This window comes from Mastacembelus armatus, chromosome 9 (assembly GCF_900324485.2).
Source record: "Mastacembelus armatus chromosome 9, fMasArm1.2, whole genome shotgun sequence".
Classification (NCBI taxonomy): Eukaryota; Metazoa; Chordata; class Actinopteri; order Synbranchiformes; family Mastacembelidae; genus Mastacembelus; species Mastacembelus armatus.
In genome coordinates, this window is record NC_046641.1 from 14,592,756 (window position 1) to 14,647,466 (window position 54,711).

Genomic DNA, 54,711 nt, shown 5'->3' on the forward strand with positions numbered 1-54,711 from the left:
GATCCTTGTTCTCAAAAAGTTAAAACCTAAACATTTTAGAAAAACTCAGCCGAGCCAAAATACCAGTTTGGTTCCATTTTCCCAGACTTAGTGAAATCACAATTATACATCCATCCATCTTCTATACCCGCTTTTTCCTGAAAGCCAGAGTCACGGGGATCTGCTGGAGCCTATCCCAGCTCTCTCTCAGGTGAAAGGCAGCAATTATATATATGCCAGTTAAAAGTAATCCTAATTCAAATTTCTTCATATAGCAAAGGAAAATTATTTGAAAGAAAATCAAAGTTTTTTGAAGAGAAGCAGTACATTTTACTCAATTTGAAGACCAGAACTTCTCAGAGAAAAATAAGATGGTTATAAAGAAGAAACTTGGTCTAAAAATGACTTTTCCAAAATATGTCAAAGGGCAATGTCCAGGGTTTTTTTTAATCCAAGGAACAGTTTTTCAACACCATCTCAGTAAGAGACTACTGCAGCTGCTGTTCTCCTTAATCCTTCTCTTTGGTTTCACCACAGTATTGAAGCTTTGATCCATTTATTGTTTCAGGGTTTGTCCAGTGCTTCTTGTACCTGATTTCAGACAATGGCTGTGCGCAACCTTTTTAAATCATTTCTACCTCCGCCGCTGTTATAACACATGTGACATACATTTATTTATTTATTTTATTTTATTTTATTTTATTTTATTTTTGTAACTGGTTGTTTTCATCATCCCTGCACTTTGCTGCGCATTGTTGCGCAGCTTTGACTGTCACGTGACTTGTCTTGTGACAACAGGAAGCAGAAATGACAGCGTGAGGTGCTGCTGGTTTGACTGGCTCTGTTCCGTTCTTTAATTTCCATCTGCAGAAACACACAGATAGCAATGACTTCCATAATAAAAGAAACGCAAAGGTGAGTATGTTTTTTTTTTTTAGTTCAGAGACACAGAGCCCCTTCATTAGCTAACGTTACGGTACCTGCAGCCTGTTTTATTGACACGAAGGCAGACTGACGGATGTCGATACTGTTGATTTGCTGCGTAAATGGACATTAACAAGCAAATGAGCCATATTAGGACTGTCACCATTAAACTGCGTCTTTATCTGGGTTCCTGTCTGCACACTTTCTTTGCAAGATACTCTTGTGATAGCAAACATTGTGGTATGTAGCAGTTAGCTAAGCAGCTACACTTTATACTTTTCACACTCATATTTTGGAAACCCACGACATTCTTCAGGGAAATGTAAATGAAACAAAATCCACAAAGGGTATATTTAATACGTCAAGTTAGAAAGAGGTAAATTGCTTCAGAAATACTCCAGTTTATGCATATGCATCAAAACAAAACAAAACTATGCAACAGTATAATATAAACCAACCACATTTTACATATTGAAGATTGTACATTTGAGTGCAGTAAAATCTACAGGACAAACAACAGTTATGTATGAGAGAAAAACTAGGTCAAGCAGTCACAGTTTTTCTGAATGGGTAGTTTCAGTGTGTGCAGCAGTGCCTACTGATTTTTGGGCTCGAACTTGTGATAAGTTTCATTATTGATTGATCTGCTGATTATCATCTCAGTTAGCTGGTAATGTACAGCACTGTGCAGATGTTTTAGGCACTTTATGTGTTTTAGATTCTTATCACATAAAACCATCAGGTGTCTGATTGATCCCAGGTTCATTGTGCATGACAAGTCCATAAAGTACCCATTACAGTTCATGAAGAACTATTTTCAGGGGCAAGAAAAACCTGGAGTCTTGCAGCAGATTGTCTGACCCACGCAGAGCCCTGGTCTCAGCAGTGTGGTGTCAGTCTGGGATTATATGAAGCGACAGAAACACTGGGACAGCCTGAATCTATAGAAGATCTACAGCAGCTTCTCCAAGGTGCTGCCAAGTACCAGGAGAAACTGTGTGCAGGTCAAACCAAAGAGAACTGCTGCTGGTTTAAGGGCAAAGGGGGGAGCTGCAAATACTGATTAGATTAGATTTAGGTTTAGTTCCATTTATTGCGTTTGGTATGAAGTTAATTTATAAATGAAAACACAATTTATGTCATTTATATCAAAAGCATCCCCTGTGTATTTTTAGTGCCTAAAGCTTTTGCATAGTGCTGTGCTTATAAAATGTAAGAAATAATGTTGTCTTAAATGTATTGTTTTGACTTATTATGTCAGATAACCATTTTAAAAAAAGCAGTACTTCAGTGTTTGTAGTACCGCTAATTGATTTGAGTAACAATTTTAAATGCTTCTTGTTGATTTTTATTTTGACATTATGGCATCACTGTTTTAATTTTAATACACATATACTGTATGCTGTGTAGCTACTGACATGGTTTTGTGTACAGCATGTTTACTTTGCAGGAGGTAGTGTTTGTGTAATCGTCTTTATATTCATATGTATTTATACGGCACCCCAATTTAGGCTGCTATGCACTTTTAACATTGATGTGTATAGAGTTACATTTGAAATATATCATCAGACTTGGCTTAACTAAACTAAAGATCCGAATGCGTTCTGCACTCTCTCATTAACACAGCTCTTCTTTCCAAACAGCATAAAAGACGCCGTGACTTGCATCAACACGATTGATGTGAACAAGTTCTCCAGGCTGATCTCCCGCATCATACAAAAGCTTCATCTGAAGGTACAGAGACTGCACAGTGTTATCCCTGCCAAAGACAAGAGGCTTTTGAGGCTTGTGCAGCAAAGCTGTAGTGCCAGAGAGAACAGTGCATGCATAATGACTTAGCTGATGCTGGAGCCGTCAGTGAGACTTGGCTCTAATGAGTGCACACACAGGCTTGGCCCAGTTGATCGTTCTTAGTTGACTTTCAAAAAGTTCACTCCAAAATAGTTTGTGATTAATTTCTAAAGAGTTATTATTACCTTTTTGTGAAGTTTCAGTCTGTACCGTCAGATGGCACCATCACTGTTGCGAGTTGCAATAGCTAGGAAGCTCAGGAACTCATAAGTTCATAAGTTTTAGAAAAACATTAAATAAGCTTTAAGGAATGATCACTTTTAATTTAACCCATCTATTTTCTGCAACCTGTTTGGGTCCCGATTGTGTCAACAGTGTTGTATTGTTTTGGTTTATTATTATTAATTTGTGTCTGCTTTCTGTGTCAGCAGCTGTGTTGCTATGGTATCATAACTTACTTCTTATTTAACTATAAAAATCCATTGCACTGATGACATTTTTGATGCTCTAACTAAATGTTGGGCTTTTTTTTTTTATTTTAAATAATTTTGTAGCAATAAAATCTCCTATGCCACTTAGGCTCAGTCAGTCAGAGATCAATCTTTTTGAGGAGTTTTTCATATCAACACAGTAAAGAATGTTTTTTTTCACAGGAAGAGCGGACATTCAGCGAAGAAGAGGAGCAAAAACTCCAGACTGCTCTCTCGCTGGATAAACAGGCTCTCAGTCTAGTCCTGGAAACATCTGCTTTCATACTAGAGCAGGTGAGACATGGTTTTCTGACATCTTTTGTTTATAACATGAACACTTATTTTGCAATGTTGTCATTTTTTTTGGAATTTGTCTTATCTTTGTTCTTTAGGAAAATTATTTTTAGGGGTCAAGTGTTAACATGCAGAGTCACTGTTATGATCTACATTAGCTGTACAGGTTCCCCCCAAGAGGCAATTTCTGATGGCAAAGGACCCAGTTTGGTTTGAGTGTGTATATCACTTTGCCTTCTGTGTTCATGAAAAGAGACAAATTGCCACAGCTGGACGATTTTGTTGATGTGCATGTTTCCAGTAACTCAGTATGTGGAGAAAGAACATCACTCTAAATACAGCTGGAAAGACAGTCGCTAGCATAGTGTCACATATGTTCCTGTTAGTGTGGAGAACCCATTTCTCCAGCTGGTGTCACTGTTGTATTGTTGTCTATCAAGTTATTGCATTGCAGCAGTGTTAAGTGCACAGTACACAGTAATAGGTCTGTAAAAGAAGCCTGTAAAGCATAGTTAATAGTAGCATTTATTTTACTGTACACTGTATTTCCCCTCCTCTGCAGGCAGTGTATCACAATGTGAAGCCAGCATCTCTGCAGCAGCAGCTGGAGGCGGTTCATCTAAACCCAGACAAGGCTGAGGTTTTCTCTCAAATCTGGTCCACCAATGGACCTGAGCTGGTGGAGAAGCTAAAGCACAATACATTTGCCCCAAGGAAGGTAAGGCTAAGAAACAAGTTTATTATTCTTTGCGCTTTGTTACCATCAGTGTGTTTTGCTGCAACTCTAAATTTTGTCTGCAATTACTGTGATTGCAGTGTAAACCAAAGCCTGACCATGTTTTTAAACCCAAGTGTAAAATTAATCCGTTCACAGACACTGAGTAATTATTGGACACACTTCACACTACTTCATCCCCTTGAAGTGAGCAGTGTTTAGTGAGACATGGTAGTAGATTGAGAATCAGCATCGGACTATCCATATTAAGTCTGACCTTCTTTTTTGTGAATTCATTTAACTGTTTATGTTACAAAGAGTTATTTCAGCAGCTCACACAAGTTGTCACATTAATTTTAAAATCTGCCCCCCCTCTGGAACTTGATTAAGCAGTGACACTTCAAACAGCGTTCCTTTCAAAGTCAGGGGAATTAAGATCTAACACAGAATAAATCAGCTGCATGTTTGCATCAGTGACATTATGGTTGTTGCTGCTGTCATAAACTCGCACATCTGACTTGTCAATGTCTCACACGTCTGCGTTCTCCCATGCATTGCTGCCAGGAAGCTGTACTAGTCATTGATCCTAAAGATGACCTCTGCTTTGACATTGGGCAGTAGTTAAGTCACACAAGACACTGTATATAACTCATTTGTTTTCTCATTCACTTTTTCTGTTGAATAGAAGGCAGAGTTTCTGAGATTCTGAGTAATATATTAGGCTTTTTTTTTTTTTTTTTTTTTACAGGATTTATAACTTTATTGTATCTGTGTTCTTTCTTTTGCATATGAAGCTATGTCATAAAATTCTTACATTGTCCCATTAGTTAAACTGTGAACACATGTGGGTGATGGTCAAACTGGGGTGAACTATGTAGAGTAATTAGCCTCAATTATAGCTGAAAATATTAGTTGATCAGTCAATTAGTTGCCCAACAGAAAATTAGTTGGCCATTATTTTTACATAAGTATTTCCAACATCGTCATTAATCTAAAATTCCTCTTGAGCATTTGCTGCTAAAATGCTTTCTGAACATCCCAGTTTGTTTATGATGATCACTGGTAGTTGTCTGATTGTCCAGGCCATTAGCAGTTTTAATGAATGCTGCTGTTTCAAGACATGTAAAGGTGTTTTTGTCTGCAGTGAACAGCGCTGATCCCTCTGATTACCTGCTTTTTCTTTTCAAATGATGATGATGGTATTAATAGAAATGAATTAGAGAGGAAGTACAGTACTAATTTAGTCATGTATGTATTACAGAATATTAAAACACAGCATATGTGTTTTTCAATGTATTTTATTGATTAATTTCTCTAAATAGGTAACTAACAACACAGAGCTGTGATGTTTATTCACACTAATGTGGTTGTCATCCCTGTTGTGAATAATGTGGCCTGGCCCTTCCTCACATCACACCTGTCCTTTGATGCTGTGTAAGCATCCAGACCCAATAAGTCACACATGGTTTAATATTATGGCCTCTCTCTGCATCATAAAACACTTAACTGCCCTGCCTTGACTCAGTACTGCAAATCTATCATACTGTTACAGCTTGACTGATGAAATATCTCTCAGTAAATCACTGAGATTGGTGTGAGGAGACACTACAAGACTTTTGCCTGACTTTAGCATTAAATAAGATTTCTTTCTATATTTTGAAATGCTGGAGTAAGGATTATAGAACAGTAGTCTTGTGGCTGGGAAGCAAAGTAACTTTAACTTTGAGAAGCTTAAGGAATATTCTACAGTAGTAAATGTTCACACGTATGATGATGGTAGAGGCATAATCATACAGTTACTTCTTTAGGTTACATACTTAGCGGTTAATGACAAATATTTGGTGGTCAGTTATTAGAATTTTCCATGGCACTATATGGTACATTATAGTAAATTAAATATTTGTTGGTTTTGGATTATTGATGATGTGGTGATGTCAGTGTTTATTGTAGGATATAGTAACGTAATAGACCAAATGGTGAATCACGATGAATAATGAAAAATACCTCTAATGTATCCTGTAATGTTCTCATTTGTGTAATAAAAACAAACTAAAAAGAATGACATGAACAGTGAAAATTAAGTGAAATAGCAAGAACGTAATGAAGAATAAACAATAATAAAATGTCAGTATACCCATATACACCACTGTACATACAGTTATACAGTTTTTCTCTGCTTCTACTATTTTGTGTTAGAAAAGTGGCACTTTGTTTTGTTGTCTCTGAAGATGTGCCTGAGGCATTTTATATCAGCTCTATTTGTGTGTTTTAGCTGGAGTATATCGGCTGGCAGTTGAACCTACAGATGGCCCAATCCAGTCAAGCCAGACTGAAATCTCCCAGTGCTGTCCTTCAGCTCGGGCTCCACAATGAAAACTCTGAGGTATGGACACACACATACAATACAGTAATTGAACATGTCAGCCATTTCTTCTTCTCGCTCTGCTTTGCTAAGACATTCACTTGTCTGTTGTAAACACTCTTACTGCTTAAAGAATCCTTTTTATTCACTGTAATCAGAGAACGCCTTTTGTATATGAGGAGCGACTCCAATCTGGCCTGCTTTTTGTGCTGATAGATGGTAATCCCACTGGTGTCTGTCTTGACCCAGAGGTAGACGTACATCTGGCTCCAAAGTAACTGTAGTGCAAAGACCAGCGATCAGGGAGCTTGTTATCTGAAACCTCCAGGGTCTCTTTGTTCTCTTGAGAGACACACTCACTTCTGTAGCTAGAATTAGACAGCGTATGCATTTGTTAGAGCACCATATTGTAACTAGTTATTTTTTACCACATTTTATGATTTTTGACCTTTGAAGAATAGAATTAGTTGGAAATATTTAATCAAACTTAAGGTTTTATTCTTCTGACAACATCAAATAGGAGCGTATACTAGTAAATAAGATAAGATTAAGCAAGTGATGTTGACATTTTGACATATTTTTGAAATATATTTAGCATTTTGTAAATGCTTCACAGGATGGCTGTTGACATGGATGCTGAACGTTTTAGTTATGGCCTTCAGGCATTTGACTGGTCTCTTTTAAAACCAGTTTTTGTCACAAAATGGTGGGATTGATTTTCTGCCGAGCCCAGATAGTGCTGTTCCAGCTGACTAGTCAAGTGTCTTTCTTATGCGCTGCTTTGTATTCAATCCCTAGAGGACTAAATGTGGAATTAGGCATGACGTATTCAAATTCTTACCGTCTTAAATGTAGAGCTATAGGCATAATCTACAAAAATATATGCTTTTCTTTATCACTGTGAATGCAACAGCAGTGGGATTGTTTTGTTTGGGACTATTTTCTGCTATGTTTTAGGATAGCAAAAAAGGCATTAATTTATTTAAATCCACTTACACAATTCCCCTTGTGGGAGGAGATAGCTGTGGGGCTGAAACAAGGCTGGTTAGAAGTGTAGAGGGATCAACTTCAATAAACATTGCTGATGTGCACAGCTTTTGGTGAGCTTCAGGGGGCACTGTTGTCTCACAAGTTGGAAACATCCCTGGGGGTAGTAAAGTATCAGAGATAGATAGGACACCTCGCTTAACTTTGTATTAAGGCAGGTTGAGTATGCAAAGGTTTTTTTTTTTATTATTATTATTTTCTGAGAGTTTTCTGACAGTAAGTTTGTTTTCTTCCAAACTCTCTGAGAACTGCTCAGCGCAACTTCTGTAATGTCAAAACACTGCAATGACGGAGAAGTAAATTAGTTGCAAATAGAAATGAAATTCAGCTGCAAGTGTCATACTAATTACAGCGCAGATTTATAACACCCTCACTGCAAAAGAGAGAGGAAGAGAAGGAGACAAAACTGCAAGTAGGAGAAATCAGAGAATTTAAGGTGACAGAGGATGGGAGGGGAGGAACTATCAGGGAGAGGGAGAGGAGGTGGAAGCAAAGAAGACGGAATAAAATAATGAAGATAAAGAGGATAAAGTAAAGGAAATGATAGAGAAGGAGAGAAAGGTGATCATGGCCATCTATATATTATTGATTACTTGGAATCCAAAAGGGGAGTTAGATCGCTGTCCCATCTGACCAGCTTCATTAGCACGTCCCCTGAAGAGGAGGAGGAGGAGGAGAAGGAGAAGGAAAAGCAGGACTGCCAGGGAGCTTCACGTTTCCTTTATCAAACAATATGTGACATTTAGTATATCTATAGTACACTAGATAAGGTGTTAGAAGACATGATAAATTAGCAGACTGCTTTTTAGGATATTTACATTTTTTTGAGTGTTTATTGTCAAGGGAATTTCTGTTTTGCTTCTGCCTCCAAAATATGTGGACTAAAGATACATATTGAAATTGTAGATCATTGTTTCTGCTTCCATGCGACAGTCACCCAACCCAGGGGAGCTGCTGTTTCCCTAAAGTGAATTTGTATCATCTTTGGTGGAAGGTTGGTGTTTCCTACAATAAAACTGTACTGAGGAAGAATTTCATTGCATCTGTAAATCCATCACACCTCATTTAGTGTAGAGACCTGTTGCATACCTTCTCTGTTATCCCAAAGGAGAAGCAGCTGAGACACAAAAAGCCTTAAGTGATCTGCTGTCAGAAGGAAAAAAACCTCAGCAAAGAAATGGGGTTTAAGCATTGGATAGAAAAAAGAAGATCAACATGCACAGGAAGGTGATAGGAAGGACAAAGAACAGAGAGAAGAAGATATGGAAGTCAGGAGAATGACAACAGCAAAATGACAGTGGGAGAGGATAAGATGAAGTAAAGGACAGCAAAGTGACAACAAGAATGAGGACGAGTAGGCGAGAATAGGGGATTTTGTGTAAATTTCTCTTGAAAGTCACTGTTGGACATGATAAGTATGTAGTAAAGACAGTAGTGAATTTCAGTACAGTGTATGTGGGAGTGACAATAATAGTAGTTATGTATGAGATGATTCTTTACAAGTGCAGTTGTGTGTGGTTACCCAAGCAGTTGCAGTTATTAATAGTTTGCTGTTTCCCATTTATCAAAACATGAAATGTAGCAAGATTGTGTGCTTTTATCTGTTTTCACTAAGCACACTCTCTTGACTACAGACAATTTTTTTTCTTCACTGCACAAACATAAATAAAGAGATTTTTAATTCCAAGGTGTGCTATCTATTGAGCTTTGGTCTTTGTGGGATAATGCCATGCTTGAAAAGAAACAACTAAAAACAGCAATCAGGGGCTTTCTGCCCAGTACTTCATTGGCTGCTAACTTTTAAGTTGCTGTTGCTTTTGTGTTTAGAGGTCTGAAGAACCAAACACATCTGTTACATCTACTGAAAGCAAAAATGTCCAGAAACAAGGAGCAGAAAAATGTTTTGGTTCATCTCCTCTTAACTTGTTCATAATCCAGATCTTTCTGCTTGTGAACCACTGATTTAGCTAATACATGTTTTAAAGTCTAGTCTGCATGTATTGACACTGTACCATAAAATGCTGACTGATTGAAACAGAGGGTTCTTTTTTGCTCTTTTGTATCCCTCTGTATCCCACTATCTATAGCCTTTAGCCTTCTTTCTCCACAATATCCATCTTCTTTTTATTCAGAAACTTGCAAGTGGACACACTGATGTCACTTTAATGAGTCTGAATGTTGAAATCTCTTGGTGGTCGTGGTATCTCTTTCTTTCTGTGTTGCTGTCCTTTGGAATTAGAATGAGCCACTGCTCTGCCGACCAAGGATAGGATGACATTTATAATACAGAACATCCACTTACAAGGCAGCCACTGCAGATTTCAATATTTATTGTGAACAAGTTTGGTTGCCAAGGCATGTGCTAAGAGCTACTGAGCTAATGTAACTTCTACATGCTTCTACATCAAAGGGTATCTGTAGCTTGATGCAGACTTGATGGGAATTGATAATGCTATGCTCTTTTGAGTTTCAAACCATAAAAGTGGAAAAATACTAAATGTGGCTTTGAGACAAAATTCCAGACAGAGTATTTCGAATGTGGCTCCTATGGCCCATGAACAGTCAATTAATATTTGTAAGCAAGGGCAACATTATCCCGGAGCAGGATCCTCCACTTTACTATAGAGGACACTACTGTTTGTAGAAGTTTGGCATTTTGATTAAAGTAATAACATTCAAGTGCGTCCTTGTTTCATTCCCAGTCTGAAGTTAGTTTTCACTTCCTCTTAGTGCTAAACTGACTAGTTGATCAGCTGATTAGTTGGGGGACGGAAAATAAAACTACAATCATTTTATCAAGCTTGAGTGCTAAGTATGTAAAGATTTGCTGTTCCTGTCTGTTTCTGTCATTTAAAGTTAGTTCTAGCTTTACTCACATCCTCAAGGGGAAGATCAGAGTCTAAAAAGCAGGGTCAGCGTCTTTAAGCTGGTGCAGATACAGTGTCTGGCTCCAGGTTGTGTCAGTATACAAATGGCTTTTTACTGAGAAAAATATTAACTCCTCACTATTCAACCAATTCAGTATACTCAAACACAAAACGGCAGCTTGTCATTTGTCATGTATCTCCAGAAAAGAGGCAGTAACTTTTTTTTTTTCTCCAAAAACTGTTGTTCTTGGTGGAAATGATGCCAGAGGAGTTCAGTAAGATGTGGGAATTAGAGAATAACTCCAGCTGTATCTTGTTTCAGATTTCTCACAGAGTGAGTGTCTCTAAGCATCATAGAAGCCCCGCTGTTAATTGTGCTCATTCATTCACAGGTGTTTCTGAATTGTCAGAAAGATCATATTTCAGCTAGATCAGTGTAGCAGCGTCATTGGCTCTTTCACATTTGCATTATTCTACCTAAACACATGCTCCCATGCTCTTTCTAGCATTTTTCTCTTTCATAGATCTCAAAAACAAATGTCATAATGCAGTTCTTTTTTTCCTCTTTTATTTTTGACATATTCATGAGCAAATTCTTCCATTGTTTGAACTTTTTGTGTCACGTTGTCCCCAGCTAACTCCAAATTGTAAGGTAACTATTTCTAGTTTGTGGAAACCTGCTTGTTTTTGTTATCAAAGCATCAGACATGAAAGACTTTTCTTTTTGTGTTTCTAATTTATTTTCTCCACACTGGCTTACAGCAGTGCTGTAATCACGGAGGAATGGACGCGCTTTGTTTGAAAGCATTCAACAATACACACATATTGAGCCCTATGATAGCTGTGACTTTATTTATTAACACTGTGTGATGAGCAATGCAATTAAACATCCCATTTTGACTTCTGTAGGGAGGTGCTGTGATCAGAGGCTCCCTGAACATTCCTCCCTGCCTCACGTGTCTCTGTCAAACTTGACATCACGAGCAGCAGGCCAAACTTTGAAAGCAACTCAAAGCTGTCTTGATGGGTTATGCAAAGCCCAGTTACTACCTCCCACATGTTGGATCCAACCTTTTCATTTATCATTTGAGGGATTACATGGCTGGATCAATATATTTGAGGGCTCTGATGTGAATGCTACCAAGTTCAAATCCTTCACACCAAGCCACCCACCAGCCTGGAAGGACAAAGGCAGCTTTGTCTTAATCTCTACTTGCTTTGCGCTACAAGCCCCAAGATGCTTTGTTGCTTTGTGTGCACATCTTTTTCAGGATCTCCCTTTCTCTCTCCATCTCTCTCTCTCTTTCTCCATCTCTCCCTCGCCCTCCCCCTTTCCCACTGGTGATTTGTTTTTCTTCTGTGGGATTTGGGATCCTATTCATTGAGGGCACATTGTTCAGCTCTTATCCATTCCACAGGATGGGCCCCGAGAGGCAGAATGGGTGACTATGGGTGCTCTCGTCTCTCCAGTCTCCCTCTCTCTCTCTCTCCCCAGCTCCTCACCACCCCAGGCCTTGTTCATTGCCATACGATGATGTCATGGCTTTTATTTATTCTGGGGGTACCCACTGATTCTCTCTCCCTATTACATACTCTCTATATCTCCCTCTTTTACCCACCCTTCCTCCCCCATAACCTTCACTCCTGTTTTCTCCCATCAGTCTCTTTTCCAGATTCTTTTGCCTCTCACAAGGCGCCAGGGGGATTTGGGGATGTTTGGATGTTGTTCAGCAAACCCACGGTACATATTTGACACCCAGGCAGGGAAGCCATCAACCCCACAAATCCAACTGCAGCTCCCATTTAAATCTCACTGATTTAATGTCTATGTTTTATTCGCACATCTCCCGCTCCTGTGATCAGCTTTTATTTGCTTCTGATTATTCAGCCTGTTTTGTTTCACATCCAGAAGTAATCATTGATCCCCTCATAATGTGCTGCCAATTTGCCCTAGCTGGTAGCAATGGTAAGAGTGCATAAGCCTGAGATTTCCATATGTGCATGTGTGTTTTTTCTTTCTTCATTTTAGTTATTTGGAGTTTACTTCAGAGAGGCTGCTCTGCCTCTTGGCTGAACCATGCTGGGGTGAGAAATCTATTTCAGTTTAAACAAGACGCACTGATTGCAGAAGCGAAGAGCCAAATCACATCCATTCATTCCAGTGGAAGTTGGCTGATAGGCATACACAGGGTAAAACGGCTGGGCGTTTTTGTTCAAATGCCAAATATTTGTAATAATGCAGATATATTATCACATCATGAACAGGTTTATTTATTCATGTTGTTTCTGTTTTGATTGCTGTAGTGTTTTTTTGTTTTTTTATTGTGCTGCATTTCATGTTGACAACAGTTGTCTTTGCTTGTATCCCGTCATGGCAGGGTATAATGACAGTGAAAGGATATGAGCCATAGGCCTCTTCCTTTCCTTGAATTAATGATTATAATGAGTGGGTTAGAGCCTGGTGGTGTTGTCATCTGACATGCAATGATAGGGCACAATGCTTTCTCCGCCTGTATCAACACATTGTCACCAGTGTACTATGAAACATCAAACCTCTTTGATGTTAGAGTTGTATTTGACTGTTTTGTTGAAAGATAAAATGTTGCTTTAGAGAAAGGCCTTGACAGGTGTTTGAAATATAGGGCTGGGTACTGCAGATGGAATGCATGAGTTATGGTACTGATGCCTTTCGATATTTTACACCATATCCAGCAGGCAACATCAGGAAAGCAGCATGGTAGCGCAGCAGCAGCAGCAGCAGCAGCAGCAGCTTTATTCCTCAGTGTCTACACAGGATGTGTTGAGGTACAGTAGTTATTGTAGGTCATCTAGGTTTTGGCACTGACCAGAATATGCAGTCGTTGTTGAGAAATAGTGATATGTTATAGTGAGAAAGTGTGCCTGTGTTGATTAAAATAAAAGTGCATCTGTTCCATCAGATGCAGTTGAGACAGATCACTGAAACCTCCGGTGTAGGCAAAGCTTTATTGTAAGAAAGAAATATGTGATATTTTGCAAAACATAATTTAATAAAAGAATCTGACTTCTCAAATGTCAGATGATGTCTAAACACCATCTGCCATACAAGACTTTTAAAAATAAAATATGGAATATAACTGCAAATACATTTTGGCATGAGCTGAATAGCATTGTCAATAAATGGAAAACATCATTGTTTCTAGTCAGAACTTCAATAGATTTATTGATGACACCATGTTTATGTCTGGCATTAAACCATTGGTTATTTTTTGCTTTATTGGAGGGGCAGCTGATGTTGTCTCCTCGAAGCTGTATTGTAATCTTCCTAACTCTGTCTCTCTCATTATCTTTCTGTTGCTTTCTCTCTCTCCCCCTCTCTCTCTCTCTCACACACACACACACACAAATACACAAATTTTAGTCCTCCCCTTTCTCTCTCCTTGTGTATAAGAGCGACACTGTCTACATACCATGGGGGCACAGGCTGGCTGCCTTGGCAATCTTCTTACTCTGTCACACAGTGGAAAAACAGTCCTTACAGTTGTGAATAGCAGCCGTTACTTGTGTTTTGCAAGAACTTTCTTTTACATACACGCACACATAGATACAAATCCACACACAGCTTTGTTGCCCATGACCCGCACTCCAACCTTGTGCCAGCCTAATACATTAAAATGCATACTGTTTCAAAATGGAGGCCTTGGCTGAAGGGGTTGAGTGCCACTTATCCTAGAACCTGGCACACTGATAGTTAGTTAAGGCTTGCACTACAAGATATTGGCTAGCTTCAGCTTGTATTTAAGCCACCCCACACACATTTAGAAGATTACGGTTTGACACAGCTTTTTTAGGTGCCTTCTCAATGTCATGCTGCAGTAAGTAGATCCAAAGTTAAACATGAACAAAGAAACTTAAGGTTTTTTTATGTTATTATTATTGTTTTTTGTTTGTTTGTTTGTTTGTTTTACATTGGAAAACTAGCAAAGAAGAGAAGATCAGATTGAGAGAAGGGGGGGGGGACTGCACTGCACTGCAATAAGTTGTGCTCACATTCATATGTGTCACCCGCAGAGACCACTTGTCTGTTGAGGCACAAGAAACTTTTGTGGTTTGTTGATCATTGGGATAGGTCTGGGTGCATTATGCAAAAAGAGCCATATCTCAAGTGGATATCTCTAATAGTAGTTCACATCATGAATTCAGTATGGTTCCATTATACTTCTCACCTCTGGTAGCTGTTCTTCATTTAAAAAATCATTTCCCTTCCCTGTTGGAAAGTAGACAGTGTGTATGGGCTTGGCAGCAGAGGCTGATACCAGACACGGCACCTTCCCTCTTTTCTCCATATCAGGCAGCGGTAATTAGCTGCAACCACCATAATCATTTTGGTATGGCTCACACACAGCTTGTGTTCTTTGGCTTGTTTATTTTGGTGCTGGAGCCGTTCAGTGTCTCAATTCTCCCTGGCTCTGCAGCATCAGCCTTCTTGATTTAGATGCTTTTAAACGTGAGCATTTATTTTGGGTTTAATTTATTTTGCAAACTGCAGCTTTATTTGGTTCAAAGTGCATGTTAATGTGTTGGCATCAAGCACACCAGCACCTTATAAATGTCATTATTAAAGTTGTCTCATATTGTCTCATATTGTAGTATGGACAGGGACAACATCGCAGCAAGGTTAACAGACTAAACGTCCACAGCTTTTCTGTGCTAATTCAGTTCATTAGTCAATAAGAAGACATACAGGTGTCATAATTGACATATATAGCATATAATTGTGTGGACTGATGACTCTGTAAGTAGGTTAAGGTTTGCACTGCTACAGCCCAAGAGTTTATGTAGCCTTGGTTACCAAGTAGCCTTTTTTGACCTTCACATCAAAATTTTCTGACAAAAGCAACAGAATTTTTTAGTAATGACATCATGTGACTGACATAACTGAAAGATAAGTGATTAAAGAGAGAATGTAAGGTAAGAGAATGACACTTTACCCCGCTACGACAATGGAGAACTAGCAATGTACTAAAAATAAAAGTCTCTGACTTAAAAAAAAGCTCTGGCTTATTTATCTAATAATAATTAATAAATAAATAACGCAAAAAAATGACTGTCAAGTTGTTGCAGAATTTTTAAGGAATATCTGGCATCAAATACATAGTTTTGTTTCAGCATTTGAATACGTTTAATGTGAAGTAGCAATAGCAATAATTTTGAAATGTTCCATTTGCTCTAATTTAAGATAAGATAAGATAAGACAGAACCTCATTAGTCCCAGAGGAAATTCTTGTGCCAGACTGCTCCAAGAGCAAAGAGAGTAATAAAATATACAAAATAATAAAATGGCTTAATAAGTAAAGTGGAATTGGGAATAATCCATAATGTCCACAAGTAGACATAAAATGTACAACTGAGTGAGAGGTAGAACTCCACACCCAGTTCTTATGAGAATAACCACAACCAGATCCTGATGTAGCATTGTAGCATTGCTAAGTGATACTGCATATGATCTTGCACATGAAAATCACTAACGGATACTGCACATGAAATGGATGTTGCCCGTAAAATCTCTAATTGATATTGCACATGATGTTGAGGGACTGTGGCATACTAATTGCAAATTGCACACTTGTAATTTCTAGTCCGTGATCTTTATTTTAGAACACCTCCCAACAGAAGGGGGAGGAGTTATAGAACAGATGGGGAACCCTGGAGCTGACACTGAACAAGAGGGAGATCACCATTCTATCGCAGGACTTACACATGTAGAGACAAACACCTACATTAGCATTTGCACCTTGAATCCAGCAGAGAAATAGTAAAATGTTCCACTGACAATAAAAACTAAATATATAAATACATTGAATGGTTGCTCCTGAGAGATGGCAACCAAATTTAATTTCCTTAAAATCTAAAGGATTATAATGGATAATGTGTGATTATATTGTTTTCATCATAATTTACTATTTTTTTTTATGTTTACATATAGACAGCAAGCTTTTAGAAAATTAATGTTAGCCAGTGTGCCAGAGCCTGATTTACATTTTTAAGGCATTTTCAGTTGTATCCTCGCTGGTGTGGGCATGGCCTAAATTCAAGAGTTGAAAGGCTTGAGGTTTGAGCTGAAAGTCTTGTAAACAGTAAGCCTTGGATAAATAGTCTCTGCCCACGGATGAACAGCCAGCTCTAGTCATTCCAATTCAGGGTTCGGCATTTCTTAGGTGCTTAATATGTTTTGTCTCCTTCCAGTGATTGCAGCCTCTGTGTAGGAAGTGTGACGGGTGTGAACAAACAATGTGAAAACACCAAGCTATTTCTAGGCATTTATTTTTCTTAGCGAGGTGACATTCAAACAGAAGATATTGTACATGGTGCTTTAAACCACAAATTAGTTGGTTTTTTTATTATTATTTTAGGGGCAGTTTTTGCCTTTATTTGATAAAGTGGAGATAGACAGGAAATTAGGGGCGAGAGCAAGGGAAGACATGCAGGTCATATGATGGCGGGCTCGGGAGTCGAACCGGTGTCCCCTGCGTATATGGATGGGCGCGCCCACTGCTTCCCCCCCCACTGCTTTCCCTTGTCTTTATTCAGTTTTTTGTCTTGTTCTACTATTCTGTCTCTTGATGACACTATAAGCATTCATTGGTGTGACTATAGGCCATATACAACACAAACAGAAGTAGTTCTGTTTACATTTTCTGAAACAGAAAGCCTCCCGTAAGCGGAACAGCAACAGTGGCAGCAGGTATTGATTCTGGACTGGAAATAGCTCTGTATGTGGATCAAAAGCTTTAACATTTTCCTATTGTTATTGCAGTAAAAAGCATGATAGTGGGAGGGAGAGTGGTTTGTGAAACTTTAATTCAGGTCAAGGCAATCCATAGCATGGATGGTTTACAGTCAAGTTACAGATTTTAGTGATGTGCATGTAAACTGCTACAGCCCCATCAGTCCTCTATCACCATGATATTTTAATACTTAATTCTCTTTCAAGTGTGCAAATTTACACATTCCTACAAGTGCACTACTACAGTCACAAAAATCCCCTATTCCTCCAAATTTTGTTGCACATCCTTTGGTTTTTGCACTCTGTTCGAGCTGAAAGAATGAATGAGACGCAACACGTAGTGTGTGTGCAGTTAGTGAGAAAAGGCTATTTTTGACTGCTCTAAAGGATGAATCACCGTGACAATAATAGATAAAAAGTATTCTTTTGTCACTTTGTCAAAACACTTCTCTCACTCCACCATTCCCACATCTACAGCATTTCTTACTGTGCTTACCTTGCCATCTCTCATCTACCTTGTTTTACTCTGTTGTTTTTTTTACCTCTTAATGAACACCCCACATGTGCATGGTTCGTTTGTCTTTGTGATAATTGGGACAGACATCACATTAATAGTTAAAGCTCATGACAGTTTGTGTTTAGATCACCACATATGTCATCTGCTATTATCACTATGTAGCATTTTAATTACAGTACATACCTGCCCTATCAATAATGGAGGTCTTGAGACTTAGTATACTGTATATTGTATGTATTGTCTTAGTTGTATCTTAGTATGTCCTATTATTAAGAAAATGTGACTGTTATTTGTTTATTATTTTAAATTGGCAATTTAATTGTAAATTCTTACAGAAGAAGCACTTGTTGCTTTTCATGGCTGCATTCATTTTGATTAACCTGCTGACTATATAGTATATGAGTCATTAACAGCATCAGTAAATAAAACTGTGTTTTGAATTGTCTGTTAGCATCTAAAAGCACCTCTCCCCATACAAAATTGTTGGTATCCAGCATTTTTCTAACTTGATAGAAACTGTGATCCCCCTTAAAGCAAGAATTGGCCAGATGTGGGAAATGTTGTCTTTTCACACAACTAAAAACAATGTGAGGTAGCTTTCAGATGGCTTGTTTTGTCTGACCCACAGTGCACTACCCAAAAATTATTTAAATTTAATTTACAATGATATAGAATTGAGAAAGTTACAAGATCCTTACATTTGAGTATATATATGTGTGTGTATATATATATATATATATATATATATACATATATGAGGTGTATATATATATATATATATATATATATATACACATATATATATATATATATATATATATATATATATATATATATATATATATATATATATATATATATATATATACATATATATATATACATATATATATGCTATTTACATTGAATCATTTTGTGTTGTACCCATCATTTGAGTTTATGTTATGTTCGAAAGAAAAGGTACAATATATTTTATTTAGTACAGATGAGTGGTCATTAAGACTAACACAACAAGCTTCTTCCAATGTAGCAGGAAAACAGCTGAACATATAACTGCTATAAATATTGCATCTTTCTTCTGAGAACAATTGGAGCTTGAGTTTCTAAATATTGCATGATTGTTCTCCACCTTAGTATGGGGTGATTGCAGGTGTCTGACACAACAAAAGAAATATGGGACAGTGTTAAAAGAGCTTTTGTTTCAGTGTAAACAGGAGAGAGTCATGTTCGAAAACCTTCTTGTATGTCTGCCTATTTCCTGATAATGTGGGTCAGAGAAAATCCATCAAGGCGGAGAAAAAGAGAGACAGAGGAAAAAATAGTATCCCTTATTCCACATGTGGCTGTCAGGCTGTCTGCCTGTCAGTCTGTGTGTTTTTTTTCTGCTATCGCAGTCTGTAATACCTCTCATTAGCTCCAGGTCGTAGCTATCCAGCTGTATTTTGTTTGCAGCTTTAGAAACCATGACGGTTCCCCGTAGCATGTCTGATAGGAGCTGAACACTCTGTTCTTTGTTTAGAGCCTGTGCTGTGAATTATAGATACAGGAAGCTGGTCCGATATGTCATTTTCTTAGGCTTGGCAGAACACACATACACACATACACACACACACACACACACACTAGAGAGTGTAAGCACAATGCAGATGCACACGTAAATACAGAAAAGTATACATTTCAGTGTAAAATGTATATAAATCAAGCCAAAATCTTGTACATGAAAGTAGAAAAATACACGGGGAAAAAAAGAGCACATGCATATCCTGTATACACACGCTCATACACACACACTCATATACACACGCACGCACACACCTCAGGTGGCATCCTGAGAAACTGTTCTTTTTTGTTCTGAAGGCTTTTTAGAATCGCCCACAGTGCTCCAAATACATACACCCATGGTAATCTTTTCTGGCTTTGGAACCCTCTACTGCTGTTGTCAGGTTCACACTCACTACAAACACACACTCTCACAGGGAGACATGCATGTGTAGGCTGTTATTGGCTATCATCTCAGTACAAGTACAGGCACACTTGCAGTATTATAGTCATATTGTCACATCAGCCTATAGGGATAGCTATGTGCTGTCTTGGTTTCTACTGTCTGTCTGTCTGTTTCCTAGTCTTAATAGTAAAGATAACACATGCATTCTCAGCAGTAGGTTTTCACACATATTTTCACGAACGGGGATATGGCCCATGGTGTGTTTCGGTTTCTGCTGAGATGTTAATTGGTCACTGTTCATTCTTTTTTCCTTTGCCATATACTCCACTTTTGTCCTACCTTGTATGTGGATATTTACACGTGTGTGTTCCTGAAAGTTATGCAGTGTACAGTGAGGTGTAATTTTCATGCAGGTTGGTTTCTAACAGTGTGTTCCATGCATGTTACACCTCTGATCAAATGCAGTCCGGTCTGTGTTTGAGACCACACTGAACAAACTCTTCAGAAACTTGAACTTAGATTCACATCCATGATGTCACCAGGTGTCAAATCTGGAGCTTCTCTAAAGATAATTATTTGGAAGAGATGAGAAATGTGCAGAAAAGCACCTAAGGGCATCTTTTGGTTGAGAACTGTTAAAACCACTAGGTATGAAATCTCAAACAAGTTGTGAGTTTGTAATAGGAAGCTCTATCTTGAAAACAACACTGGGCCTCTGCAGCTATGACAAGTCTGACTTTCTGTAATTTTTCTTCCTAATTTGGCATCTGGTTGTTGTGGATGATCACAAATATTTATTGGAGCATGCTAAAGCAGTGGAATAACAGATACATTTTTAAATTTAATGATGTCCTTTTTAATGTCTGTACAAATTGACTAATGGTTATTGTTGCTTACTGTGGCAGTAGTAATATTCTAAGACCATTAGGCGGCCATGATCTGCTGCTGCACTGCGACTGTTTTCTAAATGATATAGGGGGAGCGCAAGGAGAACGGAGGAGTAAGCACTTTTGTTATCATCTCCTTGTCAGATCCTCACAACCACAGCCCTCTATTACACTGCTAATAATAGAGGCAGGCTTTATCGCTTGGATCACTATCGCAGTAGGAAGGAGAGGGAGGATGAAAGAGAGGTTGCTGTGCACTATTGACAAAACTCATATTGTGATTCTTTTTTTCCAGGAAAATGTTAGGAAGAAAAGAATCACACAGGCAGGTGGAGAAAGATGATGTTGTCGAAAGTCCAAAGGCAAGTTGTTATGAAGGTTTGATTGGCACCCTAAAGAGGAAGCATAGCCTGGGATAAAAGAGTGCATGTGTGTGTTGTCAGTGTGTCTGTACAGTCTTTGTAATTTGTAGCTGAACATGTGTCAGAGTAAATAGGTGGAGCTAGGTTCTTTCCTGGTTTGAGCGGTATCCAATTGTTTCAGTCTGGTAGATGGAATCCTATCAAACAAGAAAAAAAAAAGAGTTCAGAATTGGAGCAGATAGCCCCCCCCCCCTATCAAAGCCACTCAATGCTATGTATTCTAGCTTTGACAAGTAAGTTCAGATAAGTGCAGATTAGCCGGGCAGCAATGTAGAAATCAGGGGATGAGAGATGTTTGCAGATGTGCACATGGAAGGGAAGAAAGGCTTCTTCTTCTTTAGATGTTAGCTGACACCTTGATGTGAAAGAGTCTGAAGAGGAGCCTGTTTGTTTAGCTATGTGAAAAGTTAGTCAAGTTTGACCTATTTGTGAAACTGGAAGAGTCATTTTTTGGAGTAACATTTTTTAGGCTTCATGTGAAATGCTGGTGTGATTTAAATTTAACATTAAACCCCAAGTCCATTAGGTGTTTAACACATAACATTTTATTTTTGTGTGCAACAAGACATTATGAGCCTGTCTTTAATGGCTAGGTTTATGCAGTTTCATTTCCCTGGGTTATTCTACAACTTTGATCACTAGCATGTGCCTTTTCTGTATTGTTTGGAGCAAAAACTCCCACAGAACTTCTATCAGTGTTTGTACTTCTGCACATTTCTGCAGAGTTTGTGCAGAGGCAAGATATGAAGGCTTTGAACACATACACACTCGCACACATAAAGTCTGTCATTCTCTTTCTGAAACGCATACACATGCAGAAACACTCTGTCCATCTCCCTTTTCCTTTCTCAAATACACATGTATCCACAGATACACACACACTGATATGGACCCCTTTGGTCATATATTCTCTTTGCTTTGTCAGGGTGTGCTGGTCGACTTGCTTCCCTTTGAATGTGGTTACAGTGTGTGTGTGTGTGTGTGTGTGTGTGTGTGTGTGTATATATATATATGTTTTTATATATATGTTTTTATATATTTATTTTTATATTTATATATAAATATTTGTTTGGATTATAATATATGTGCTTGCAGATTAGGTAGGTGTGCTTTTTGCAGTCACCTAAGAATATATCCTAAATAGAATATGTCTGTCTGTATACTCATCTGCATGCCTGTCTGAGTTTTCTTGTCAGTTATAAATAATCCAGAGAGCTGAGAGTGAAAGCAGTCAAACTGACAGTCATGTCTTTGACTATTTGGTCTTTTAACCCTCAGGGGTCAACGAACGTACCAGCGCGTTTTATGGCATCTTCTCCTGATAACTTAAATTACTCCGTCAATTTTGATCGTACAGATAAAAGCAATATATCATTCAAATCTGTAAAGGGTCTAGTTTTAGTTGTATACACTCATAATAACAACAAAACGCTGTGCTTTTCTTTAAAAAAGAAAGCAGGCAGGGGTGCGCGCTCTGTCTTCTCTGTCTCTTAACTATTCATGCTCAGACACACCCTTCCTGCATATGACTTTTCTAAACAAAAAGTGTCTTAGAAAATTTCAATCAGTGTATTGTTTTCTGTGAATGAGTGAACAAGACGACTTACAGATCATTGTGAAACAAACAGTTTACACTACAAGATGCATTTTTTAAAAGTCTTGTGAACCAATGTTCAGTTTGTGTTTTACGGTCTTATTTCAGTGACTTAAAAATTGTAGTTTTTCACTAACCATGCATAAACACTGTTTTCTCAAAAACACAATCATGTATAAACTTGCTGCTCACATATTATTGTAGCCCAGTTTGTGCTGATTACAGTGTTATCAGCCACTAATATGTTTAAAAGCAACTGAAATAAAGCACAAATGTCAGGGCATGTCAAAACTTCTCCAGGGCCCCAAAACACCCTCAGACCCCAGAGGGTTAAGCACTGAAAATCAATTAGGTGGGTCAGGGCACTAGGGAGCATGACAGAAAAGAATCCAGTGCCACTGTTCTGTCAGCTTCAGTCACCACTCGGGAATGGCTAACACACTCTTTGTTTCACAAACACTCAGACATGAAAAAGGTTTATGCAGGAACTACAACAGCACTCAACAGTTTAGTTATCTGGGTGGCTCTGTTTCCATTTAGCTGTCAAGAGAATTGTAAGGAATGTTACAAAAAGTGAAATGCAAATTGGATTTCTATCAGCTGGATTTAGTCATATAAGTAAATGTCCCAGTGGCACTTGGTGTGGCTGTGTTTGAAAATATCTATGAAAAATAAACTCAAGAAAGACATTCAATAATGGTTTGATATAGTGCTGCTTTGTTTTGTTTTCTTGTGTCTGCTCTTGAAAACAAAGAAATATGTTTATTCAATATCCTAATATACAATTGATTGGCTGTGCTTTCACACAGGCACGCAGCACAACAGTCCAGCTGACTTTGCTATTACAGAGTCAGATATTAGTTTCTTCTGGGCCACCTGTTGCTGTATTTATTTCTCTGTTGTATAATTTCTTCAGGTTTAACATTCTTCGTTTGATAAGACTATGGTTTATATGATAACACTTGGTGAAGTGGTCAGGCAGGTTTTGTATGTGAATGCATTTACTGCTGTTTGCTGCCACAGAAAGTAAAATTCAATAGGAACCATAAGCAAAGGATGCCTGTGCAGATTCACTGAGGATTCATTTACAGTGAAGGGTCGCCCACATTTGTACTTCTGTAGTGTTACTTTGTCATTCAAAATCACGTAAAATGCATTGCGTCATTGTAAGGCCACACACAAGATGATGTTACAGTGAGGCAAGGCTTGTTTTGCCAACATGCTGGAGTTGTTACAGGGTGTTCAGGTTAACACCAGCTATGGGGAATACAAAGTGATCCTGTAGCTCTGCTGAGCAGGTGGGATGTCATTGGCATTTTAACCTTCTTCTTGAGCTGTTTAACTTTTCTAATTTAAAGAGGACAATGTTACTGATGTCCACAAAAGATAGCTGCCTGCCTGAAGCGTTCCTTGATCCTAGGCACTTCACCCCTTGGAGCAATGTGGTTTCACATTTTGCATTCAGAATATGGCAACACCTAAATCTTATTTTTGTGTGTGATGCATTTCTGCCTCGAGGACAGCTTTTAGAAGTTTGATGTTAACTGGGACTGTGTTAACTTCTGTCATGTAGGTCGTCTTAGGGGTGAATGCCCAATAGGTTGTGTGACAAGACCCAGCTTCCAGACAAAGCCATCGAACCAGTTCTGCTATGAGCTGCTGAGATAGCAGTGGCCTTTTCCCTCTTTCCTCAAGCTATGTCAGTTTGACCATTCATCCAACCAAATGTGCCAACCTCATCAAGGTGCTCAGCTTTGCCCTTTTCAATAATTCATCCACATATTTGCAGAGAGGAGTCGAGGTTTGTCTAACAGCTTGCCATGCAGGGGAGTGTTTCTTCTAATTGGAGTGACATACAGTCACTATCGGTCAGTGCTAAATGTCATTAGAGTAGTGGCCAAATACCATGTGCTGTTTGAAAGTAAGTCACTGCAGCTAGATTGGAAGTGGCATTATAAAGTGTGGCTGACCTGACAAGGATGAACATGATTTCAAGTGCAACACCTACATGCATTCAACCGTCAGGCCCACTTTATAAACATGAGGCATTCACTTGTGCGCTTGCTCATTCATACAAATGCAATATAAGCCTGTGAGCATGCATATTTCTAAATGTTGTCTCTTTCTTCTTGTCTCCTCCTTTTCTTTCTTTTTTTGAAATAGGAATACACACACGCACGCACACACACACACACACACACACACACACACACGCACGCACACACACACACACAAATTCTAATGAACCAAAGTATTTTGAGCCCTGTTCTGCCTTCTTCATCCCCATCTCTAACTAATGCCGCACTTTCATAGCCACTGCTATTCTCTTGGAGCTAATTAGAGATTAGACAAACACACTCACACATAGACACACGTGCGCATAATGCAGACATGTACATACATGCTAAGTGCACCCATAGTGCCGTGGAGAGGTATAATTACAAAGTCTAATTTCTTTATCGTTTTACATTATTTATGAAGTAGCGTTGCTAGTGTTACACTGACCTTCCTCTAATGATGCTACACACACATCCACACACACATATATGTGGGCACACTGTATGTTGTACAAGCAAACAGATTTGAAGTGCACATGCACAAATACATACCCGCACACAGCTGTAGCCCCATGAATCCCTCAAGTGTTCAGAGTATTTCTCCACATTTTAAACCAATGTTAAGAACCTTCCCAGCTGTGACTTGGTGCTGGTTCAACAGCTTGAAGGTTACATTCATTTTCTATTTGAATAATGTGTTGTTGAGAGCCAAATAACACCAACACTGTAGCATTAAGGACAAAGAAATTGTTTCAAGACTGGCTGTAGCTGTTGGCACTGCTTTTGAACATTAATATTAGCATTGTGCATTTGATGTGAATAGTAAGAAGCATTTAGCTCTATATTTGATATAGTAACACCCATCTAGATAGATTCAGTACAAATGGCTTTAGTTTGACTGTGCAAATGATTGCCAATGGTGGAGATTATGCACTACAGTATGACATTTTTTAAAAATCTGTGTTGGTCTCCTACACAAACAGTTTTGTTCGTACCATTTGTCACAATGCAGTAGCACAGAGAGAACAATGCTAAAGATGACAGCTTGTCGGATAGGCCGGAACATACCAGTGTCAGTGGGTGTAGAGAAATAATCCTCATTGTTCTAAGTCTAGTACAAATGTCAAAACCCACTTGTTTATGTAGGCATCTCCTGCCTTGATGTTTCCGAGGCCCTGGCCTCGTCATACACATATGTACGTGTGCACACAATAAAGCAACACACAAATACTAAGCACTCATTCTCTAAAACATACTATATATATATGATATTGCTGCTCTTCTGATTATTGCAAAGGTAACCTCCAGGTGATTTCCATGCTGTTGTGTATGCAGGCAATGTAAAACAGCTGGGACATAACTTGCCCACTGCTGTGAGAGAAAATCCACGGAAAGCAAAGGTTAACACAGGTAAATGTCACACACTTCAACTCCCCAAGGCAATAACTTTTTCATTTTGGTTACAATGGGTATTATTTCATTTTTCTCAGATTGGTAATCTTATATATATATATATATATATATATAATCTGAGATGTGTGTATATATATATATATATATATATATATATAATCTGAGATGTGTGTATATATATATATATATACATATATATATATAAATATATATAAAAATTTCCCGTCTCACCCCTATGGGTGGTGTGTGTCTTCCTCAATCTCGGGTCCTCTACCAGAGGCCTGGGAGTTTGAGGGTTCTTCGCAGTATCTTAGCTGTTCCTAGCACTGCGCTCTTCTGGACTGAGATCTCTGATGTTGTTCCTGGGATCTGTTGGAGCCACTCTCCCAGTTTGGGGGTCACAGCCCGAGGGTGCCGATTACCACTGGGACCACTGTTGCCTTCACCTTCCACATCTTTTCTAGCTCTTCTTTGAGCCCTTGGTATTTCTCCAGCTTCTCATGTTCCTTCTTTCTGATGTTGCTGTCACTTGGGATTGCTACATCTACCACTACGGCTTTCTTCTGCTGTTTGTCCACCACTACTATGTCCGGTTGGTTAGCCATCACTTGTTTGTCGGTCTGTATCTGGAAGTCCCACAGGATCTTAGCTCGGTCATTCTCCCTCACCTTTGGAGGTGTGTCCCATCTTGACCTTGGGACCTCCAGCCCATACTCGGCACAGATGTTCCTGTACACTATGCCGGCCACTTGGTTATGGCGTAGCAAGGTACATGAGGACCAAAAAGAAGATAAATCATGGAAGAAGTGTGACAATCAGTGTCAAATTTCTGCATCATTGTTCTTTTTCATCACATTTTGTAAAGGTGGGCTTTAATGCCCACATTTGAGTGTTTTTCTCCGGGTGTATCGTTTTTCTTTTACACCAAAATGTTAGATATCAGGAATACTCCTGCTGTTGCCCTTGACGAGGAGCTGAAGTTGGTCACTGGGTGCTTCGCTGGGATTGCCTGCTGCTTTTAATTAGTTTGGATGGGTCAAATGAAGAGGACAAATTTCCCAAATGGCAAGTGTAATATATCTAACATTACTTAAAGCCTTAAGTATGGAGACTTGCTGAGTTTCTAATGATTTCGCACATCTTATAAATGTTAAGTTAATTAAAGTTTCTTTTTATTAAGATATGTTAATGACAAACTCTCTCAGCCAGGAAACTGTGATGTCAGTAATATATAGATAGATGATACTGGCTGCGCTTTCTGGCATGCCTGTACATTTATAGATGTCTTATGATCATTTGGATGAAGTAATTTTAATAAGCAAACATTTTTTTCTCAGACATGCTACAGCACACCCACCCTTTCCTCCTTCCAGACTCACACAGACACTCAAATATAAACAAACCTACTGGCATGTGGCTTTGAAAATGCCTTTGCATCATGGTACCAAGATATTTTCATCTCAAAAGACATAAAAAGTTATTTCATTGTGTTTGTGTTTTTGTGTGTGTATGTGATTCCTGGGTCACTTATTAAAACAATGCGGGTGATTCAATCTGCTAATCACACCTGCACAGCCTTATAGAACAATGAACAAAGAACTCAGCAGTCTGCATGTATTTTCATTCTGCCTCTGTCTTTATTTGCCCCTCCCTCTCTTTGTCCGACTGTCCTGTCATGCATCTTATGTAAACTTGTTTTTCAACATACACTTTTTTAGTCTGAAGACGTGACCTTCTCCATGTTCTAGGTTATCTACCCTAGAATAATAAATATACTATCAGTTTATCAGGGAGGGGTTTTGTCTAAGAGTGACAACCGTTTTGACAGTTGAGTATTGAACTATGGGAAATTAACAAACCATATTTAACAAGATAGATTGTTTGTTTTTTTTTTCAAATAGATGTTAACAGAAATCTAACTGTAATGTTATCATCATTTATACCTTAAAATCAGTTTGGCAATAAAGTACTTCATATCCATTGCTTTTACGGACTGGAAAGGATTTAGATGTGTTCTGCATCTTATTTGAATAAGCTGTCAGCTTGTTTTAAGCTTCACGCAATCTCCATTTACTGGTTTGGTTTCTCTTGACAGTTTTCATAAAGCACTTTTACAATTATGTCCACTAAGCACAATTGTTCTTTGTGCTGAAGGCCTGAAGACTCTAGTCTAAACAAACCTTTTGTTTGGGATTGAAAAACCTGTGTGTGTGAATCTGCATTTATTTCCATGTATATCAGTGTGGATGTGTTTCCTGGAGTATGCATGTCAGCCTCATTGTGACTGCCACAGGGCTGATAGCAGAGAGCGGGGTTGACAGTAGCTTCTCCTCAGCCTCGCCCGTAGACCTGGGAAGCCTCGATAAGACACCCAGGCTCTGAAGCCTCTAAAAAGGCACATCAGTGTGGATAGCAAAATGAAGAGATAGTGAGGAGGAGGAGGAGGAAGAAGGCAAGAAGAAGAAGAGGAAGGTGAGGGAGAGATGTTGAGGATGTGAAAAAAAAAAAAAAAAAAAACCTCCTCTGCCTTTTGGCAGTTGCTCCCAACGAGGCAGTTTTCTTTCCTTACCATTATGTCAAAAAATCCCCACAATCCTTTTAGTCACAGCAGGGATGGGAGAAGCCCTCAAAGAGAGACAGTTACCCACATTCACACACACAAAAACACACATCACTTTTTAAGGGTTTATCTTTGTCACCAATGGCTGGAAACTTAGTTAATTCTATCCGAAAGCATCTTTCAGTCCTGCCAGCTGCTGTATTGCGCGTATAGTTTTAGAACTTTCACAGATATCTTAAATATCTCAAGTTAGGTTTCAAAAGCGCTAAGCTAAGGTTTTGCTTCACACATCTGTAACATGGGGTAGAGTTTATTATTAACACAGTCACACCATTAAGAGTTTTAAACTTTGATGGCACCTTACTTCACCCCCACAGGTAAATGACGAAGTTCAGTTTGAAATTGCATTTTCAGTGAGGCACTTAAGTCGACAGAAGTCATCCATTTTTGAGAGAGACAGCACACAAGCTTGACTTGAAACATTTGAAAACCTTTTACCGACCTTTTCAAAGTTTTGCGAGACGGTGAGCTTCCTTCAGTTGGAAACATTTGACCTGAGATAGTGAGGCTGAAAAACAACTCCAGCTTTTCAGGAGGTTCAGCAGAGGCTGCACTTCTGTTATCTCTCACATCTTGGAGACTATCATGACTTGGTCTTGGAGGAAGGATGGTTTAAATGTAGTGAGGATGTGTGTTCGTCTGTAGCTGTGTGCTAGTATGTGTATGTGTATATGACCATGCAGGCATGTGTAGTGTTTGTGTAATCTGTATGTGAATGAAAGATGAGCTGTGTGTATTTATCCGTGCATGAGTTTGTACATGCTTTCAGGTTAGCAATTGATGGATGGCTATAGGAGCCAGAGCAGGGGGAGAGACAGCACAGGCGTTGACAGGGAAAAACAGAGACACTGGGTATGTTTTGATTTGGTCATGAAAGACTAAAGGAGAGCTGGAATCTGGATGACACCTGAAGCTTCTTTTCCACCATTTTTTTCCTATGTCTTTGCTTTGGCTTCGTTTACTTTTTTACACTTCAAGGATATAGTACAATCAAAGCTTTCTCTGAGGTGTTGAAAGAGAGAAAAATAATCTGGGCTACTGCATTGGGATGAGCTAGGTCTCTGATGTTATTTTGCAGGTTTGGATTTTATTTCAGAAATGCATTGCTTTATAACATCCTATTGTTGATGCTCTGACAAAACTGACTTCTGTTCTTATTGTACGTTTGTCTCGATGACATTTTTTTTTTTTACATTGGGTGAAATGGTGTAAAAATCAGATATAAAATAATAAAAATGACAATATAAGTTCATTCTTGATTTCGGACGCAGTTCAATGCACTTACCTGTACATTCTTGAACTAATGTCCTGTCATTGTGAAGTTTCCATGCATCAACCATCATAAATGTTGATGGACAACTGGTTCAGTTTATCTGTCAACATTTGGTTGTTGGGTAAAGAAATATTTACACTACATAAGTCCCTTTAAAGCCAAAGTGCATTTCCTAAATTGTCCAGCTATTCCATTCATATTAGAGAGCAAGGGTAGAAGTAAGTGTGACTTCTTGCTTTCACCTCAATTTACAGTTTCATGGCTGACTCTGACACCTAAGCTGTACTGCAGGCTAATAAGAGGTGATTGTGCCACATGTGACTGAACCTCACAGCACAGGTTGAGCTCATTAGGCTGTGCTTCAGTGTTCTCACTGCCAGCAGTCACCTGGTCTGTATGATTAATTTATTATTTATCTGTAACTGTGCTGACATGCTGTATAGTTGCTTTAGGGAGAGGAGAGCAGCACTGTCCAAGAGCTGTACTTAATTTATTTATTCATGTGAGTGGAAAATCTTATGTTTCATAGTAAAAGGCATTTTATAAAGGAGCACTACATTTTAGGGCATTATGAGGTACCATGGTTTTTTTAGGTTGGTAACTTTGGTGTATCTTAGTCACATAATGTAGTCCCACTAAGCACCAGAGCTGTGATTTTGTGCATCTGTTTGACAACTTTGGTATCTCAATGGTGATTTAATATAGTAACTGATTAAGCAAGTGGTTCCAATTACAAATCTGCTTAAAGTTTTAAACATATTATTCAAAATACCAAAGGAAAAAACTGTGAGGCATATTAATTTTGTTTTGTTTTTGCCTAAACAAAATTTGAAATTCCATTTTGATAAATAGGTGAAAATTGGAAAGAAATTTACATTGTTAATGACTCACAGGGATATCAGTGTTGTTCTACAGCAGAATAGCAGCATTCTCCAAATATTTTTCCATTATTATTTGCTATTTATTACTTTTACATATCAGAAGTAACATGTTATATTACTACTGTAGTTCTTTAGTAGTTATTGTGAATGGCATAGGTCCTTGGGCTAGTTCTACCATCAACAAGAGGACACAGCGCTCTAGTGTGGCATTGTTTGTGGTATATGACCACTCATTTGTTTCCAGTAAGCTTCCAGCTTACTATCTATCTTTCTCTTAGTTTAGGCTGAATTAAACCTGTGTCAAGAAAAACATTCCTGGGAGAGAAAAAATTGAAATTGTGACTCTGCTGTAAGGTCAATGTGCTCTTGGTAAGGTTGTGTTCACACAGATTTAGCACATATCTTTTCTTTATGAAGTACATAAAGAGAGCTCATTAGCCTAGAGCACATTGTTCAGTCTCAGCGCCTCCAAGCCAAAGTCAGCTCAGACTGTATAGGTAATAATAAGACTGCCAACCTTTAGGTAATCAGCCTTCCCCCAAGAGTCCAGCAAAAAGAAAGACAAGATGTCTGTAGCATATAACGGAAGGGGGAAAAGCACTATGTATTAAATGACCAGGTGGGGAACTGCATCACATTGTGAACGCTGGAGGACGAGGATGAAAGAAAGGAAGTTAATCCCCCATGGATTCCTTTTATTTGTCAGATTTCAAAAGCAAGACCTTTTGCTAATGAGAACTAAGCAAAGGTCAAAATTGCTTTTTTTTTTTTTTTTTCACGTTTATTATAATTATAAGACCATTGAGGTATTAAGATACAGCTATAAGCAGAAGGAGAGGAGGCAGGACAGCTTCAGTTTTCCCTCATGTTAACTGCAGAGGGTGTCTCCCTAATTAAACATTTCAGAAAGGTTGAAATATTTTGTTTTGTGAGGGCCAGAAACATTAGTGCAGAAAAGTCACAAAACAATTTATAGCTGGAGGAAAGTTAATTTCTCCTATATAGAAGGGCCCTATTGTAGGCAGCTTTCCTAATTGGACAGTTTTGTTTTTCCAGTGAGGGTCAGGATATCTCTGCCTCCTTATGACAGGTATTTTCACTAATTAGGCCCAATAAATCTAAAGGTTAAAACCATGTCACTGGAATTTATGACTTAAAGATTATGACATGAAGAGGTCAGGGGCAGGCTAATAGGAATTTGTTGCTCACAGTGCCCACATGCATTTGGAGAATTAGCTTCAGAATCTCTAATCACAGCTTTTCTCAACTGTGTTGTTTGAGTTTAGTCACTTTTGAAATTTTTGAATTGAATTATAAACAACATGCTTTCTGAGATTAATGAGCATCACATCGTCTTCTTATGTGCATAAGGAGCTTCTTATAAATATATTTTGGGAATTTTAGCTATAGCGTGACCTGCTCTGCCAGCAGGCTGACTTCTTTAGTAGCTGGTTTATTGTTCAGTACACTATCCTGCTGGGTCTCCTTCCCCTTTAGCATCAGGCTAATTAGGAGGAGGGAAATCTGGCTTTGTTGATGCCAGTGGTAGAGGGACTTATGGTACTGGAAAAAAAATACAGGCCAGGGAAACCACTCTCGTTCCTTTCTAAATAATATAATGAAGCCCAGTCAGACATATTTCTCAGAAGCAAGGGCCAGTGGGAATATGGGAGTGTGACAGAGTTGGTGAAAACAGTGAGAATAAAATTGAGATTGACAGTGAATGAGAAAAATATGGGCATAGACAGAGAAGTAACTCAGCCTTGCACGTTCACCGTCAGAGGCGTTCAGGATGCCTTAATAGCAAATTTTATTCCGTACATCGATTTTTATCTTTCTCCAAATTGAGTCCATCTTTTCCCCACCACTTATCTCTAACTTTGGTCTTTGCCTGCCTTTCAGACTGTGAAATGGAGAGTGGTAATTTCCCCCGCTTCTCTCTGTATGTTAATGAAGCGCTAATCTGTTCCTGAGCGAGTGCCTTAATGAGGACGACGTGCCCCTCACTCAGCCAGCTAGCTTCTGTTAAGCTAACATTATGGAAATAGCTCAGTACTGCTCATCGTCCTGGGACCGGGCTGAAATGTATGCCTTATTTCCACTTTTAAAGCTTTTTCTCCCTCCTTAACAAGGCTGGATGTTCCTTTGAGAAAGGAGCAGTAGATAAACAAACATGGTAATGACGAGCATGGGGAGAAGCTTCACACACTTTGAGGTCTGGTTGTTTTCAGATGCTGGATGTTGGTTGGGCTAAATAGGCCACATAGGACGGATTGTTGGAGCCTGAGAGTACAGTGTGAGCCAAGTATCAAATCTCTACTCGCTCAGATTTACACTCAAGTCAGCTGCTTCTTTATTAATCAACATTATTGTATTTTTGTTTTGTTTTCTTGTCAGGTGCTGCTTTATGTAGCTCGTAGTTTCTGACAGCGATAAATATGCACACTGCGAAATTGTATTAACAAGGATTATTTTCCACCAATTTAATGCATTACATTAATGATTTCACATCCTTGTATCCATAATGCCTGCTGATGATGATAACACTTGGCTGTATTTAGAGAAACACCCTAACCAGATTCAAAGTAGGAACAGATGCTGCTCTGAGCTGAACATGTTTTAAAGACGTGTATCAAAGGGTATTATGGCTTTATTCATTTTGCATGTATCTAGGCCAGCCCAGCCCCTGTCACTCCCACAGACCACATATGAAGGGTGGTGTGGTGGGTGACTATGAAATGGATTAGCTTCTTTCGCTTGCTTCACTCTCAAAATGAAATTGCTCATCTTAAGGCTTCTCTCTTTGCCCCCTCCTTCAATTTGTTCACCTTTTACTTCTTTTCCCATCCACTTTGTTGCTTTGCCTTCTTCCTTTATTTAATATTATGAAACACACTCAAATATTGTTTGTCATTTGTGAGTCAATTTGTTGAGTAAATGCTACAAGCAGGTCAGGTGCAAACAGGCTTGTCTGTAGTTACCCTCCTCACTGTACCTTTCACAGACACTACTGATGCTGAAAGATGATATTCATGTTAAGATGACATTGAGCTGAGTTTCTTATCCAGAGCAACTTCCCAGCGATGTACTGCATTTGCTCTTCTTTCATAAGTACCATAATAATAAAATAGCGTGAATGAGTAAAATACATTGGTAGCTGCTTAAAATGTGCATGTTTTTCGGAAGAAACAAGAGTTTAGTGTGTGAAATACGAGTGGGAGGTTTGAAGAGGGGGTGTGGGAGAGGTGTATTAATTTTTTTTCTTGCTCTCTGCTGCTCATACTACACAAATTCACTACAGGGGTTGAAACCTCAGGATTCCTCTTAAGATGATGAAAAGATGTCTGAGCCTCGTCTCAGATGAGTCTTTAAGGGTGTGCTTGGATTTAAAGACTATCTGGAGGCTTTTGTTAGAAGTTTTCAAGTTCATACATCAATGAAATAGTCATGAGCTGCACTAGTTTGTCAGATTAAGATTGTCAGGCTTAGTTTGTTGGGACTGTTTTGATGTTGGCAAAGCTTAATCACTGCTGCTTCTTTCCTTCACCCCATATGGAAAAATCCATAAAGACTCCTGCCATGTATCTTTTCTTTTATTTATGGCTAGATCAGTCATAATCAGTATTGCAGCTTTAAAAGGTAAATGTTGCTGAAGCATTTTACATATGTCAGGCACACAATTAAAATGTCCTGCAATAGAAAATGCAGAACATATGTATTATGTACACTTGCTTCTCTAAGTATTCAGATAACTTCATTTTTTGCACTTTACCGTGTTGTAGTTTTTAAGACGAATTTTAATTTGATACACTTGCCATTTTGCAAGTCTATATTTCATAATCTGTAATGACAAAAGTGAAAATGTGCTTTTAGATTTTTTTTGCTGAAGTATTAAAAGTCCCAAACTGAATGTTTCTATTTACAAAAGTACTCACACCTGTTTGGTTGAGGAGGTAAAGAGTCAGTAGTCAGCAGTCACTCCACTAGCCTAAACATTCAGACTCTGAACTCATCTCAGAACTTTGAGCGTTATGTCTGGGGAACACCAGGTACTCCTCCTTTGCCTAATACCATCTCTAAGTGCAGGTGGTGGCAGCATCGTGCTTAACCGAATAAACCGGTTTAAGCACTTTTGTAAATGAGAGAATTTCAGTTTTGGATCCATCCATCAGCGCATACGGCTTATCCTGTAGAGGATCATGGTGCTGCTAGAACCAAACCAAGCTAACACTGGGTGAGAGGTGGCCAGCTTTAAAAGGTACACCTAAGGGCAATTTAAAGCCATGTAGACAAGGGAGGAACATGCAAAAATCCCACACAGAATGGCTCATCAGAATGAGGGCTTGAACCTAAAACCCACTTGCTATGAGGCGACAGTGCTAACCAATGCTCCACCACAACACCTGATTTTAGTTTGGGATTTTCTTGAACTTTACAAAGTTTGTCAAAACATGCCTTCACTTTGTCATTATGAGTTATTGAGTTTAGGTTGATGGGCAAAAAGTCTGAATACATTATGAAGTGAATGTATACAGTGGTGATGTGTGACCTGAAACATCAATAAGTATTCTTCTTAAAGAAAGATGAGGAGAGTGCCCCAGATTAGTGTATTAGAAATGTATTCACTTTTTTTGTATATGGCATGGTGTGTGTCAGTATCTTCGTGCTGCCGTTGGCTCAGCTTTAGGTGATGCTGGCCGATACATGAAGTTGGATCTAAGAACAGTTATTAGGAAAGAAAATGATTAAGCAAAAATCAGCCAACCAAAACTGACATAGTGGTGTTTGTTTTAAGGTAAAATACTCAGGGCTGAAAGCTTGAATTAGTGGTTTCTGTAATAATCTTTAGGCACTAGGAATACATATTTACATGAGGCAATGGCAACGTGTCAAATTAATGAGAGAAGCATTTATTTATTCTATATTCATTGAGGCTTTTAGGCTGCAAGGCCATGGAGAAACCAGCAACCACAGCATATGTCAGATGACGCATTGTAGACACGCTGACTAGATGGCTGATCAGAACCAGGCTCTGTTTCTATTCAACACTGACCACAGAAAGGAGAGAGGAGGATAGAGGGGTTGAGGAGCTGTCATATTTCCCCCGGGAAGGGAGGGAGCGATTCCCGTGTGGTTGAATAATAATGTGGCTCTACCTCATGAGAGGGAAGTTCAGGGCAGCGGGGAACAGAGTGGGAGGAGACGAATTTGTCATAGAGCATTTGTCATATAAGTTCAGAAGTGTCAGTGTTACCACAAAAGCACTCCACTAACTTTAACCCTATAAAAGTTGATGGTGTGTTTGTGTGTATGTGTATGTATGTATGTTGAGCTTTTACACTTGCATAGAAATGTTTTTCATTCAAGTTAGGGCTGCTTAAGCAGTGCAAGGCGTGCATAGAGGATGTGGTGGTGGTGTGCCAGTCCCAGTCACTGTCAGTTAGCATACAAAGCCCACTAAGGGGCAGAGATGTTACCATGCAGCCTCTGAAGCACCACAAGTGCACGCACCCTGCAAGATGTGAGCCAGATTTATCCTATTCTGATGTAGTTTCACATTCGTCCTCAAAAACAATATATTCAAAGCTTAAGTGTGGAGGCAATGAGTAGTTTTTCTTCTGCTGACTTTGGCAGTTTGTTTATTATGGCTTTATATACGGAGATCAGCAGAGACCTCATCACTAGCTGACAAATGTCTCTTTTAGCTTGTATTTGTATTGGTGACAAATCCACATTGCGTTTTTGTACCCATGAGCTACATCTACAGCCAAATACTAAAAGCCAATTCAGGGATACATATTTCACAAAAATCTGGAAGAACAAGTAGTAATCTGCCATTTTTGACTGGACTTGGCTTTAGATTGATAGATGCAGCTTTGCACTTTATACACTCATAAGTTGACTTTTTTCCCAATAGTGTTTTATTACCCCAGCAATACGAACACTTTGAAAGCATATCCGTTCATGAGATATTTATGCCTTGAGAAATGAACTGTGTGACCAAATTGCTCATCTTGCATCTTTAATTTGGGTAAATCTTACGGCATCTGTCCATGGGGGATGAGTATTAACATTTGGCTGGTTACAGAACAAAATACAAGGCAGATCGGAATCAGTAGAAGAGTTTTTCACAGAGGAGGTCACAACTTCAAAGCTTCTATTATATCGAACAAATACTGCCAGACATGTTTCATTTGCTGCCTTGTTTGAGACATAGATTTAGCAATAGCCAAGCCATCCATAATACTAGTGGTTTGAGGCTGATGTGCTGCGAACATTCTGTTAAATCACTATTAAGCTCACTGTTATATTTATATTATGCTCTTCTCTACTATTCAAGTGGACATTTTGTGTATGTTAAGAGGATTTGAAGAAGACAAGGAAAGAATGAGAAATATACTATGGGTGTGCTTGGATTTAAATGAAAAAAAAGAGCCCTACTTGTTGCAAAAAAAAAAAAACTAAACAAAAATGCAGTGTGCGCTCATATTAAAAGAATAAATAACACAATTAAAAAATGAATTAGAATCATAGTGACTAATTGTAACTCAACTGCCTCTCTGGACTGTTTATCCATTTTCTTCGTTCCTTTCAGCACATTTCTTGAAAGAAACTGTCAGAGAGATACAGAATGGGTTTTTTTCTACTTCCAGGCTTAATAAAACAAGCAGAACAGAATCTTTTATTAAATGAACAGTAAGTGTCAGTCAAACATTTATTTCTTTTAAGGCCCTGAGTGGTGGCATTGGCTATTATTTATGAATTAACTGTTCAGAATTCATCAAAACTCCCTTTATGACACCACAGGAGAACAATCAAAGTGAAACTGCATTTAACTTTAATGCTTCTTCACAGGTTGATAGACATAATATTTTTGGTGCTCTGGACTGAATTAATTTTTCTAATAAATCAGTCAGTTAGTTAAGGAATGAGTTAATTGTATAGTGATTTTGTCCTTTCATGTGTCTGTATTCACTGCGGGCCCCAAAAAGACAAAGCGTTAGTTCTATATGCTTCTCAGAAAGGCTCTGAATGCAGCGTGCGTGTGTTCACACACGTCTGTAGTGAGCCTGTGTATGTATCTGCATCCATGCTTCAGCCTGTTTCTGTCATTCTAGTTAAGTGAGTAGCCCACTGGGTGCAGACAATCCCAGGCTTTGTGTGTGTGTGTGTGTGTGTGTGTGTGTGTGTGTGTGTGTGTGTGTGTGTGTGTGTGTGTGTGTGTGTGTGTGTGTGAGGGTGTGTGAGGGTGTGTGTGTGTGTGTGTGTGTGTGTGTGTGTGTGCGTGCTGCTGCCATGCTGCGTACTGTACTGAATGGGCTCTGGGGAGTGAGGCGTGTGAAAATCCCACCCTTTCCCACCTAGAGACTTGACAGCTGTGTGTGTACAACGGAAAGACACACACGCAAGCACAAAAAGAGTATCTACTGTATGTGTGTGTATTTGTTTGCGTGGGTGCATTCATGTATGTGTACGATGGGATATAGTGAGTAGAGGACATTCCACACTGAAACAGGCAACTGTGTTGGACAGTACAGAGAGATTCTGTATTATTTTTTAATTTCATTAACTGTGGAACTTGACACATGATTTCCAACACAGGCCAATCTGTCCTCCCAGATTCAACACCACTGTTGCTGTCTCCTCTTCTTTATGTGTCCATCTTTATTCCATCGCATGCTTTATAAACCTTTAGACCATTGTCACACACATGGTGTGACCTGTATTGTCCAGGTGCAGCTGGTAACATTCATAATGACTGCACTAAATAACGGTTTCTGTTTTTGTGACCCATTTTATGTATGTTGACTTTACACACATTAATATTTTTATTAGTGTAATACCTATACTGCTAGATATAGAGCCAAGAAACTGATGCAAATACTGTGCAGCACTTAAATCAATGTCTCTAGGCCTTTTCACCAAGAGGGTGAGATCATCTGTCAGATATTCACAGAATTACAAGTTGAAGGTGTGACTATTTCTTTCACTACTCAGCTACTTGTAATTTAAATGACATTGATCATGTAATGTTTTCGAAGCATGAGATATGACACTGAAGGCAGACTTGTGCACCAAGATTTGTAAAAATGACTGGACGTTGATGTGCCAATAACAGGATCCTTTCCTTGGCGTGTTTTTGTAAACAGTCTCACCTGGTGCATGCAATAATCTTCCTGTTTTGCCTTCTGTTGCCTTACATGCCAGATGCAACAATGCCATGCTCCTCTATTAATAACAGTAAAATCAACATGGAACTTTTCCAAAACGGAGGTCTATACAGTAAATGAAAGGCCACCATTAATTACTATAACAGACAGAGGAACCCAACTAGGTGCCAGGTCTAAAATGACTTTGTTTTTTCTTGTTTTTTTGTTTTGTGTTCCTGTCTCCTCCCAATGGTAAATGATGTGAATCCCTCACATTTAGATCATCATCCTCAGTAAGTCTCACTCGTGTTCTGGTTGTAGACTACTGTGTCTTGCTGCTAAGCATGTGAAAATTCAAGAGGCGGATGTGGGAGTAAGTTCTAGACATGTTCCCATTGTCTCGAACCACAACATAGGATGTGGTGTTTTCTAAATGGGGAGGTGGATGGACATCACACACATACAAACAAATAATGAACAAGCACATGCACACAAACTGCATAGACAGGACTTGGGTGACCTCATTCATGTGAGACAAAACCAATAGGCAAAATAGCTGTCATCCTGTTCAGACCACCATCAAGGATGTTATTTGTTTAGCCCTGGTAATGGCTGTACCTCCTGCTGCTCATAAATGTCAAGCTTCATCATTTCTGAATGAGGGTTTGCTGCACAATTTGCCTTTGCAGGATGCACTAGTGTTTAATGTGTTGAATAAAGATGTTGTGTTTTTATTTTGAAAGTGTTTTATGTCACTTAAATTCACAATGCACTTAAAGTCTTCTACCTTTGTTAGAGCACCCGTTAAGCACAGTAGGTAGTGTTCCCATTTCATCAAAAATTCACTGTTAAGGTTGTGTTCGTCAAAGGAGCTTTTTCTAGCAGAACTATTTATGAGATGTTTTCAAAAGTTTGCCTCTCCTCTCCTCTCCTTTCTGTCTCCTTTTCTTCCCCCATCTATCCCTCCATCTGTCCACTCTCCTTGTTTGGGCATTTGTGTTTGTGGCCTAGCTGCTCCGAGCATGTAGACATATGCCCTGTTCCTCCTCTAATTGGCTCTCTGTATTCATGTGGGGATGCGGAGAGAGGCAGGGAGACTGCGGGCAAGGCTGCCTCTTAATAAATGTCAGTCCACAGCCAGGCTACGGATGGACAGCTCACTGATGGGTTGTTTATAAAAAGGCCTCACTTAATGCAAGGGGAGACAGAAGCTGAGGCAACTTACTGTACAGACATAAAGGAAAGGAATACTGTAAGACTGGGTGATGTGTCTTGCCAAGAAGAGATGGAGAGAAAATGACAGAAGGACAGGCAGACATAATCACCTCACCAGGAAGAAGGAGACAGAAAGCCTTCCTCTCATGCTGTTGCAGCCATGGGATAGTGATTATGAAGCATCCTGGTGTGTGTGACGTGTGGGAGGTCACAGTCAGACAGCATCGTATTTGTGTGTGTGTCTGTAAACTTGTGATTTTTGTGTGTTAGTGTGATGTTTCCAAACAAGTGGTACTTGTATCCTAGGAAGCACTTCTGTCACCAGCAGATATGTGTAGAGCTCAACTAATAAACTAGTAAATTTACACTAACCAGCATCAAGTTGAATCAGTTGCCATATATTAATATGTTTCGTTTGAAAGTGCAGCAGAGAACTTAAAATGATGAGCTACTAGCAACAAATAATCTCTTAAAGCTATTGGTGATCGATGAATGGTTGAAATATTTAGCTAAAGTAATGGATAGACAATTTGTATTATGTTGATAAGAAACACAAAAGTGCAAATGAATGTTTTTATTTGATGTCCTCTTACCCTTACATTTGTATATTTGCAGCTCTGTGTGTGTGTGTGTGTGTGTGTGTGTGTGTGTGTGTGTCTCCTGGTGTGTTTTCAGGAATTCATCCTGTCAGGCCTAGAACCTGCTGCCTCCTTCCAGCGCCTGTCTCAGCTCAAAACAAAGCAAAAGCCCTGGTTTGTTTATTGTTTTGCCTGCCTTGTTTTGCTTTTGATTGTTGTCAAAGTTCCCACTGTCTCCCCAGTGTAGCAGAGTACACTCTACTCTTCTTTGCAGTTATTTACACCCTGCGGTTTTCAGAGTTTTGGTAGATGAGCATATTATCAAAAGGCCTGTTAATAAAGGAAGAAAAAGTTAAGAGGAATGAAATCTTTAGACTAATGAAATGTTCTAGGGCAGTTCATTCCCAAGTATTTTCTGCAAATGATTGAAATTAGAAAAACTAATCATATATGGACCCCTTTACATGTTTTTTGGAGGCCCTGTAGTGTACTCCAAGGGTTTTCCATCATGTCTCTTGTACGTCGTTCCTCTGACAGATTTTTATTCTCTTCTCTTCTCTTTATATTAAGGAAAATAGGCCTGTGTCTGTGTGTGCTTGTGTGAAACCGTATGTGTGCACATATCTGTGTGCTCTCATTTCTGTTATAAGTACCAGAGGTGATTGACAGTTTCCAGTGTTTGTGTTTGACAGCTCTTATTTGTTGTAGTCGACAGGCTTTTAGTGAATGGCTGACGTTTTGAGGTTCTGTGTCTGTCACTATGTGGTGGCTGCAGGGCGCTGCTGTGGATGTGGATGCCAGTTCATGGTGCCCCCTTTTCAGCATCAATGCACAGTCCATGTGTGGCTCCTAAGGGCTGTTATTCTGAACGACTCTGGGCTCAAAGGGTCATGGGAAGATTAAACATGTTTTTTTTTAACTTGCTGAATTATTCCACAGATGAGAAACCAATAAACTGACACATGAGATGAGCTGAATCTTGTGGACTAGTACAGGCAATTATAGAAGAAAAATCTTTATTTTATGATTGCAGTGGATACCCAACAATACATGCATGTACTGTGGCTTCACAATTTAGCTACTGTATAATTGAATTAAGTAATATAATGTTACCCAAAAAAAAACAATCAGGTGTAAATACCACATTCTTTCACTATCACTACTCTTATAACTACATATAGGTTTAAATCTGTTCTCTGTAAAGTGATAGCTAAATAACTAAGACAACAATCTCATATCAAGATCCATTTAGCTCCTCTGAGACCTTCATTCCTGTCCCGTGATTTTCCTCAGCAGATGCATTTTGCCATGTTGTTGTGGAAATGTAGCTTCTCATATTCATGTTTTCACAATTATATTGTGCCATTTTGGACTGTTTTGTCAAATAGTAGGACATTACAAGTTACGAAAAAAGTAAAAGAACCAAAGTTCATTAACTGCTTATGAGCATGAAAGGAAATATGTTTTGTTCCTTACAATTTACAGCCGTTTACAAACTGAAGAATGATCGAACTTCACACAAAGTAAAACATTTAAAAGCAGCATTTATTGACCAATAATATTATTTTTGTTATTAATTAAATGTAACAGTTATAATTAGCTGTGTAATAGTTATATTTTTTACAGTTGCTGTTTCAGTAACAGTGAAAGTAAGCTGCATTATCTTACATAAACCTCATTAGTAGGTTGCTTTCTGAGAAAACACAAGCGAACAGTGGAACTACTACAAAACTACTAAAAAGCACTACTGAGGAAGAAGACTCATTACATCCACTACGAACAACTTACTGCAAGTTCCAGGAGTCCATATTTTATAAACACACACTCATAATAGCCTGTCAGCTCGCTTTCTAAGTGCCTGCCTCAGCAGCATACCTGAGTTGGAGATATGCTGCTTCAAATAGATCATGACATTTTGAACACTTTGGGTGCTAATAGACACCATACTGTAATTGCCTTGCTACTGTCTTTTTATTTATTAAACTTAGAGAAGATGCTAAATGTTTGATATATGACATTTAGTTTGATTAGCCTTCTGCAGCTTAAAGTTTAATAATAATAATGATAGTAATAATAATATTGCTTAGGCCAATTTGGTATCAGGTTTTCTCATGACATGATGCTTTAACCTGTCTCTAATTGTCCATCTGTGTTCTCCTTCAGAATCAGGTGGCTCAGACTTTTCAATCCTCGACAGTGCTGATGATCTACAGACAACTAGGCAGACACACATCTAATATAAAAGTGAAGGGACACACCGGTAGAACTAAGTTAAACAAAAAATTGTATTGAGACATTAAAAGACTGTGTTGACAGAACAGCTGCTTTTGTCAGTCTGTTTTTTGCAACAGACAGCTATGCAGCACACACAAACACACTGTACTCATGCACACCAAGCACACATTTATAAGCGTCCACTTTTACTTTATGTGTCAATCTTTGAAATCAAAGCTACAGATGTGGGGGTTTTTTGTGCTGTTAGTTTAACTTGCATACAGAAAATTGAGTTTTCATTTGACTTCATTTGGGATTAAAATGAATGTGAGTGATTGATGAGATGGCAGTTTATTCTCAATAATTACCTGTTTGTGGAAAATATTACATGATGTCTTCATGTCACTGTTTTATTTGTGCTGTCACCTGTCTGCATGCCCAGTGACAGACACCTCTTCTCATGTCCTGATAAAATAATAACCCCCACTGATCATCCATCATCAAGATGGCAGAATGTAGCTCAGCCACCCAGGGAAGCTTGTGAATGTAGGCTGGCAGACAGGTTGGCAGACGTGCACGTATTCTAAGCTAACTGACAAACCACGATGATTGTGGTTCCTGTAAATTGATGGACGGACGGACAGACAGACAGACAGACAGACAGACAGACAGATAGTCAACCAGTGAACCATGCCAACAACTTCATAGACCAAATAGAAAGATAGACCAGCAGTCACTCACTCATCAGGTTTTTTGTCGGCTGTAGGTTTTTGTTGATTAACAACGGTCAGGATGTGTTGTGAAGCTTAAGAAACTCTGTGTTTTGTGTGCAAGTTACTGTAAAGCAGGAAGGAAAAGGAAGGGTGTATTAGTTATGAGTGTACGTGTTTGTGTAGAGCATAGAAGGGGTAAAAGTTGCCAAGATCTGACAGCTCAACCTCTTGTGCATTTTGCACAAAATTTAAGCTCTCTTAGTCTCTTTGGCTTTCATGATTTGTTAAGATTTCTTTCTGTTAAGCGAAAACAGTGACCAGGCAGTGGCAGATACAGTAGCTCCAATTGGCCAAAATGTCTAAGTCACATTAATTGTACTGCACAATATCCTATTTCTGTAGATTGCTTGAGCTGGCAAGATTGTAGCCGTAATTTCTTTTGCTGATGATTCACAGTAATGCTAGTGTTATAATGACAAGCAGAAAGGCAGAATGATTCCTTTTTATTGTTGACTTTTACACTGCAACATGTTTATATTCATTCATTTTAGTCAGGCAGGGAAAACTGCAGCACATTTTGGAAAAATCTTTGGAAGAAGTGCTAATTGTGGTTGCCTAAATATCATTTTAATTTTACTCTTATGCAGAACTGTCAACATCAGTGGGTTTAATGCATTTGTTGAAACATTTATGTCAGTCGGAGTGCCAAGTGGAATATATCAAGGCCTAAAAATTCACAAACTTTACACTTTGTGTAATTACCAATAGGACATGAAAATGTTTTTTTCTGCTAATTAAGAGCTGCTGTGACTGTAACTAATACATTTTTGGTAATGTGATAAAAACAACCGCAGTGAAGGGACTGACTTCATTTCCCACACATGTTTGGCAGAGTAGGTCCTTGATTAAGGGAAATGTGTCTCAACAATGAGTTGTACTAGCAGGAATCATCCCTCTTTAGCTTTTTACATTAGACCAATAATACAGCAAAAGTCTTGACACAGAAAAGCTGGACTTGGCTCCACCTTTGCTGCAACACCTAGAAACATCATCTTGTAGCTGAGAATACTGACTCACCATTGTGCCCGACCTTATCAGTAACTTTTAGCAGTGGAGCTACTTACTTTTGACTGAGAGCTTTTGTTGCAAGTGTAGCTGTTATTTCCTTGTTACACATGTATTAAATGACCACTAAAGCTACAGAACCTATCACAATCTGACATCTCTGTTGGAAATAATGGGCTGCTGAGCTATTAACCTTACGTGCAGTGCCTGTGTAGACTAGTTTTGTACTGAACTGAATGGAACTGCTTGGACTAGCAACAGATTGACCTTAAATGACCAAAATCAGCTCTGCATTTTACAGTTGTATGAACAGTGATGCAGCTGTAGCTGTAGCAACTACTGCTATACATATACAATGCTATACATTTTAACTGTTTAGCTTAGCTCATGGTATTATGAATTCAAATGGATGGATATCACTTACTGTGAACAGGTCCTCCTGAATCCTGACTTGTTTCTGTAAGAGAAAACCAAAAGAGAATTTTCTTAATGCAGGACTGAATGCATGCAAGCAAGTAAGCTATCTATATTGGAGTTCTAAGAACAGAGGTGACAACGTGCAGGAAGGAGAAAAGATGAAAGGCAGTGAAGAAAACAAGCAGAATTAGGTGCACAACCCACAAAATGAAAGGTATAGATTCAAGTGAAAAATAAAGCAAGTGAAAATGGTGATGTTCCCTAACAATGATAAAAGTACACTGAACTAAATTCATCGTGTTATTGTATGGTGGAGAGTATTTAATGATACTGAGACATACGGCTTGTGTAGGAGCAGAACTGAGTGACAGTGGTTTTTGAATTCTCAGATGGAAATCTTCACAGTGCTATATATGCACATACTGTACAGCTCAACTCAGAAACTTCTCTCCATTTCTGCAAGATACACATAAACTTTCAGACAGTCATTTGACTATATGGCAGAAGATTGATTGGCACTTGTTGTCAACACTTGAGACTGATTTGCTTCACTCCATGTCTGCCTGGTATGGACGTTGTCATGCATATTTTAAGATTCCCCCAGCCAGGAACTTCACACAAACTCTTTTTAAAAAAGTGTTGTTCCGCACCTCTTTCTCTTTCTTTGGTAGTTTATAGAGAACTTTGTTGATATATTAGATTTCAGGCGACATACCTGGATATAAGATACACACTTTCTCGCAGAGGATTCGTTATAGATTCATGTTTGAGATGCTTTTGCTTGTTTGTTACAATGAAAGCTCTTTTGGGTTACCTCAGTTGTCACTGTTTCTCTTCACTTTCTCCTTTGGTTTTCACATTGCTGCATTTCTCTCATATGTCTGTTTCTATTTCTCTCCTCCTCCACTTTGTTTTTTGTCTCTCCCTCTTTCTTTATTCCCACTCTGCCTTTATTTGCCTTTATCAGTGAGAAGTAAGAACTTCAGCTTTTGTGAAATGCTCAGGGAAAATCACTCCTTTGACAAGTGTTTTAAATCCAAGTTATTCTTTACTGCAATGACGCAAATAATTGATGAAGAGTGCTTTTTTTTTTTTTTTTTGCATCTATCCAGCCTCATTCACACAGACTCCCTGTGGTATGAGAAAAGCATTGCTCCATCCTGTACACTACTGTCTTATATAACTGACATTAGTGACATCAGTAACCACTTAATGGGACAAAAGCAAAGATGAATGTGTCATTTTGTTATTTATTGGAATACATGTGATTGGTTTGTTGAAGAAAGCAAAAACCTCTTAAAGCTTAAAAAAACATAAAGGTGGTTTCAGTAGAGTAGCTACCGGTTGCTCATCTAGGTGACACCAGATGAGTTGCTTCCTGAGCTTACACGGAGTGCACTTGTTCAGTTTTGCACCCGTTTATTGAAAGAGTTTGGTCCGATTTAATATGCTGCAACATGGATTTTGTTTTTGTACTCTGGCTGTCGTTTGTCTTTCCAGTGTTAGTGTGTTAATGGCAGACTTCTTTCAGACTTCTGAAAACATGGGACTGTTATTAACACACTAACTCTGCAAAACTCATGGACACTTTACAGAAGATCAGCAAAATTCACTATGAATATATCTGCGTCTGATTGCCTGGAAATGCAACTAGCAGTTATGCATATACTTCACTTTGTACCATTAATATCAAGCCATTTTGTAGACCAGAGATATTAGGATTTATCCTCTGGGCACAATAGATATGTAGAAGATTTCATGTCAATCTAGAGTTTTGGAAAATGTTCATGAAATAACAAAATTGTCAACCATGGTCCTGCTAGAGGAAAGGCAGGTAAAGCACTGCAGACAGTTGGCTTCATCCTCTGGGGACCATAAATGTCTGTAAAAAAAAAATGTAATTGTTTAGATATTTAGGTCTGGGCCAAAACAGTGTCTGAAACAAGGACATTGCATCTTCAGAGTCTCAGACAGATTATTTACCACTTGATTTCAGTAAAACTCAAAGTGAGAACTCCTGAAATGTTGGTGACATGGTTATTATTACCAGTCACCAGTGGATGCTCTTGGGTTATACTGTAGTTCTTCTCTTACATCTGTCACTTCCTGGCTTTGTTTGCTACTCTAGGGACTTGCACAGATACCTTTGTCAAACTCTATGATCTCTTTACTAAGAACTGCAGCAGCACATTTCAGCAGATGTTGAATGATTGGAGAAATTTCCTTTATTTATTTTCTGAGTTTATTTTTCTTTTGTTCATTTATGCTATTGCATGTCTTAGATCTCATTAAATGTGCAACCCATACTGTAAACCATTTGCAAGTGAGTTCATGATTATCTTCATGGATTAATTGTGTTTTTTGTTTCTTGACACACAACATTTTGGAACTGAGACAGATGAGACTTGCCTGTGTGTATGTGTGTGCGTATTGGTAGTATAGGACTCTGATGATGGAGAAGATGTATGCTATCCCCATTAGTGTTAGCCTAGATCTGTCAGAGCCTTGTTGGGTTACTGGCTGGCAAAATCTCAACCCTGAGGAACAATGGGATGGGCCAAACATGCACATGCACGCACGCACACATGCACACGCACACATACACACTCACCCTGGTGCATATGTTCTCAAGACAAACACTTTCTCTGTCTCTCATACACACCCAGTTGTACCTGGAAATTCTCATCTGTCAATCTCACATTCACATAAGCACAATCTCACACAAAATCACACTTTCATCCTCAACCCCTGTGTAACAGGCAGGAAGCATAACAGTCGGGTTTGTTGTCTTCACTTTTTTGTGGCTTGGTTTTGATCGACATCGTATTTCACACACTGAAACTGCATTTTCAGTTGCCCCCTGTCTCACCTCTGTCAGACAATAATAGAGACAGATAAGTTGGCTGATGAGTGTTTATTTCCTTTTTAAACTCTGCTAGGGATTTTACTGTGACCCCAGCACACCAAAGACCCAAATAACACCATTAACCCAAATAACTGATTATGCAGCACAGGTTTCTCCTCATTATAAACAGTGTTTGCCTCAGTGGAGATCAATAAAATACTGAGTGGTGTGAACTGAGAAACAGCTCAGTGCTTTTGGAACTGCAGGGTGTGTGCATCATTCACCTAATCTAACAGCATGCATGCATTTTTTTAATTTTGAATAATTTCTTAACAACAGTTGTGTTTACTCTGAGCAATTATTTATCACCTTGTAGAAGTACTTTTTTTGCATCTACTTTTCATTTTTGATTACTTGGTAACACTTTGATAAGTTGTTGTATTTCTTGTCGAGCGTAGTCTGTCCTTGCAGTGCTCTCTCTGCCATATCTAAATTCAAGGCTGTCCTACATTCTCCTTGTGCTGTGAAGCTGCTCTGGAGTGGGGGCTTTGACAAGAGATAACATTTTCCCTCTGTGCTCTCCTTTATGGACTTTTAATGTTGCTTCTAATTAATATCTCTGTCATTAATTTGCCATGACACATGGCCTCCCTCCACCCAACCAGCCAACCAGTTTGCTTCAAGCCCTGAAGCCTGTTTAGTCTCTAAGCACCAAACTGCAAGGAAGATAGCTGTAGATGTGAGAGCACAATCAGACAACTCACATGTTTTCAGTGTCTTTCAACATTTATTTTTTTCTTTTGCTTGCTTGTTTGTTTCTTTGTGTCTGTCAGTTTTCGTTTTTTTTTTTTTTTTTGTCCTCCTGCCCGCCTCAATGGACCCAGGAGTTCAGTGCCATTATCGACAGTCGGTGTTAAGGCAGTGAGTGCACTTTGGTTGGCTACAAAACTGCCCTTCTTATTCTGAGCTACCCAGAAAGCATTTCACATATTATAGCTATTTTCTCAGTGATGGGTGTTGATAAAGTGTCTTGCCATTAAGGTTACTCATGGAGATGGATTATTGTTCAGCCTTTGGTTCTGATGGGGTGAAGATGATGATGACAGCAGCTCAGTAATGGTTGTTCTTGATTTTTTTTTTAACATTTATTTTTTATTTGTTTATTTTTTTGCTTTGTTCAGTTTTCAGAAAGTAGAGAGAAAAAGCAAAAGGCTTTCAGTGGACTTAAGAATAAACACATCATGAATATAGCATATATTGTCTTACAATACCCTGTCACTCAAATCAATCACATTTAACTGAAAAATGATATAACAAGCTTCAAGAATACTGGACTGTGCATTGTGATGTCAGTACTGAAACAATATGTTGTTCATTCCTATGCTGAGCATTTTGGAACGTACTTAGCCGCACAGGTCTGCAAACCATGTAACTTAAAATTACGCCAGACAGAACAGAGAAAGAGTAATGGGTTTTTGCCACTATGAGTCTGTGGACAGTGATTTTTGCCTTCAGTCTATTTTTAAGCGCTGATGGATAAGGCTTGGATAAGAGGATCATGGATACTAGTCAGAGAGCAGTAATAATTAATGAAGGTTTTTATAGAAAGCACAAGGAGCCGACTGAAGAAATTTTTGTCATGACTTTTATGCATGTGCTCTTATCGCTGCTTTTTGTCCTCTGCTCTGTTGCTCTTGTGTATCACTGGCCTTATTTTTCTTATTTGATGGGGAGTTTGTTTGGTAGCCTCTCTGACCCCCCTCCCCCACCTCCTTCTTTTCTCTCTCTCTTTTTCCAGGTTCAGGAAAATGTCTTTGTGGAGTTTAACCACCAGAAGCTCCTTGAATTTTACAACAAGGTTAGTTTTTCGTGTATGTATGTGTGTGCTGCATGCATGTACATATATACATTACATTGCCTATATACCCAATGCAGATACAGATCTTGTATATCTTCTTATGTCATCCTAACAGGCAGACATTGCCTGACAAAATCCATCTGCCTATTATCTCTCTCTATTTTATCTTTTATCTTTCTTATTCTGACTTTCTCTCCTGATTTTTATGTGTTTCTTTTGTGTACGTCTTTTTTTCCAAGCACTCAACCTTTTCTTCTGTCTCTTCCAGCTTGAAATGGTGCAAGGCCAGTTGGATTCCTTGACTTGATGTCTGGTGCTTCTTGTACAGCCACACAAACACACATTGTTAGTGTTTTTTGCTGACAGCTATGCCAGCTGTTAGAAGACTAGCAATTCCATTCTTGCTCTCATTTATTAGAGAAACATGTTTGAAGTCAGGAGTTTCCTTCCCTTTTGAGCTCCTTGTAATTCAGGTTTGTGCTCATAACGTACAGAGGTTGGTTTGATCAATTTTTATTTGGTCGGGAGATGTAGGGAAAATTAACTTTATCAATATAAATTGTACTCAATTGTACTCAATTGTACTGTTCCTTAGCAGAGCACAGCCATTTTTCTATACCCTACAGTAACAGTAACTGAATTTTGATGGCAATATAAATTAGTTATAAGATGTTTAAATGTGCCAATAGGCTTCAAAATGTATTTGTTCCCAGGGAGAAAGGAAATTAAATGTCAAAAGTCTTTTTACGTTTCAGCAAATTAATTTTGTAACTTGGAGAATGAGGTAGTATCTATGCCATTCCAATAAAATTTGAATTGGAGGTGAAATCCAGCCAAGCTGTTGTTATTTAGTGAAGGCTCATTATTTCTCATTAAGACCAACCTGGACTGCTGGTTCAACAGATGGGAGTTATGGGAGGCACAATGGACCTCCAATGTGTGTGTGTGTGTGTGTGTGTGTGTGTGTGTGTGTGTGTGTGTACGTGTACTTCTATCTTTGTAAGTATCATTTTAAGTGTATTTCTATCAAAGTGAGGACATTTTTCTGGTGCTTACTTTTTTCAGACTTCTGTTTGAGGGTTAAGGATTAGAATTAGGTTTAGATTAGGGTTAGGATAAAGGTTGGGGTTAGGCATTTAATTGTCTTGGTTAGGGCTGGGGCCTAGGGAATGAATGTCTATGAGTGTCCTCACAAAGATAGAAATACAAGTATGTGTGTGTGTGTAGGGATCTGTCCCTCCTTGTTTATGTGTGTGCTCGTAAGGAGGCTTTATAACTCCTCTGAAATCAATTATTCATTTGTTTACTAGTTACATATGTCCTAATATATGTACATAAATTAATGGTTAACCTACCTACTGTGCAGGTTTAACTTCTTCCATCTTTATGGGGCAATACTTACCTACGTTTATACTTTTCAGTTTTGTTCAAAATACTTTAAAATTCAAGGCAAGCTGGTTTTACAAAACTAAAAACAAATCATTGTCTAAAAATACAAACAAATATTAACAGAGAAATTTGCTTACCTACCAACTTTTTACCTACCAATTTGTCACATGACCTTTTCAGATTTTAAGTCCTTTGAGACATTTCATTTAATTTATTTATGCAATCAACAGTGCTGTATTGTAGCTTGATGTGATTCTGTTTATTCTATCCACATATAAAACATGCATATGGACAAATATATAGCAAATAACAGTGATTTGTAATATAAAACTGGAAAATTACTAATTGGGTCCCTGAACTGTTCCGTAATAGAGTTTAAGCCACATCTTAAGCCACTTCTGGATTATTATTATTTTTTTTTTTTCTTTTAAAACTTGAATTGACAATTTTTGCCACCATGTGAAAATGTCTGCAGCCTAAGGGAGCACCATGTTCCACAGCATGGAGAACAGATGGCACGGCCAAGCAGAGATGGCCGCCTGAAAAAAAAGACAAGAAGAAAGAGAGACACACCGAGACTCACACTGAGATCCGGCAGAACACAGCACATAGAGTCCCAGTGAGAGATAGCAGGAGTGTGTGTCTGAGTGTGTGTATTTGCGTCTGGTGAGTTGTGTCTCTCCGTGTACTTGTCAAAGCTGTTTGCATGCTCTGGTGTGTGTGATGAGGCAAACAAAGTTCGACTGGACACCACATGAACACACACACACACACACACACACACCCAAAATGCAGTGGTTTTTTGCAGAGCAGCTAGTCAGGGATTCCTCTGCTTTTCAAGCTTTAATAAGTGTCTGATGGACTTAACTCAGTATGAGGCTGAGTCCTACAGAGTTTACAGACATTGGCTACAGATCACAGACACGGAGAGCTGATTTCTAGGATACACAAAAGCAAGAAAACACGTCTTTGTTTCTACACACTCCGGCCTTCTATGTTAAACTGGTGTTTCCCACCACTGAAAACAACATTTTTTAAAAGCCCTCTCAAGGGTCTTGTGATGTTCTGTGAATGGGAAAGCTTTTTAAAAATAAGTTTGTTTCAGATGTTGGTGACCCAACCAGAAACTCAAATAAGGCAAACATAAACATATATAAAGTCAGAGGCAACATACTGTAGCTTCACCTTGTGCTTGATCACACTAGAAAATAGCACTGTCAGATTCATCTGATGCTTAGTGACCCGATTCCTATTCCTAACAGAATAAAATTGGATACAAGCTTATACAAGCAATGTACATAATGTTAACAGCTCAGCTTCTTGTTTGCAGCGTTACCGGACTGTTGCTACTTTTTTCACCGTTTCTGATGAAGTAACATGTTACTGCTGAGTGAACTGCCACCAGTAAGAGTAGCTTCTTTTCAGTGACAATGGTGAGTTATAATAATCAAGATTCTTTGTTAAAAACCTGGTTGTATATGTACTGAACACCTCTGTTCCTTTGTGCTATGTACAGACTATAGACACTGCACAGTTGTTTGTGTGTCTGTGTATACTGACGTGTCCATTCTCTGTGCAACTATGCCAGTCTCGTGCCTGTTTGACAAAGAAGACAAAGACAACAGAGACACGATCATGAGTGCCTTTTGTACAAGATGAACAACAGCTAAGAGTCACAACAATAGTATTACGCTGCATTGATAGTACCATAGTGCTTTTATGGGAAACAACTCTTTAACAATGGACAAGCAAGCTATGAACAGATCATAAAAAGTGAATAATAGCAGAGACGTAGTCGAGATAAATCTGTGTCGTGTCAAGCACAATCTGCTTTGCATAGCATTGTCTCTTATGTGTGTCTGGCTATTAAAATATTTAGTGGTCTCCAGCAGAAAGCGGTGCTATAAAAGGACACTAACTAAACAGAAATGTGACCCTTCTGCTAAGCCTTAATATTAATATCGCCAACGTTTCTAAAACTGTCTCAGCATTTCGGTTCATTATAACAAATGTTACAGTATACTGTACTAAGAGTCACCGGTTTAATGTAATAGTTTGATTAAAATGTTTTCATGGTTCACAGAACCAAGGGGGGCGAGGAGCTAAAGAGGATGTCATGTCATTGCAAGTTCGTTGCATGTTCCTCAAATTCACAACACTGATTAAGCTACGTGATCATACATCCATCATACATGCCTGAACTTTGTGATTTTCTTGAAAAGTAACTACTGTAAATGTCTGCAAACAGAACCAGCCAGTACATCATTCAGTTGATGTGTTACATGTTGTTTCTTGAGCCATGCTAAGGCACGGCGTATCAAAATGTAAAAGACCTTCAAAAGCTGACAACTATAATCAAATCTTTCCTAGGGTGGTAATTCATTTGGACATGTTTTCAGGCACTGTGCAGTACTTTGCAGTGATAAAGAAATTCATCTGAAACTGACATGTAACAGCATTTTTCCTGATGTACTTGGTGAGTCTGAAGTGATTTCTACAACCCTCCCAGTCACTTATTTCTTCAGTCTCTAGGACACAGTCTTTTATATCTGTTGATACTTCTCATTCACATTGGCCATCACTTCATGTGACAAATGTCTTTAGCAGCATGTGGCGTCTACCAACAAAGAGCAGTGCCAAACAGAAAAAAAGAAGCTGCCCAGGCTTGATGAGAAGCAGATTTATTTTTTTGAAGTATATGAGGAGCAGGAGCAGCTTCTCACATAAGCACAACCATTAACCAGCAGCACTGCTCAGTCAGAGCTCTACAATAGAGAGCTAAACATTAATTTTGTTCATCTTTAAGACATTTAAGATGAGCATGAGATTGTTTCTTATCCTATTATAGAGAATCCACCTGCAGTATTTTTAAATTGGATGATTAAGCTATTGAAGCATTACTTTGGATTCAGGCTGTATCGGCACTCTACGAGTTCTGTCCAGAGAGGTTTGGGAAATCGGTTGGTACTGTGTTTACCAACAGGGATACCAAGATTGGAATAAATTAGCAATAAAACAGATGCACTTTAGTTTTTTGGTCTATTCCACAATGATACCTTATTCTCTATTTGCGACCTATTTCAACCATTTTATCAGATGGACAACTTCTAAATCATCTGCAGTTATGATAAATTTTCTTTTAACAGCATTTGATTTTATAGAAGGTAGATAATCGTCTTGTTACTGCAGAGTTGTCCTTCTTTGGTACACCCACCATGTTGTTTTTTTATATGCAAATTTTTTATGAACTCCATATTTCTTTTTAACTTCAGTCACATTGTTGCTTTGTTAAATATGCTGTTAACTTTTTCTTCGTTTTGTCACCTCCTCTCCCTTTGACTCTGTCAGACACTTGTCTAGAGCTACAGCTGTGCAATTGGCACTGCATGCAAAAGCATGTTCACACAATATTTGATGTCTGAATTTTAATGGCATAATTTATT

The 54,711-nt window shown here is 38.6% G+C and overlaps 1 protein-coding gene across 1 annotated transcript; it reads left to right on the forward strand.

Moving 5' to 3' along the window:
- The first annotated feature begins 759 nt into the window (after positions 1 to 759).
- On the forward strand, positions 760 to 50,716 carry commd10 (COMM domain containing 10). Its single transcript, XM_026322594.1, has 7 exons — positions 760 to 894; positions 2,547 to 2,637; positions 3,348 to 3,458; positions 4,021 to 4,176; positions 6,446 to 6,556; positions 49,820 to 49,879; positions 50,148 to 50,716. The coding sequence occupies exons 1-7, from the start codon at positions 866 to 868 to the stop codon at positions 50,184 to 50,186; spliced, it is 597 nt and encodes a 198-aa protein (XP_026178379.1). The 5' UTR covers positions 760 to 865; the 3' UTR covers positions 50,187 to 50,716.
- Positions 50,717 to 54,711: the final 3,995 nt, after the last annotated feature.

What these genes read in the sequence shown, in the direction of transcription:
- commd10 (XM_026322594.1), top strand. Translation starts at nt 866, where the DNA reads ATGACTTCCATAATAAAAGAAACGCAAAG. An exon ending in CTGCTTTCATACTAGAGCAG is followed by an intron (nt 3,459 to 4,020) that starts GTGAGACATGGT and finishes CCTCCTCTGCAG; the next exon opens with GCAGTGTATCACAATGTGAA. An exon ending in ATACATTTGCCCCAAGGAAG is followed by an intron (nt 4,177 to 6,445) that starts GTAAGGCTAAGA and finishes TGTGTGTTTTAG; the next exon opens with CTGGAGTATATCGGCTGGCA.